The sequence below is a fragment of the Sorex araneus genome, chromosome 7 (assembly GCF_027595985.1).
Source record: "Sorex araneus isolate mSorAra2 chromosome 7, mSorAra2.pri, whole genome shotgun sequence".
NCBI lineage: Eukaryota > Metazoa > Chordata > Mammalia > Eulipotyphla > Soricidae > Sorex > Sorex araneus.
The window spans coordinates 19,362,894-19,434,982 of NC_073308.1; positions in this window are offsets into that span (position 1 = coordinate 19,362,894).

Here is a 72,089-nt window from a genome sequence, read left to right on the forward strand (position 1 = left end):
GGCACTGTGAGTTGTCAGCTGCTGCTGCAAAATCGCTTCCTACAAGGAAGCCCAGAATCTCTCCTTTGTTATACCCTGTGCCAGACTCATATTAGCAGACTACAACCAGTGATAAAGCACTTAGAAAACTTCAGGTTCCATCAGCTTTTAAAACCTTAAGAGAATCATTCCAGATATTCCTATTTTTTTAGTGTTCTTGGGATGGCTCTAAAGAGTATATGTGGTTTTTGGAAATGATAATCCCTTACAACCCCTAGAGGTGGGGAGAAAGAGTCAATTAGGTGCCAGAAACGTGAGCTGAAACTAATAATGTAGTGAGTTTAATAAAACTTACCATGAATTGAAATGTTCTCACCCTCTCCCTGTTTCTCCCTCTGTCCCTCTCCTCTCTGTCTCTCTCTCCCTGTCCTTCCCACTCTCTCCCTCTCCATAACTTTTTCTTCTCCTCTCTCCTACACTCCTCTGAAAAGTACTTCCTTGCTAGAAGAAGCAACCCTCTAAATAATAAGCCATCCCTTTCTTTCTAGGTCAAACCATCTTTATAAAAAGATCCTTTCTTAGAAAATGCAAGCTAATAGGTTACACCCATCTTTCTTGGGGCTCCCACCCCACAGCATCACTGAAGTCATTTTTCTGCAATAGCCAAAGTATGAAGAGAGCAAGAGGAACATCAGTGTCTCCATCCCACAAGCTCCAGTGAAATAATTTTTTTTCAGTTTCTAAAACTATTGTTCTTTATTTTTTAAAAAAAAATTTATTTTATTGAATCACCGTGAAAAAACTTACAAAGCTTTCAGGTTTAAGTCTCAGTCATATAATGATCAACCCCCCATCCCTTCACCAGTACACATGTTCCACCACCAAGAATCCCAATATAGCCCCCTCCCACACCCACCCACCCCACCTGAGTGGCTAATGATCTTCATATTATTCTCTCTATACTTTGAATACATTCAATATTTCAACAGAGAACTCACTATTATTTGGAATTTTCCCCCAACAATCAAACCTGCTGAAAAGGCATCATTTGATAATTTGTTTTCCATTGCTGAGAATGAAGATTATATGAGCTTTTAGATTTCTGATATTTTAGCTCAGTTCACAGTCTAGATGCATTTCTATAAGAAGTCGCTGGGTGCCAAAATGGGTCAGTAAACCTTCTGGATCATAGTCTTTAAGGAGCAGAGGGGTCATTTCGTGCACGGCTGCTCTGGATCTCTCCAATGGAATTATTTTATGAGAGATTATCCTTCTTTTTTTTTTTTTTTTTTTGCTTTTTCTTGGGTCACACCTGGCTCTGCACAGGGGTTACTCCTGGCTCTGCACTCAGGAATTACTCCTGGCGGTGCTCAGGGGACCATATGGGATGCTGGGGATCGAACCCGGGTCGGCCGCGTGCAAGGCAAACGCCCTACCTGCTGTGCTATCGCTCCAGCCCCGAGATTGTCCTTCTTTATTCCAGCGTGGTTCTATATACCATCCACCTACCCCAGTTCTTAAACAGAATCTATCTTATCCATTTACTCTTGAAAAACTTTCCAATTCAGAAGAGAAGTTCTTCAAGGAGTTTCCCCCAGTTCCTACTCTGAATCAGAACACTCTCTAATTTCATTGTCTGGGTATAGAATTATCTAATATTATACATATTAGATAATGTGGGAAAAGCAATACTCCATGAATCTTAGTCAATAACTTTTCTCTGGGTCTGTCTGTCCACATTTAAAACAGAATCATTGATAAAGATGAAAAAATAGTTGTGTGAAATACATTGAGCACTAAATATAATGGTGAAGTATTAGAAGTAGAAGAGGGTAGAGTTAATATTCCAAACCAAGACTGCCTGAAAGAAAATTCTGTGCTTGTGCTCCTCTTCCAAACTTGACTTCCAATACACTAAAGAAATGACAGATTTTCACTGGATTTAATTATTAACAAAAACAATTTGAGTCTGTGTGGCATATTACTTTGTAAAACATTTGCAAGCACATTGCCTAATTTGTAAGCAGCTGAACAAAAAGAGGACCAATTGGCAAATTTTACTTATTTCTACTTGCAAATGACAAAGCAAAGAACCACTCAGGGGAAGTCAATCAGATGGTACAGGCAGTGGCAAAGCAGCCCTTACCCCTGGACTCAGCAGGGGAGAATACCATGTCCAGGAGCTTGGATCTAGGCAAGCTTACTTTGGAATGTTGGTTCAACCAACTTGCATCACACTCTCCTTTGAATGCTGTCGTTAAACACAGAGGCCTCTATTTCCTCATCAGCAGAATGGGATGGTGATTGGATACTTAAATAGAAGATACCTGGAGTATGTTGTGCAGTGCATGGAGTTATTATTATAAGAAATTCTATTTCCCCCTCCTTTCTTTTCATTCTTAAGCTCATAGCTTTCCTACTCACCACACCATACTACCTCTGACATTACTGAAACTAATCACTATCTAATCCTACCTTCGATTTATCTGCCTCATCTGGGACAGTATACCCCAAGAGACCACTGACATGATCAATACCTTCAGGCCCTCAAAAGGCACGTGAAAAAATGTTCTACATTGCTAATCATCAGAGAGATGCAAATCAAAACAACCATGAGGTATCATCTTACATCACAGAAACTAGCAAACATCAATAAGAACAAGAACAACCAGTGCTGGTGTGGATGTGAGGAGAAAGGGACTCTCATTCGTTGTTGATGGGAAGGCTGACCAATCCAGTCTTTTTGGAAAACAATATGGACATTCTTTCAACAGCTAGAAATAGAGTTTTCATATGACCCAACAATACCACTCCTGGGAATATACCCCAGAGATGCAAAAAATACAGTAGAAATGATATCTGTACTTGTATGTTTACAATATACAGTTTACAATAGCCAGAATCTGGAAAAAATCGAGTGCCTGAGAATAGATGACTGGTTAAAGAAACTTTGGTAGAGCTACACAATAGAATACTATGCAGCTATTAGAAGAAATGAATGGATATATAAGTGGATGGACATGAAGAATATCATGCTAAGTGAAGTTAGTCAGAAAGAGAGAAACAAACAAAACATAGAATAACTGAACCCATTTGTGGGATATAAAGTAGCATAATATGAGACTAACACCTATGGACAGTAGAGTTAAGGACCAGGAGGATCATACCATAGTTTGGAAGGGGCCCTATGTGCTAGGGGAAAGGCAGTTGGGATGAAGAAGAAACCACTAAGTAAATGATGATTGGAGGGATCGCCCGGGATGGGAAATCTGTGCTGAAAGTAGACTAAGGACAAAACATGATAACCTCTTAGTATCTGTAATCATAATGCCCCAAATTATAGAGAGAGTAAGAAGGATTGTGCCTGCCACAGAGACAGGGAGTGAGGTGGGGTGGGGGTGGCGGGTGGGACATTGGGAACGATGGTGATGGACAATGTGCACTGGTGGAGGGATGGGTGCTCGAGCACTGTGTGACTGAAACATAACCATGCAAGTTTGTAACTGTATCTCACAATGATCCAATAAAAGTTCTTAAAAAAATACCCCCAGGCCCAGTATCAATCAACAGAGAGGAAAAAAATAGACTTTAGCTGACATCAGAACCTCTCAGTCAGCTTTTAGACTGTAACTTCTGAGTTCCAGCTTGCTCTTCCAAGCCTCTGCCATTGGTCGATTCCTCGGTGGCACTTTCCAGTCTCAAGAAGCATTGTGTATAATTTTATGTTTGGCATTTCCTGAGTCATCTAGGTTAGTCATCTGAGTGACGAGCAAACAAACCTGAAAGTTTAGGGTGCTGAAATACCCAGAAGCCTTTACAGATCTCTTCCCCTGGAGTCAGTCCACATCCAAAGGCTCAAAGCCTTCTCTCCCAGGTAGCTTGTCTATCAAGAAGCTAAGATTGCTCTAATGAGCTCCAGGATTCATCGTGCAGGGGACAGCTGTCTTTGTTATGTCATCTGGGGTGGGGTCTATGAATAACCAGTGTTGATATATTCCATAAATACTCAGGCTCTGCTGCTCCAGAACCGTGTGTTTATTGGAAGGGTAAAATAAGTAAATAAAAAATTAAATGTATCATCTTAGAAGATTTTTCATGTATAGAAGTCTTAAATATCTCTCAGTACCCTTTGTTTCCAGTTGAACTGAGTCACACTCATCTGATATAACCGCAAATGATTGCAGTGAATGAAAAGCCCAACTACATTTGCTCCATCCCCCCAACCCCAACACACATACACCCAACAGATGATGGGGACAGGAGGTGGTACAGGATCTACCTGTCTTGGGAATTCAATTTAAAATCCTAAACTGATCCTTAAACTTCATTTCAGATCATGATGGAAGTCAGAGTCAGAGATCCACTCATTTTAGCAGTTACTATAAAATGTAAGTGCCCATTGAAACTCAGAGCTGTTTCAATTAAGGCAAAATTATCTCTCAGGCCACCCATGTGTTCTTCTACCAAAGCAGAGGCTTCTGATGACTTGATGTCCCCAGTGACCGAGGAGTTGGAAAGAGCAGGCAATAGTTATGCTCACCCTCCTGTGCCTGGTTCCACCAAGAAGTTAGGAAAAACATGCCTTCTCCACCCAACAGTGATGACAAATTGGTTTGCAACTCAGGATCAACTGGGAACAAAGAGGGCTGAGAGATATTTCAGTGGCAGTGAATGTTCCTTCTTGGCTGCTTTAGAATGACTTTTCTAAGCCCAAGAGACTTTGGTAATGCTTTCAAAGAACCCCAAATGCAGGTCACCCCAAGCTTGGCTGAGTCCATGTAGAGAAGTCAAACCAACAAGAACAGCAAGAGGCATCTGAAACCACCATGATGTGTAGAATAACATTGGTTTGTCCTTTCTGCCTTGTCTCAGGGAGCTTAGGTTTATTGGGTTACTCCCATCTCAGGGCTCCTATTCCTCTGTGTTTATTTGTAGCTTCTTTCTTTTGGCTCTGTTAACTTGTAAATATTGTTTTTCTCTTCTCCTTAAGTCCTTTGCATAGTTAATTCAGAGCAATGTCCTTTTTGTATGGACACAGGAAGATAGTTAATGCTACGCTTTTGTAAAGTGGGAGTTAATTGACTCTGAATGATATTTACCTCCTGGACATCTGTTCTCTCAACTTAAGCCTCAGTTGCCATTTATTCCATTCTCCCCTCAAGTGCCTGCACCAGTCTCTCTGAGCCTCCCATTCTAGTCTCACACTGCCCCTCATTCCCGTCTCCTCCTATCACTCCCACTCTTCTCTCTGCACTCCATCTCGCAGCCTGGGCTCTCTCTCTCTCTCTCTCTCTCTCTCTCTCTCTCTCTCTCTCTCTCTCTCTTTCTCTCTCTCTCTCTCTCTCTCTCGACATGTTTGCTCCTGTATTCTTCTTCTACATTCTTCTTCCTCTGTCCCCCTTGCTAGTCTCTCCCTGCTCCATCTTGCTGCCCTGCTCTCTCTCTCTCTTCCCAACTCTCCAGCACTGGGGTTAGACACTATACCCAGTCTGGCAGCAAAATCAACATAAGAAAGCCCTTCCTGACTGCCCATCAGGCTCAAGGGCAGAAACACCACCTAGGGGTGTTCCTCTTCTCCTTAGCCCAATAACTTAATTAACGTCTTAAGTAATATCTTAATTCTACTTCTTACTTAGTATTAGTCATTTTGTATGGACATAGTAAATGGGAACATCTTGCCACAGACTCAGAATACAGTGCTCAAGCCAGAATAATCTTTCCTAACCCTTGCAGGGTCCAATGAGGTCAGCTTCCCACATAGCTGTGCACTTCGATTTTAGACTTTGGGACCTCTTGCAACCATTCCGTTTTGTCCTTTCCTGTAAAGCAGAGAGCAACGCTGAATTCAGATCCAAGGCATGGCCAGCAGCTCTGCTGGCTTCAAAATTCCCTCTGTTTGGCCTCACTTCTGACTACTAAATCCAGTCAGTTCCCCATCTGACAAAAGAAAAAATTTGGAAACCTGTTTTATTTTATCATCTCAAAAAGAGATTTATTCTATGACTTTGGATAAGTCATTCAACCATTCTGATCTCTGTACTTTTAAAACACAAGTAGCCAACCAGAACTGTCAGCACACAACTCTCCACATTTCCATGGATAGAGTTCAGTAAATTATGGAAATCCTTGGGACCAGCTAGTTTCTACAAAACAGGCAAATTCCAACCTTGGAGAGGTTAATCTCTTCTTTAAAATAGCATAAAAAATATAAAGACACTAGGTTTCAAGAGGATGAAATCTGATTCTAGCTAGATTGCTCTGCCCCAAACCCTGGCCAATGTCAGGAGCCAAAAAAAGAAACAAACCAAAAAAAAAAAAAAAAAAAACCCTTCATCATTAAATGCATTTGAATAACATGGTGGTAAAACCAACTTCCTAAACCATGGAATTTGTATCTGCCTGCCATGACTTTATGGCGTTGGCATGACCATATGGAAACCAGCAAGGTCGAACTATTCCATGAGGTATTCGATCAGTAAGCCAATATATCATCTCCCCTGCTCTTCATTTTCTGAAGAGCAACAGAAAAGTTCCATCCCTGCCTTCTCTGGATACGGACAGGAACCGAAACTATCAATAAAATATAATTTACGAGAAGAGACTTTTGGCTGACAGAGCTGATCATTTCTACCCAGGAAGCTAGGCAGCTTGGTTGCAGTGAGCAAGCAGTCTGATGATTTCTATCAAGTTTTGTCCTAGTTGCAGAATTGGCTGCTGCTGGGGGGTCTGGCATCCTGGGAACCTGACCTCTTGGCTCCAGGACTGCTCAGTCACAGAAGCCTGTGAGTCCCTTCCATTCACTGAAGGAGAATAAAGAAAGTCCTCCCTTTTTACTGGGTGAGAAATTATAGAGAACATCTTACACCCCAAATTAGCACCAAGCATGGTCTCTGTTTTGTACTGCACACATCTGCACATTCCAGCACCCAGCTCCAGCAACTAGGCCGGTTTTGCTTTTTAAAGCTGACCACACTGAGATAATCCCATTTGCCTCGATCAATCTAGAAAGAATGTGTTTTGAGAAGCACAGTGCAGGACTCTTTTATCAGCTGTTTTATAAGTCCTGCAGTCCTTCCCACCCAGAATGGCCAATTCCTATACCAGGGCTAAATGTTGGGAGAATTACTCTACCAGATGGAAGTAAAAATGAAGAACATAAAAAGAAGAAACATATATGGCATGGTGTATAACAGTCTCAAGTTCACTCATTACTCATTTGATTATAAGAAAGCCAGGGAGCGGAGACGGTCAGTGTGGTCCATGGAGACCATCAGTCCTTCTCAACATGATCTCTATTTCCCCCTAAGGCAGCAGCAAATTGCTCCCGTGTTGCTTACAGTGGGGCTTGGAATTCTATGCCAGATTTTTGCTATTCTCAGAAGAAAGAAGTTCCTGTTTTCTGTGTATAGATTTGGGACTTTCAGATACAATTTAAGATGTTTACAGACAAGGCCCAGAGCAGAGATTGGGCTGGGAGTGGGGGAAGGGGTGGATGGGGTGCCTTATGCAGCATCCTAGGATACCCACTCTTCTAACATGGAGAGAGAGAAAACAACTTCTACCCCAAAACTTTTTTATTGTTTGCCGGAAGAGGTGCACTTCTGGAGCAAAGGGAGCCAAGTAAAGTAGATGTTGTTTATAAAGAAACATGCTCTGTGCACAAAAAAATGTAGAAGAACAGAAATACAATGTCATTCCTCCTCCCGATCATTAAAACCCCTTCTTTCTTCCACCTTTTTTACTTCTTTATTCTTCCTTTCCTTATTTTATTCCTCCCTTTTCTCCTTCTTTCTCCCTTCCCTCCCTCCTTCCTTTCCTTTCTCTTGTTTTCTGCTTGCACTATTCAGAGCCCATTAGATTGTAGGTTCAATCCTTTAACTTGTCCTTTTGTCCTGAGGAACCTCTAGGTATCTTCAAAAGAAAACTGGGCCCCAGCTTGCATATAGCTTCAGAAGTTTCGGAAACAACCCATCGCCAGCTTCCTAACTTTTTGACACCAAACCTCTCAGTGTCCAGGAACACCCTTCTTAGCCACTCCAAGAACTGGGGAAATGAGAAGATGAAAAATTGTATTCGCCCTCAAGCAGAGCCTCTTGAAGAATGCAACACCCAGTCTGGAGACATATAGGAAGGGGGCTGAGACACATGCCATGCATGTGACTGACTCTGGTACCACATAGTCCCCTGAGCATATCCTCCAGAATCTTGCACTGAACCATTCTTGGCCAAGAATTGCCAGAAATTAGGCAGAAGAGATACTACAGTGGACAGGGGGTTGCCCTGCATGCAGCAGGTTCCATCCTTGTCACTCCATATGGTCCCCTGAACACTGGCAGGAGTGATTCCTGAACAGAGCCAGGAGTAATCCATGAGCACTGCCAGGTATGGGTCCAAAACAAAAGAGAGTGCTAGAAGTGGAGGATTGTCTCATAAATACCCCTTGGGAGACCTCGTCCAAAAAAGAAGGCAAAATCTTTGTGAATCAGATAATTAAAACTATATAACAATCCATTGAGACTAGGTGAAGCTATAAATTCACTCATTTTAAGATCTAGTGTCAGGTAAACTTAAATTCATAATTGAAAACTATATCACAAGCAACCAGGCCATGTTATAATTCCCCCCTAGCTACACTTAGAGATTTTCCTAATACCCATTAGTCCTTAAAAGATGAGTAAGAGGGGAGAGAGTGATAGCACACTAGGTAAGATGCTTGGCTTGCACATATCTGACCTAGCTCCAATCCCTGGCATCCAATATGGTCCCCTTAACTGGTAGAGTGATCGATCCCTCAGTGCACAGCCAGAAGTAAGCCCTGAGCACCGCCAGATGTGACCCATAACAGGAACAACAACAAAAAAGAATAAGAAGCTACCCATTGTTTTTGTCCAGTAAAGAGAATTACTAACAGTGTGGAAACCATAAGTTATTTTCTTTAATCCTCAAATCCCTTGGTCAGGGTAGGGACGCTCATAGCTTGATGAATGTGTGCCAACTGTATTATCAGGTGAAAGAATCTTATTTTATTTCAATCAAGTAATGAAATGATGTTGGGGGGAGGGTGTTTCTCCCTTCCTGGCACTCAACATTCATCATCCACCGAGCAGGCCTGTTCTTCCTCAAAGCAAGGTGGGGGCCATCTGCAGCCCAACTCTCACACGGGCAAAGCGAACAACTTTTGGCCACCATAAGCTGCCTTCCCGAGCAGCACGGAGCTCTCAAAGAAGCTATTCATTACCTCACAGATCCTACAGTCTGTCTGCCATGGGTTTATTAGTTCAGTGAAATTTTGATGGATTTTAAAATATATATAAATAACTGCAGTAAAAGGCCTGTGTAGCTTTTACCCACACATGAACTGGAGAAAGAAACAGCTCAGGAGTCGGGAATACAAACACGCATGCTGGCTTTGTCTGAGCGGAAGGTGATTTCACTCTTGGAAGCCCTGCTCCTCCTGACTGTGCTCTGCTCCCACCCCTCCCCATCACTATAATAATTTCACATTCCTAAAGGTAAGGCAAAATGACTTCTTACTGATGCTGGACCTCCAGAAAAAACTACAGAATGGGAAGCTGCCTAGAAATCATAACCTCGTCCAAGACAGAGTAGGGAGATTTATATATTTTCTAATGTGTTTGAGCCTAAAACCTCCATTGGTTAAAGAGTGGGAAGTATAGGGGTTAGAGAGATAGTACTGGGGGAAGGACACTTGCCTTTTATGAGGTTGAGCCTGGTTTGATCCCCAGCACCACAATATGGTTCCCTGAGCATCACTGGGAGTGATCTCGATGCACATAGCAAGAAGTAAGCCCTGAACACTGCTAAGTGGGAGCGCAAAACCCAAATACGGTAAAAGTAAAAAATAAGACAGAAAAGAGGGTGGGTAGGTGAACAGCAAAAATGAAAAGCCACTCATGAAAATTTCAAAATTTTCTCATGAAAATGAGAAATTAGAAAGTTCTGCTTAGGAAGGACTTAAAAGTATTCTGGAATTGAGTTCTAATTTCCATCCTTGGGATTTATGGGGAGTGATGATCTGTACAAATCACCTTTACCTTTCAGACCTTGTGGCCCATTTGGGATAAACTCCCTATATCTAACTTATTATCACTGGAAGGGTTTGGGACACTTCCCAGTCCAACCCTCCTGCTTGACAGATGGAGAAACTATTTCTCAGAGAACTTAAGTGTTTTTACAAAGATGTTTTTCAAAGTTCAGAAGAGCTGGCCTCTATTCTCTATTAGGCTATTTCCTAACATTTTCTTATTTCTACTAAATGTGGTCCTTAACTTTGGAAAACCCTTATACTCTCCTATCCTTGTGAGATCCCTTCTACCCCTTTATCCTTCGCCCTACATGCCACCCCTCCCATGACACACATGCTTGCATGCTGCAGCTTGCTTGTAAAATGTGAATTTTCGTTAGGATGGTCTGCTAAGAAATAACAAGGATTCTGTATGAATTACCTCAGGTTTGCAAATCAAATGCAAAGACTATGTAACTGGCCAATGATATCTGCTTCACTGTGACCTTTGGGAAATCCTGATGGAACATGTGCTCTTCTTCCTGAATCCATCAAGTCATTATATAACACAAAACCAGTCCCAAGATTATGTGGGGCTATTGGGGCCTCCCAAGAATACACTGGTTAAGCATAGCAGCTGTTGTAACCCTACAGGGCAGCAGCCATTTGTTTTGTGATGAGTTATGGATTCAGTACACTGCCTTTAATACTGTGGAACGGGTACACAAACCCAGGGATTCAAACACTTCATTTCCAGGGCTCACCTACACCTGTTCCCTATCCTTACAACTGCTGCCCCCAAAACACACACATCCTACCCCTGCCTCCTTCCACTCTCTGCTCAGTCTATCCTGTGTTTCTGTCCTTAACTTTAAGGAAAAGCATCACTAACTTTCTATAAAGGGTCAACATTACATTTGCAGGAGTGGGGGGCAGTGAGAAACACTTAATTTTAATTTACTTTAATGAGATTCATGTGAGACCCTGTTCTCTGCTTCCCACAAACATTGCTGTTTCAGACATATCATCAGATAACTCGGGCTTTGAGAAATTTTCTTAGTGACAAGGATGGATTTGGACAACTGGAACTGAGCAGGCAATACTAAGCAGGGCAGGTAAATGGTGTCAATCTTTTGACTATTTAATGAGAAAAGCAAATATTCAGAGTAAGAATTATAAAGGCAGTTATATCTAGTTTTAGATAGAAGGGAAAACCATTGAAGACAAAGAAAGTACTTTCTAATGAAACAAACTACTATATACCATTATTTCAAGGGAGATCATCTATTCAGATACTCCTGTTAGGAATTTTGCAGAAAAGACTTCAACCAGTGATCTCTATATTGCTTCCAACTCTTACATTGTGGCTATAGAACAACCCTCCCGCTCACCCCCCACCCCACACACTTATTTATGGTCAGTTAAGGAAAAGAAAGAGCTGTAGAACTGGCCATAGACAGGATACTGTCCTTCATCTGGTCATTTATCTCCCAGGCTGGAGCAATAGCACAGTGGGTAGGGCGTTTGCCTTGCATGCGGCCAACCTGGGTTGATTCCTCCGTCCCTCTCGAAGAGCCTGCCAAGCTACGGGGAGTACCCCGCCCACACAGCAGAGCCTGGCAAGCCACCCATGGCATATTCAATATGCCCAAAACAGTGACAACACATATTACAACAGAAACATTACTGGTGCCAACTCAGCAAAAATCAATGAACAATGGACGACAGTGCTATAGTGCTACACACACACGTTGGCACAGATCACAGATCCATGAATTAGGAAGAACAGGAGAGATATTTCCATATACTGGAGTTTTATTGACTTTTACATCTTTTTTAAATAAAATTTTAATTTATTTTTATTTTAGAAACCAGTATTTTTTAAAAAAAAATTTTATTGAATCACTGTGAGATAGTTATAAGCTTTCTACATCTTTGATTACAAAAGGCCTGAGCAACTATTGTTTAATTTCTTTAATTAGTAAAGTCTCAAATATTTGGCCCCAAATGCTCTACTCCTTGCTTCCAGCTGGAGAACACCCTGAGTAGCTAGGAAACCCAAGCTCACTAAATTAGTCACCAAAAAAATCTCTGTTGAATGTCTCTCTTGACTCAGTTCCTTCTATTTGCCTCTTTTCTTTCACCTTAATCAGGCTTTGTTTATTCTCTTAGGGAAAAAAATTTCAGGACTTGATTCAGTTGAAACTTTCTTCTAAGTGTATTCCAGGTCGTTATGCCCAAAGACCCTGATACTGGCATGCTTGAATGTTAAATAGCTGTGTGTCCTGGGTTCATGATGCAGGGTCTGCATTGCAATGTAGCTCACACAAGGAAACTCACAGAACTGGGAATCAGGATACCTTTGACCTAGTGTAGGTTATCAATCTGGGCAATGCCTGTTCAGAACGTTAAGAAAATAAATAATGATAATGAGAGATAAGTGGCTAATGTTTGATTATTAAGGATATTAGATGAGCTGACAGAACCTTTCACTACACTTTAAGCTCTTATCCTCTCTTATATAAGCTCTTATCCTACATTGTGAACTAAACCATCACTCCCAGTTGGTTGAAATATCCAAATGATTTACTTGACCAAGGCAGAACAATAACTACCTTTTTAGATCATAAAAGCAAAGACATATATTGTTCGAAGACAAATGGATAAATGTGTTTCTACACCTCATCTAGAGCACAAGGTCAAACAACAGGAAATCTAAGATGTTTTAAGGACTTTGTACTTTACTAAGATACATTGGACAGCACAGTCCAATTTGGGATGAAAAAACTTCACTGATGATGTGGCGGTAGTCTCCAATCTAAAGACCAGCCTCATAGTGACCATCTTTGCTTCTTCAGCTGAAGCCTGTGTGTGCACATACACCAAAAAAAAACCCTGCAAATATTAGATTCTCAAGCCCAAATGTTCCTAGACACTAATTACTAGGAGACTGGGACATCCAAGTTGAGGTGTCCCCAACAGAGAAATATAGTACAAATTAATGTAGGATATTCACATTGTTGATTTCTAATGATATACACATGAAACCTATATCATATTACAATTTTCTGACACTACAATGAAATTCTTCAAGAATTAAAATGTCAAAGTACCTGTACTTCACAAGTTTCAAATCTTATGGTCCCAGAACAAAAGCACTGCCGACAACACAATGACTCCTCTTTCAGCATAAATGATCCTAACTGAAACCAGAACAGGTGGAAACCTTTTTGTGGACTGTCCTATGACAAAATATTGGCAAAACCATGGGGTTAACATTTTCATGGAATGATGAAACTAGGCAGAGTTCTAAGATGGCACAAAGTTCTCACCTCCCAGCACCACTGTCGCATATAATTCCTTAAGATTAGGCAGGTTCTGTGACTATGATGTGAACAGAATTCATTTGCTTTTATGGCATTCTGTGGGACCCCACTGAAATCAGGATGTGTTTCACCAGATAACTTTGAAAAGGTGCAATTCCTGGGGGCATGAATGCCGTGTGGTCAGAGTTTGTGTGCAGATTTCAATCACTACTAGACCCAGCCAACATCAAGAAGAAGGGTACTTTCCTTCTGAGAGTCCTGTGAAGGGAATTCTATTTAACGTGAGTGAAGTCAGAGGATTCTGAGATCCAGACAAAAACACAACCCAGATGATACCTTGAGCAGAGGACTCCATCAGACCATTACTGGCCTACTGACCATGGAAACACTGAGCTAACATGAAGATGTCATTTTAAGTTGATCATTTTAGCAATTTGGACTAGAGCAACGGAAAACTAACCCATAACCCCAGGTGACTGGCTCATTGGCCTCAGTTACCAACTTGAAGCAGAATAAATCACTCTTCTAAGCCCAAGACTATATCTAAAATGTGGGTTATAAATTTATCTTCTCAATGTTTTGCATATGTTGAAAGCAAGGATTCAAAGGCTATTGTGAGCTGAAATAAAGGAGCAAAATCACATGCTCCAATGTTTTCAAACCAGGTGAGAGTACAAAATCCAAAGCAGAGAAGATTTGGATTCATCCAGATAAGCAAAAAGAAGATGAGTCTAGTATGGAGAATGGCAAAATCAACCCTGCAAAGATGAACCTAAAGATTACATTTCTTGCAGCATGTGCTATAGACACTTTGGATTAGGAAGCAAACAAAAGCCAGAGACCATTTAAGTCAAACAAGATACAGATATGAACCTTTATCAAAGAGTGTGAAGATACTGCACAAAATGTTGGGGAGACCACTGCACAATGAGGATGGCAGAGAGGAAGTCAGCAACTCCGTGTGGAAATGTTCCAGGGGAATTCAGCCTGGAGTTAATTCATGAAGGACAGTCAGGGAAAATGAATCCGAGAAGGTGGGCAGGGTACTGAGGAAGAAGCAGTGTGTTGGATAAGGAAGCCAAAGACTAAGATCCTTGAAAGGGACAAGCATCCTAATGCAACCTGATTTCATAAAAGAGAAGATAAAGAAACAGCACAAAATCAGAGTTGAGATTTGGGGGAAAGTCTGAGCATGAAAGATCTTCAGTGCTTTGCTGAGAGTCTAACATTTATTGTGGTTACAAAGAGGATCTTGGTGGCATTTAAACAGATGGACATTTAAACGTGGGAAGCTGAGTGGCTCATGGCTTGGAAAGAATCCAATTCAAAGGTAATTTGAATGGCTCAGAGAAGAAAAAGGTAAGAACAATGGAGGTGCCTGTTTAAAGAGGGATAAATCTAAGAGTTAGCCAAAAACCAGGACCAGCAGGACTCAGTTGGCCTGGCTGAATCTAAGAGAGAAAGAGGTTAACATGATTGAACCCCAAGTTTCTAGCATGAGCAATTGGGCAAATGCTAGATCTATGAGTACATCAGCTAGAAGGGAAAGATTATAGGAACTTCGCACAGCTTGAATGGAAGCAGAAGGAAAGAATTATTAATATAGGCGGCCACTTCATTTGTGCCTGAGATTCACTAAGGCAAAACTTCACCCAGGGCTTTTTTTGTTCCTCATAAAAGACAGATCAGGACAACAAAAGTTCTTTGGGAATCATAACAGTGATGAGCTCTTGCACGAGCTCTGATGCCATGGAGGGCTGGGCACATGGGTGTTCTGTAAAGGCACGAAGGGTCATTTCATAATGGGTGTGTACCCATCCTGGTATGAGTTAACTGCAAGCATTTAGAAGGCAAATGCAGGCACATGTTGAGTGACTGGTTTATTGTCTTAGGCGTTTACTCTAACCCTAGCTGAGTTCAGCACATAGGCATACTTTTAAAAAGGATTATAAAATGTCTCGGATAACAAAAGACATTTTAGTCCTCAGAAGTTACTCTTGCAGTAAAGGGGCGGTGGTGGCAAGCACTCAGAAAGATTGTCAACATCTTTTTAAATTCAGTTTTTAGAACATCATTCAAAGTGATGTTTTCAATTATTTCTGCTTTTAAATTGAATTTTGCTTGAAAATAAATATACCATACCACTTTTAGGGCAAACACCCTGTAAAAGGCACTGAGAATGTGGAATCGATTTGCAGACGGTGCACAAAACTTTGTACTTGCCAAATCACATCACTCCTTTAAAAACATATCTTAAGTTGGTCATCTTCTGGGGGAGTATTGCTTCATTATTATTGATATTGCTCCAACCGACGAGCACTGACCCGAATCCACCTTTCTCAATATTCATTGTTGCGGTTTCTGACTTGATCTCCATCCGTGCCTAGTTTTTGACTGAATATGCTGTTTCTTCTCACTTCTAGATTGGATCCAACTTCATTCTTTATCGAGTGCCCAACAAAACATGAGATGGTCCTATCATCATGGCTAATCAACTATTTTTTGTTTGTTATCATTCCAGCAATAAACAGGCTGAATAGCTATAACCAGAAAGATGTTTTTTGTTAAAACTTTCTTCTGTGCTTATCAGGTAGATATTAATGGTTGCAATTAATGGTTGCTTTCTCCTTCCCCTTTCTTCTCCATTATAGTGGATGCTGGGACATAAATCCTCTGTGTGGGAGTGCAGAAATCAAGTTATTGCTAGAGGGAATGGGATAGGCTTGGTGAGAAGCCTAGACACAGCCTGTGGAAGACAATAATAGGAAAGGGAGGGAGAGGATCACACTCATACAGATGTCTATAGGAGTGTTCAATGTAATCACACAAGGATAAGATGCACTGCTAGGTGAGTACCTAGGAGGATGAAACCCAGGAAAGGAGCAGATTTGAGGCATTGGTTAGTAAATGAAGAGTTGCTGCCACTCAAGAGCATTCCCTCTTACAGTTTAACCTTCTGCATGAGACCTAGATCATTTTGGCTTTGGGAAGTGACTGGAATTCACTGAGGAGAATAAGCCAAGGAATTCATCTCTACTCTCTGCAACTCTGGCAACTGTGCACCCAAGAGTAACTACATTTACCTTTGTGTAGCAGCCAAAGAAACATAACCTGTAATCTCTTACTTATCTATGGGATGTTGTTTGTTTGTTTGGAGGCTACACCCAGCAATGTCCACAGTTCATTCATGGCTCTGTGCTGAGGGATCACTCCTAGCAGATCTTGGAACCTTGGAAGGTTCTGGGATCAAGTTATATGCAAAACAAATGTCCTATCTACTGTATGATCACTCAGGTCCCTGCCTGTGTTCTTTTTTCCCTTTAGAGGTGCCCCTCACTTTTCAAATGTTCCAATTAAGCCACTTCATTTACTTATAAGAACTACACTGGTACTCAATCACTGGTGAAAAGGAATCTGAAAGCAAAAGGCAAAACAGCTTTCAGCATTGGTTTTGCAGCAGCCCTTATAGAGGCAGAGACATTCCCAGTTGTGAAAGGTCGCCCAAAGCTTCTTCCCTAGAAAGTTTCTTCTACGTACAGGGTACTTACCATCACTTTCCTGCTTTCAATGGATTCAAGTGTTATTTTAGCTTTTGTGTTATTTGGTTGTAATTTGGTAGGTTAATGGGAGGTCTGGAAAGGCTCAAAAATTTTTCCATATAAATTCATGGTAATTGCTTATTAGCTTTGTACCATTTCAATTTGCAAAATTTTTCACAGGGACATTCTACAATATCGAGGAAAACCTATAATCCTATTTTCATTTAACTCAACATAATTCAGCCAGAAGGTGTTTGATCCCTAAATTACTGCCTGATTTAATTTTCAGTTGGGGATCCCCCATATGTTACTCCATTTCCTAATTCACCACAAAAACTTTGCGGGAGATTTATTTATTCAACAAAAGTTGTATGATTTTGGGAGGAAAAGCAGTTAGAAAGAAAAATGCAAAGATGTTCCATCTCAAAGGTACATAAATGGCTTGACCATATCCCACGCATCTTGTCATTTATGCTTATTCATTCTCCCTAATCTCGATGGCCCCAAAACCAAAGAACCTAACATAAGCCTTCATACATTTTCCAGGATTTAGTCTTTTCTCTTTACAAACGTATTGTGTGTGTTTGGGGTGGAGGGGTGGTGATTTTTTCTGTTTTGAAAACTAAATCCAATCTGGCTTCAGATGTCTTGGGCATTCCTCTCTGAACTTATTCCCAAAGCTAGACCAAGAAACTCTCTCTGACATATATGATCCAAACCAAGACTTTTACACTTTGAAAGCACACATTTTGTATGGAGTGGCCTTACGTTCCAAACGCACTCCAGAACTCAAAGAATGTGTGATAATTCAACCACCTCCTGAAGTGCCAAGACCTCTGTTAAAAACTTGTGGGGGAGAGAGAGAGAGAGAGAGAGATAGCTCCTCCTTGTTGACAGATCAAATTTGCCATCCTCTCTTCTGTTCCTTTATCTTCCATCCCAATGGTTGGGCTATTAATACTCTTGGAGACACCCTTTCCCGTCTCTGTTCAGGGACTAGGAAGGAGTATGAGAAGAGGGTGTCAGAAGTCCTGGAGCAGCTGTCTAATGTCAGGATGGTCATGATCTCCAATGAGAGAATGACTAATAAAATGCTTTGTAAGCCATAAAATCCAAGATGTCAGTGATCTTTTTATTGCTGTTAGTAATTTATTTATTTGCATTGTTTAGTACTACTAATAAAATGAATCTCCAAGCTTCTTGCTCCAGAGTTCCAATTATGGCTACAATGCCTCCAAAAGACAGAACTGAGAAGCTACAAGAATAAAGAATGGGAGATAAACTAACATTTCCTTGGTTTCTGAGAAGAGTTGAAGTGCTTATAAAAGCCCATCAAAACACTTGCTGACTTTAAGAGGAATTTTTTATTGCTGAGATGATTCTCCATTCTCCATGGTAAAATACAGAGAGACAGATTCAGACTGAAAAAAAATATATGCTGCAAGATCTCTGGAAATACCCACATACTAAATATCTCTCTCCATAGCTGAAAATCCTGACAACCTCCAGAACCACCACCCAAGGCCTTTCCCTCAGACTCCTGAAGTTTCCTAACCATCTCAAATTGGGATCACCCAAAAAAGAAAAAGACTATGATTCAAGTGAAAGTCTGAGTAAGCAAACATATTTGGCATTAACTGATGTGGAAAGTCAAATTTGAAGCCAGAGGTGGTTACTCGACTCTGCCCATAATTCTGCATAGTAACATGCAGAAATCTTGGGGGTAAGGGGCTCAGATAGTGCAGTGAGAAGCCCTTTTGAGTTTTCACTTTTGAGTGTGTTTCAATAAATAAGTCTATTTAATCTCCAATGGAACAAGTCATCAACTTATTTTTTTCAACCAGGACATTTTTAAAAGAAATAAATATCTTTTGTAATGATCAAAGATAAAATAAAATATTAGCCTGGAAGAAATACAACTTCAGATTTAGAAGTTGGTTTATGAGGAAGATAATCATCCCCTCGTTCTTCCAGCTTCATAAAAATGTGATTTGAATTTCATTTTTCACCAGTCCTAAGGTTGCTACAGAAATGGAACATGGGGAAGATTATTTCATTTATTTTCCAATGGGGGACTTAGTAATAACATTTTTACACACCTACCTTGTGTTGATTACAAGTCTTGCTAGTCACAGCTGCTTGTCAGTAGCCTACTCTTTTTTTTTTTGGGGGGGGGTCTCACCTGGCAGTGCGCTGGGATTACCCCTGGCTCATGGACTCAGGAATTACTCCTGGCGGTGCTCAGGGGACCATATGGGATGCTGGGAATCGAACCCGGGTCAGCTGCGTGCAGGGCAAACGCCCTCCCGCTGTGCTATCTCCCCAGTCCCGTGGTGGCCTACTCTATGACTGTTATAGTCTGATGAAGAACTAGCCCTTTTCTATCTAGGGGCAATCTGTGAGTTGGGCCAGTGTCTGCTAGTGTGTGTCATATGCTCCTTATCAACATTGAACATTAAGAACAGATAAGATCTTGGCTCTTTCACTCTTCAGGAAAGACCAATTTTTTTAATGCCAATTAGAGTATAAAACTTCATACCAAACCACACATTAAAGTCACAGGCAGTTCTGAAATATATCCAATATAAACAATAACTCTGGTTTATAACATTCTGTTCAAATCTCATTTTTGTACTCTGGAGGCACCAAGAAGGAACTCTCACAGAAATGGAACAGTGGTGCCATTTGTTGGAAGAGAGCCCCAGCAGCCCTTTGCAGTGTGGGACACAATGCAGGAGAAATTTTTTTTAAATAAATAAAATGTAATGTCGGTCACATTTTTTTATTCCACCTGGTAACAGATTGTCAAATTCTAAGGCCAACATTCATAGTCATGCAACTTGCATGATTTACCCCATTGGCTTGACAATAAATGAGAAAACAATAGCACTGCAGAGTAGCTGCTAAAGTGTTTAAATCTGAACATGATAGGGAAGTAAGTATATACAAAGACTAAGCTAATTCCTCTCTCTCTCTCTCTCTCCCTCTCTCTCTCCTTCTCTCTCTCTCTCTCTCTCCCTCTCTCTCTCCTTCTCTCTCTCTCTCTCTCTCTCTCTCTCTCTCTCTCTCTCTTTGATTTGGGGCCACACCTGACACTGATCAGGAGTCACTCCTGGCTATATATTCAGGAATCACTTCTGATAGTGCACAGGGGACATATGGGATGCTGTGGATAGAACCCAGTCAACCACTGTGTGAGGCAAGTCTTCTACCCACTGGACTTTTGCTCTAGCGCCCTCATTTTTTCGCATAAATTAGATTGCCAGTCATACTGGAGAACTAGATTCTACCCAACCAAAGGGGAGAAAGGTGCTTATTGATAACCACAATATTTCTGCAAACATCCACCAACAGCCAGATGCCATTGCAGGAAGCAGATACTAACCTCAAAATTTATCTTTCTCTTTCAATTTTCTTATAATTTCTTTTCCAGAGACTGGACAACAGAGATTTCTCAGACTGCAATAAGCAAGTATGTAACACTAACCATTTCCAAGTAATGTCCTTGGTAAATGGAGATGACTTTGAGTTTTATTCCATATCAGTGCCCTATCACCAGCCAGCCCTGGATGGGGAATCAAGACCCTGGGTTCTGACCAAAATAGCTATGTGACTTTGTTACTTAAATTCTCTGAGCTGGTCCCCTTAGCTGAAAAATGAGGATGATTATGGTGTCTATCCCCAGTCTGATTGTTAGGACTGGATGAGTTTAGACAGAAAGCAAAGTGGCTGTCACGCAGCAGTTATTCAGTGAATGCTGTTATCATCAGAGCTGTCCTTCCAGACTTCTCTGCTATGTTCTGCTCTGAAACCACCAGCTATGGCTTAAAGGGTTATTTCCAAGAGAGAAGTCATCTCAGGAACCATCAAGCAAACAGAGAAACTCTGAAGAAGGATATAGAACCAACTCTTTTACGTTGGAGACAAAATTCTATTTTTCTGGGGGTCTAAAAGGATCTAAAGAAAGTAGATCACAATGTTTTCATTTCTGAACTAACGTAAGTGTCTGGGAAAAGATTCCAAAGATGTTTCCTAACAGAGAAATTAGCACATCACAGTGAAATTACTGGTGAGTTGCAGTTCCCCCAATCTGCCACCAAATATTTATAGCCAGGCAGTCTAGGCTAATGTCTCACTTGTGTTGGAAATGGCGAGTCTGTCATTAGGTGCCATGTATTTTCTGCTCCCTTGGAAGGGAGAACCTCTGTAGTTCTAGAAGAAGAGAGGCTCTTTCGTGTTTGGTAGAGAGTCATACTATCAATTTAGATACCAATACTTCCCACTAAAAACAGTCAAATTATCAAAGGATGATTTTATCAGGAATACTAGAAGCATGCTCCAAGGATAGGCACTTGAGGATTTCCATGTGAGATCATGCTGCCCATTAGCCTGGATATCTTGGCTAATTGTTTCACCTATTCTTCATATGTCCCCATGCAGGTGGCCTATTCATCCCACTTTGCCTAGGACACTTCTAGCATATACTTATTGTCTTTGGGTAATTCATATCATAGAATTCCAAAGCGGCTCAAATTTGGATTCACATATGCATAGCTACCTTCATTCTTCTACTTTCATGGGGTTAGGAGCTTGTGAAGGTTCATCACAGAGTATTTTAATTGCAACTACAACATCTTTCATGTAGAAAACATTTACTAAAACTAGTATGTCTTTGGACTGGAGCGATAGTACAGCGGATAGGGCATTTGCCTTGCACCCGGCCGACCCGGGTTCTATTGCTCCATCCCTCTCAGAGAGGCCAGCAAGCTACCAAGAGTATCTTGCCTGCACAGCAGAGATGGCAAGCTACCCGTGGCATATTCAATATGCCAAAAACAGTAACAACAAGTCTCACAGTGGAGATGTTCCTGGTGCCCGCTCGAGCAAATTGATGATCAACAGGATGATAGTGCTACAGTGCCACAGTATGTCTTTATTTACTGCAGATTTACACTTTCCAATATATCTCTCATAGCATGGAGCACTTATAACGTGGCTAGTTCAAATGGAGATATATTGTCCGTATGAAATACACCAGAGTTTGAAGAATTAGGACCCCCACAAAAGGATAAAATACCTCATTCATCATTTCTATATTAATAAACTATTCAAATGACATTATTTTGGCTATATTGAATTCAATTAAATAATCAAAATTAATTTTCCAGTTTCTTTTTATTATTTTAGCAAGACTGTTAAAAAAATAAACATCAAAAGTAGAGTTTTGGCTTGCCTTGTATTTCTAATGGGCCGTACTCCCCTCCGAGTTCTGCTTCCCTTCGCACATCTCATCTTCACGGTACCACCTCACCCTTCGAATTCTTTCTTCCAAAACTAAAGGCAAGAACCCAGAAATACTGTCATATTTATCCACATGTTCTTTAGTCTATTCTGGGCTTTTTAAGGTAAAAGGGTAATAAACTGAAGGGCAAAGAAACTCAACTTTGATGGGGACTCTCAGCTGCGGTTTCTCCTTGGAGATGCAGCACTGACCCCAGTGCATTAGGAAAGCTTGCGATCCTGGGCCAACTTTGGAGAAGGTCCATGTTGGCCAGAGGAAGGAGCTGGTTTGCCAGAAAAAGATATCACAATCTCTCCCTCGAGATTTGCCAGTTCCTAAGAATGCTTTTGAGACACCTCTGGTCCCAAAACCAAATAGTATATGGCAGGAATTTATTAGCTCCTGTAGGTGCTGCCCTCTGAAAAGATGCTGGTCTGTGAAGATGTCCCCTGGTCAGTCTTAGGAGAGAAGAGGGCCATGTTCTAAGTGGGCTGAACTGCTCTCACCAGACTTAAATTGATGTCTCTAACTCAAAAATGTGTATAGGAGGAACCTATCAAAAAAAGAGAACAATTTGGGGTCAGGGTTATAGTACTGTGGTCAGAGGACTTACCTTGCATATAGCTGACCTGGGTTTGATTCCCCAGCACCCCCACATGGTCCCAGAGCCCCAGAGTGATTCCTGAGTACAACTGGGTATGGCCAAAATACCAAAAAATAAAATAAATAAAGAAGAGAGAAATTTATTCCCAAAGAATAACCAACTTCAATTCATTCCTATAACATTCTGATAGGATGAGTTAAAAACTGCTGGTGTTCATTGAGAAAATATTAATAGAGGAGGAAGGAAAAAAGATATAAGCAAATGGGTTTTAGAAACATAGCCAAAATGTACTTAAAACTTATTCATATAGGAAATATTTTAAATATAAAAAGAGAATTATAGAGAAGAACACTGTGGGTTGAGGTGAGGTGGTTGAGCTGGTGTCCTGTCTCACATCTGTCACTGATGATTCTGAGAAATGATTCTGACTGATTTCTTGGCACAGCGAAAAATCAAAGTGCTGGAATGTTTCACATTTCTACCTGTTGCTTTAACGTTGTACAGACATGAACTTTGACTTTAGTCCTCAAAAGAACACCATTTTCCCTGACACTCCCATATTTGGAAGGCAGGTAATGACAATTTGAGAAGTGTATGTTGGATAAATCTAACATCTGATGTGTGCCATGAGGTGCTTTGAGTCTGAACTCTACCACCTCTCGGCAGCTAACTCCCCCACCCACCCATCCACCCCCGTCACAGAATTCCCCTCCCTTTGATAATGAGCCAACACAGCAGAGGCAGCATTTGGAACAAGAACATCTGAAGTGGAAGAATGCACAGCAGGTCTCTCACTTTCTCTCTCTAACCACAACAATTGGAGAAGACTTTGGCTTGAAAAATCTCTCTGCTACTAAATGGTACCCAGATGGAAATCCCAGCTGCACCCTCTACCAGCTGTACCTATGCCCATCCATCTTCAGAATATGCCTGAGGCTGAGGGGAGAGGAAAATTAGGTTGACAGAGCAGTTAAAGAGCCGCTCTTTTCTGCTGCACCCTTTCTCTTTTATCTTTTCCACTTCAGTTTCTGGGTTTCTTGTTCTCACCTTCATGCTGTGGTTGTGCTGACAAAGGAAAGTGCAGTTCTGGAAAATCAGCAGTGAGTAATGGCCCTGGGCTCTGAATACCAAATGCCAACTGTCTGTGTGCATGGGCGGGAGAATGGGGAGGGAGGGAAGGGTTTGGTGAAATTGTGTGGGGTAGGAAGAGGACCCAGTGGTGACAAGCCTGGAAGCATCAAGAAGCATCAGCGTTAGATACCTGTCTTCTAATTAAATCCAAACACGGAACACGGAGGGCCTGGAGGAATGCATTGTTCAAACAGATTTGATTCCTGCCCAGAGCCTTTTCAAGCCACTGACCACTTTGAACCTAATTAGAAAAAGCAGAGGACACTGGAGACATTTAATAAAAGGAATCGAGTTGCTGCTTCATCTTCATGACCTGGGATTTATAAGGGAATTTCACTGGCTTTGTAGCAATGTAAAATAAATAGACATTAGATGATGACAGGGAAAACAAAATTGCTGCCAAAGCTAAAAAGAGCTTGGCAAAAGAAGAAAGAACTACTACATAGTTGGTCATTATTTACTGTACAAACCTTTTCATAAAGCATAGAAGAGAGATACATAGGAATAATGGGCCCTTACCAAAAGATGAAAGGGGCCTTTCTATTGCCGCCTGACCCCCCGACAATGGCTCTGATGTGTCCTAGTTCTTACACAGTCTTATTGTTCTGCTCAGCCACTCACAAAGCTGAATTGCTCAGCTCTGGAACTTTTAGTGATGGAAATCAATAGTCCCCATATTTCCATGGAACAGAATACAATGGTAATGATGGAAGTAACTCGCAGGCTGCCAGCCTACTACATAGGGTCTGACATATTAATTCTTCTTTACCCTGCAATGCTTAAAATTAAAGAAGTGCAGATACCTAACCCATCAGTTCCAGACAAAAAAGAGCTCCCTGGACCTACTTCATTAAGAAGAGGAACAGTGTACCTTCCACCGTTACCAGTGGCAGCTGTAGTGAGATGCCCGTGACCCCCAGGATCTTAAAGACTTCCACTTCAACACACACCTCAGAAAAATAGTTGGAAGGACCAGGCTGGGGATGAGGCGCAGTGGCAGTGTACTGAATTGATCTCCACACCACATACAGGGAGAGAAGAAAAGAAACTGAGTGGTTTGAATCCATAACATGTGCCCCACCTTAGAAAGGTAAGCTCATTGGCTTATTGTAGTACAGTAGAGCCCACCCCAATCATCAGTAGAAAATTCCTTTTAAATGCTGATAAAGAAAATGTTTTGGGGTGTTAGTCTCCCATTCTGTTACTTTATATTCCACAGATGAGTGTAATCTTTCTATGTCTGTCCCTCTTTTTCTGACTCATTTCACTTAACATGGTACTTTCCATGTTGGTCTATTTATATGCAAATTTCATGACTTCATCTTTTCTAACAGCTGCATAGTATTCCATTGTGTAGATGTACCAAAGTTTCTTTAACCAGTCATCTATTCTTGGGCACTGGATTTTTTTTCCAGATTTTGGCTATTTTAAACAGTGCTGTAATGAACATACAAGAGCAGATGTCATTTCTACTATACTTTTTTTTGCCTCTCTGGGATATATTCCCTGAAGTGCTATTGCTGGATCACATGGGAGCTCAATTTCTAATTTTTTGAGAATCGTCCATACTGTTTTCCAAAAGGGCAGAACCAGTGGGCATTTCCACAAGCAGAGAAGGAGAGTCCCTTTATCCCCACATCTGTACCAATACCGGTTGCTTTTGTTCTTTTGGATGTGGGCCAGTCTCTGTGGTGTGAAATGATATTTCATTGTTGTTTTGATCTGCATCTTCCTGATGAGTAGTGATGTAAGAGCATTTTCTCATGTGCGTTTTATCCATTTGGATTTCTTCTTTGACAATGTTTCTGTTAAGAAAATGTAGGCAGAACTCTCCATGACATTGAAGCTAAAAGCATCTTTAAGAATGAAACAGCACTGACCATGCAAGTGGAAGCAAACATAATCAAATGGGACTACATCAAACTAAGAAGCTTCTGCACTTCAGAAGAAACAGTGACAAAAATACAGAAAGAGCCCACAGAATGTCAAATAATATTTACCCAGTACCCATCTGATAAGGGATTAATATCCAGTATATGCAAGACACTAGTAGAATTGTATAAGAAAAAAATTTCCAACCCCAACAAAAAATGGGGAGAAGAAATGAACAGAAATTTCCTCAAAAAATAAATACAAATGGCCAAAAGGACACGAAAAAATGTTCCACATCGTTAGTCATCAGGGAGATGCAAATCAAAACAGTGAGATATCATCTAAAACCACAGAGACTGGCACACATTCAAAAGAACAAAAGCAACCAGGGCTGGCATGGATGTGGGCGAAAAGGGAAGCTCTTTCACTGTTGGTGGGAATGCCGACTGGTCCAGCCTTTCTGGAAGACAATATGGACAGTCCTTCAAAAACTAGAAATTGAGCTTCCATAAGACCATGCAATACCACTTCTGGGAAAATTATCCTGAGGATGCAAAAAAGCACAGTAGAAATGACATCTTTACCTATATATTCATTTCAGCACTGTTCACAATAGCCAAAATCTGGAAACAACCTGAGTGCTATAAAACAGATGACTGGTTAAAGAAACTTTGGTACATCTACACAATGGAATACTATGCAACTGTTAGGAGAGATGAATTCATGAAATTTGCTCATAAATGGATAGACATGCAGAGCATCATGCTAAATGAAATGAGTCAGAAAGAGAGGGACAGACATAGAAGGACTGCACTCATTTGTGGAGTATAGAATAACATCATATGAGGCTGACACCCAAGGACAGTAGATACAAGGACCAGGAGGATTGCCCCATAGCTGGAAGCCTGCTTCATGATGGAGGGGAGAAAGCAGATGGAATAGAGAAGGGATCACTAAGAAAATGATAGCTTGAGGAATTAGTCGGGATGGGAGATATGTGCCAAAAATAGATAATGGACCAAACATGATGACCTCTCAGTGTCTGTGTTGCAAGCCATAATGTCCAAAAGTAGAGATAGAGTATGGGGAATATTGTCTGCCATGGAGGCAGGGGGAGGATGGGGAAGGGGGGCTATACCCAGGATATCGGTGGTGGGGAATGCACACTGGTGAAAGGATGAGTGTTTGATTGTTGTGAGATTGTAACCCAAACATGAAAGCCTGTAACTATCTCATGGTGATTCAATAAAATTAAAAAAAGAAAGAGAAAGCTTCTGTTCATTTCATCACCCCATTTTCTTATGGGTTGGATGTTGCATTTGAATCACTAAATCACAAGCAGACTCATTTATCCTTTCAAATGTGTGTGTGCATGTGTGCCTGTTAGGGAAGGAGATGGAAGGGAACTGGGGGATTGAGTCAGGGACAGGAACAAATATCTTCATACAAGTGCTACTAAAATGGGGTGAAGAAAGCAAATACCATATCCAGAAGAATGCACAGAAGGCCATGCTAACAAAGAAAGCAACTTTGACTCCATGAGCAGTACTTCTATACTCAGTGCAAAGCAACTCCCACCCCCACCCCCACCATTTAACTGGGGTGGTTAGGAAATGGTGAGTTGTGATTAATGCCGCTCTTCAGGGCAGTGCAAGGCAGTGGAGAGACCTCTGCGTATCCATCCTGAGTCAGTGTCTTTATGCTTGCAATGTAAAGACACTTAGTCATATTACACCATGGGGAAATTGAGGAATTCACACTGCTTGCCTCACAGTGTTGTTAGGAGGAGATGTTCTTAAATCTCCAAGGACCTATATAAAGAAGTCATTTGGTTTTTTATAATAAAGAACCATCACCCATGTAAGCAACAGGTCAATCCATTTCAAAACAAAGAAAAATATTCAATGCTGCAATAATATTGAATATAATTTCATGTTTTTGAAGGATTAGAAAGAATTTGAGGAAGCAACATTGCTTCCCTAGGTCATGGATATAGGCATTGATTAAATAAATATTAAATGAACTATAGGACAAAAAAAGTTCTGATTATCTCATCTGTTATAATGGTGTTACAATATTGGTGACAGTAGCTGTAATACCAGTAATATTGACTGAAATATTGATCATAATATTGTTGTAATACCTGACTTTCCTACCTCACTTCCTACTTGCATACTGGTGACCCCTAATGGACCTTATAGTCCCATAGTTTATTTTTATTTATTTGATCTGCTTTACATATATATTTGAAATGTTTTATAGTATATATACACCACCAAAGAATAAAATTATATGGTAATTGTCTTTACACATATGATTCATTTTACCAAACACTACATTCATATTATTGCAAATGGCAGAGTAGTATTATTGTATTTTCTTTTTACAAACTTGTTTACAGTAATTTATTACATTCCAATACCAATACCAATACCATTACACCTTTCCACTACCATTATTTTGAATTTTCCCACCACAACCAAAATCTGCCCCCAAAGCAGGTTTAACTAATTTATTTTGTATTGCTTCTTATAAATAATCTGCTAAAATTTTTACTTAGAGGAGAGTGTGTGAAGATTATTGTATCTCACTCTGGAGCCATTAAGTCCTTGTATTAGAGACTATTAACATGATGTTACAGGTTGACACTTGTGTGCTAATATATATGTATAGGTATATTTTTTGATCGAGATTTGGTTGCCTTCTACTTCACATCCCATCAAATGTGGCATGCTACTCTTGGTACATCAGTGGTGTAGAATATGAGATGTTGCTCCAGGAATTCTAAAATTATAAATAGGGTGATGCAGCCAGAGTTAAATATTTTTTTAATTTTTAATCTTTTTTATTGAATCACATGTGGAAAATTACAAAGCTTTCAGGTTTAAGTTTCAGTTATACAGTGCTCGAACACCCATCCCTTCACCAGTGCACATATTCCACAACCAAGAATCACAGTAAACTTTCCCCCCCACCCCCCACCTCCCTAGCCCCCCACTCCAGTTAAATTTTTAACTGAATGGTGACTGAGATCTGGAGGCATCTCTGCAGTGTGTTGCTCTCTTCCGAGATGTATTTGTGAATCTTTGGATCATGGCCATTAATGAGCTTATATGGCAATGGCTTAGTAGTATTCCATTGTGCATTTCTACCATATCTTCATACATTCATCACTCACTGAGCACATGGGTTGTTTCTAGTTCTAGCTATTTGTCTATTATAAACAATGATTCACTGTAAAGGGCATTTATATGTATACACATTTATATATACACACATATATACATTTATGTTGAAATAGTGCTTTTCCACTTTTGGGTAAATAGAAGTGGTATAACTGGTTCATACAGTATTTCTATTCTTCATTGTTGAACAATCACTATACAAGTTTTTTATAATGGCTACAGCAACTTACACCACACCCAGTTCAGTACATAGTATCCCATACGGTCCCCCTGATTCCACTTGGAGTGATTCTTGAGCACAGAGTCAGAAGTAAACCCTAACTTCAAAAAAATTAAACAAATGAAACTACATCAAATTAAAAATTTCTGCACACCTAAAGAAACATGCCTCCAAACAAAAAGGCATCCTTCAGACTGTGAGAATACCTTCACATATCACACATCTGACAATGGTATCCAAAATATAATCCCCAAAACTCATAAAACCCAACAATAAAATTAACTCATAAAATTCAATAGAAACAACCCAATTAAAAAATGAGTAGAGGTTCTGAATAGACATGTCTCCAAAGACATACAGGATGGCAAATAGGCATATGAAAAATTGTTCATTTCTCTTACTCAGGAAACACAAGCCAATGTTAAGTGTACTTCTGAATATCTGAACATAAACAACATTCTGGGGCTATAATTTTCCGCTTATTTTTCCAATTGTAATTAAGCAACATAACTTAATGCCTTTGTTCTTTCCCTACATTAAAGATATTATGCTTACATTTTCATAAAAGTGTTTAATACCCATGACATAAAAAATGTCTATATAATATTCAACTTATACACAATCTACCATTTTTAATGGAAGAGATTCATAAGTTTTCAATAAATTTATTTTTTCATGTTTTAACATGAAAGCACAATGGAGACGTTACTGGTTTCTGCTTAAGCAAATCGATGAGCAACGAGATGACAGTGACAGTGAACATAAAAGCATGTCTGAATGTAAATTAATTTTATGCTGATTCAGCAAAAATAATTTCTTTCTTTCTCTCTCTTTGTGTGTGGGGGCCACACTGGCAGTACTTAGGGCTTACCCCTAAGCTCAGGGGTCACTTCTGGTGAACTCAGGAGATAATGTGAGGGGCTGGGGACCAAACCCAAGTCAGTCACATACAAGGTTAGTGCCTTATCCACTGTACAATTACTCCAGCCCTTCAGTGAATACAATTTCTGTATTCCTTTTTGTATTACTCAGTGTCATTTCCAATGTTCTGAACAAATATTAAAAGTATATTAGGACTGCAGCAGGTAGGGCGTTTGCCTTGCACTCGGCCAACCCGGGTTCGAATCCCAGCATCCCATATGGTCCCCTGAGCACCGCCAGGGGTAATTCCTGAGTGCATGAGCCAGGAATGACCCCTGTGCATTGCCGGGTGTGACCCAAAAAGCAAAAAAAAAGTATATTAGGACTGGACTGGTGGTACAGCAGGGAGTGCATTTACCTTGCACGTGGCCTACCCAGGTTCAATCCCCAGCATCCTATATGGTCCCAAGCACCACCAAAAGTGATTCCTGAGTGCAGAACCAGGAGTAAACCCTGAGCATCACCGGGTGTAGCCCCCCAAAAAACAAATAAACAAAAAGTATATTAGTATTAGGAGCCACTCAGATAGTCACTAATCAAGGACTGGATAGTTACAGTATATTCACATGGTCAAATACCATGGATAAGGCATATGGTCAAATACCCTTAGATAAGGCAAGCTTATAGTATTTAGGAGAAAATAAATCCAAAACCATGAACAAACTATGGTAGGGAGAAGTAAAAGTGCTCAAGAGATCTTTAGATATCTCATAATGACACATACAACACAATATTTTAGTGGTGGTTTTGGGATGATTTTAGCATGTGGAATCTTCATACTTACATGTTTGAAGAGCATTGGACAACCTGGAGTAATCAATATGTAACTGAAGAAATAAAGAACATCTACTGTATTCACTTCAACTGAGCTTCTTTGGAGCTTGAGTCTTGCTTCCAGTGAGCATAAGGTTGATTCTCATATGTTTTATATTAGGTTAGTTTTTTAACCATTTTACCCAGGATAATAGAAAAGAGAGCAAATTGTCTTTGGCCTGTCGGTTAAGGAAGGATGGAAAGGACCCAACACAAGTAGACACAGGAACAGTGGAGAGTGTTTGCAATAGGGACAGGCTGCCCCAGGAGTGAATAAGTGGCATACTGCTTATTTTTACTTGAAAGGAATTGAGAGACAGAAGATTCAACCCTGACAGGTTTTGACTATCTATCTCATCCAAATTAGGAAATGAATCTCTTTGGTGGTCCTTGGAGATAAAAGACAACCTTTCTCCCTGAATATGAATTTGTAAAATCTGGTTTGATGCATTTGTAGATAAGCCCTACAAAATTCCTTTTCTTTAATTTGAAAAGTTCTTTGTCTTTTTCCTTCCCTCCCACATCTTAGTACCCCTTTCCAAAAACTGTCTAACCTCACTGGAATAACCAACAGATGGCTTCACATTCTGTGGGCCCCCTTGATCATATAATTAAAGTCTTTTCTCTTACTGACCTCTCTTTTGTCTATTTATTTTCCAGCTGTAGAGCTTAAGAAGAGTAGTGGGAAATTAGCTTCCTTCCCAAAAAGATCATATCCACTCTCTTTGATGGCAAATGTGACTCACGATATTATCTATTTATACCTGGGCCTATTTGTCCACATCAAACCTATCAGGTTCCTGGTTCTATTTCTTATTATGGGAACACAAAGATGAGGAGAACTCAATGCTAACCTCAAAGCAATGACAATTTATCGCGTCCACATGATTATAGAGTTTACATGCTAAATAACTTTCAAACTAATTTCACTCATATCACTAGGATCAATGAATGCTTATTTTGAAGCATATTAATGTTTTAGGCAAGGATAGATTTAAAGTTATTAAAACTTTTGAAAATGAGCCACCTATTTTACAGCTGTCGAAGTTGAGGATATTCACAAGACATTGGAAGTAAAGATCTTTCTTCCAAGTTTGTAAATGAATATGACCTCCAGTATAGTTACAGCCAAATAGGTGCTCCTCTTCAGACCCACCAAAGGGGAGACTTGCAGTCTTTATGTTGGAGGAGAGGCAGAGCAGATGGAGCAGTGAGCCGTAGACACAGCCTCGTCTGTAGTTAATCCAGAGGGTTGCATCAGGGGTAACTTCTTCGAATAGACACACACAGAAGCGTTCACATGGCTGTGAACAATGAGTAATTGCAGAGTGTCATATTAATTGAAAGTAAATGTTCTCCTCTTCGTGAAATTGAGTGATATTGAAACACTAAACACATGATATAAGGACATGCACAGTCAGCAGAGAAACCTCAGCTTTGAAAATTCTGCCAGGAAGGAGAAAGTTTAGAGTAGAATGATTTTCTGGCTCCTCACTCCAATAAACTGGCAAGGGACTCCCAGGGATCTAAAACTGGAGTAGTTCTCCAACACCTCTCGCATTCTCTCTTGTGCATTGAAGAAGAGGGAATACGTACCTAAGAAGTATCTATATTCTGGGTCTTCTTTCTCATAAAGATAACACACCATGGCTGAGCGCGGGTATACATTTTCATGGTGGCAACATGTGTTGTATAGCATTTTAAATACAGCAGTAAAAGATTAAAAAAAGAGATTTTAAAACCCACAAAGCAAACTATCTTCCTTCCCTCTGCTTTTTATACCAGTATTCCTTTTTCCTATCAAATAAAGTTACAAAAACAAAAATGCAATGTCTCTGTAAGCATGCACAAAAATCCAAACTCTAAAACTTATTATGCAAGAAACAAGGTGGCACAAGAGGCAAAATCATTCCAACAGTTATTTCTATTGAGGTAGTATCATGGTGCCACTTGACCAGCTGTCATACGGTGGTGAAGTGAATATACCAATTGATGTAATGTTCCTGGGAGGTGGGTGGAGAAGTAGGTTTTTGAGAAAAGAGGGGAGAAGGGTCAGGGAAGTATGACTCTAAACTGTGAACAGTGGTTGAATTGTTGGGGATGTTGATTCAGGATCCTACAAAGGCCCCATTATCCTTATTCTCCAGGTTGATTGCACACCTGACAAATGGTAATGGCAACATTAGCAGACCTGAAAGAGTTTTCTGGCTCTTTCGCTCTCAGATGTGTGCCAAATATTAAGTCTGATAGTTCCGATAGCCTCACTCTCTTCCCCCACCTCTGTGTGAGTGTGTTTCTCTTTGTGTGTCTCTCATATTTTCTCTCTCTTTTATTTTGATAGCTGCCTGCTGCTTAAGCAAACCACTGGGTTTCCTGGCAGCCGAGACCCAGATGGCCTTGGTAACTTGACAACTTAACAAGAAATTGATCTTTTGGTCTTGGAGCTGAGGAACTGGTGCTAGCAGAGCATGCCACCTGGATAAAGGTGATTCTTTCATCATTAAGAGAGAGGGGAAGGGCAACTAGGAAGAGATCACTTGGGTGTCCTAGTTGCAATTTTTATTCGCTTTTGAAACTCTCATTGTGATGATATTGACCTGTCAAGGACTATGTTGGTTGGTGTTTACATGGGTTGTCAGTTGATAGCAGTGCACTACAATTGGGATCAGAACTCTGTGTTTGAAAAAGATGGAAAATATAAATGGCAAAAGGAATGAGATAGGCTGAGAAATGTTAACAAAAGCAAACAAAGAAAATGCGACCTAAACAAACTGTATGTTATGTGTAGACTGGTGGCTCAGAAAATGCATGTGGTTGACTTTTAAGCACATCCACTAGTGCAATCCAAGCAGTAGGTTAAGTCACCCAGAAATAATTTCCAAGTTAGGTTTTCAAATCAATACCTGAAGTTTTTGGAAGTAGACTTACTTAAGTATGGTTCAGCATAGAAATCACTATGGCACTTCATTAATTTTGGCCAAATTTGAAGCCAAAATGACTTTTGTGTTTTTCTGAATCTAGTATTGTCTATAAAAAATTCTAGGGGGAAAATTATTTCATTCAAACTCCTGAGTTTATTTTGTTCATAAATAGGGCTATTTCTATATTGAAAATTACTTAGTTGGAATGGCTGGAAACAAGGCATGACTTAGAGTCGTAGGCCGGAGCTGCACTAATCTCTTATCTGTAAGAGTCCTGAGATTAGGAGAGATCTTAAAATCACTATGAAAATTGATTTAAAAGTGAAAAAATTTTAGATAAGCAATTGGTTCTTTGATTTCTGTAATAGTAGAAGTAGTTGATGTTGGAGAGACTCAGACTTTCCCACTTACAAAACTTTCTGAAAATACAATATCAAGCCATAAATAATGAAGGTTGGGAATATACATATATTTTAAAAACAACCAAACCATGAAAAAGTGTCTTCTGGTTTGGAGCATGTGAGATTCAAGTTAGCAAATGTGTCACCTCTGCTGCATTGTAGGAGAAGATCTAAAGAAACACATTGTACCATGCCACTACCTGATTTAAGTTGAGTTCAACTTCATCTTGCAAAAGTATTTTTTGCTTTTCTTTGTTCTATTGATTTTTGGACCACCCAGGCCATGCTCGGGGTTTACTCCTGGCTCATTCAGTGCTTGTGAGACCCTAGGTATTCGAACCAGGGATGACCAAGTGCAAGGCAAGTATCTCACTCTCTGTACTATGTTTTCAGCTGCAACTTTCAAAATTTTTTCAAATAAAAATCCAAATTTCTCTCTGAAATTCAATAAGAGTAATAAAGAACACTAGCAAGTACTAATAGTCTTACTGAGATCCCTGGTAAAATCAATGACAAAACATATTAAAGAATAAAATGAGAACACTCTAGTAGTTTTATTTCTCTGCACTTAAAAATCTAGAAAAACCTCAGACTTCAGTTCTAAACTACACCAGCTGACCCTGTCCAGAAATACCTCTTAGAGCTTGATGAAAAGTCATTTTGGATAATTAGAAACAAGCTACCTAACTTCCTTATGCTAAACCATGGTACCATCATCTACTCCCAAGTCGCAATTTTTCAGCTCATCCTGGAGACTGGGAAGTCAAAATATTTGGTACACCCATGAGTTAAATGAAAAAAACGTGATGATTTTCATCATGTAGTTTTGAAATCAGGTAAGAGAGTTAAAGGGCATAGCCTCTTAGCACAATGCCTGATATTATATTTCACTGTTATAAGATCTTCTAAGAAAACAATAAATTTTCTACTGAAATTTGTCAATATAGACAAATCTATCAATAAACCCACAATTACACATTTCATTAAGGAATCAGGTTTACATGAACTATCACTATTGTGGTATTTTGCTCTAGTTGTGAGGCCCCTGAAGACAGTTGAATCGTAATAGTCAACTTTCCCGTCCAGGATACCCTTTTCATAGTATCCAGCTCAATAGACCTGTTTCCCTTCGAGTCCTGCCTCTTTCCACTAATGAGCCACCATTTGTTCCATAAATATTTGGGGGGGGCACATACCTTGTCTTATGCCAGGAATTTTATTATATGTGCCAGTGCCTTTTGGCCTAGAGAGAAAGTACGTATCTTGGATAATCACTTTCCATGCTGCTCAGAAACTCTTTTATCACGTGTATCTATCACTAAGCCCCTAAATGGTGGGTGTTTCTGGATTTCCAAATTCTAGGTCAGTTAGTGGGGCATCACTAAATTGTATCTCCCTACTTTTCATATCTTCCTCTGATGCTGGCTTGATGTTCCCCACTTGGCTTGATGACTTGGCTTCAAAGAGCCCAGAAGTCAGGCATTTACTTTATAGTATCCAGCAGAACACTGATTCTATAAGTCGTTTCTCAAAGGTATGTTGGCTTGTAGGAAATTTGTAATAGAATAGGGTTTTATTTTCTTTTGAAATTCTCTGGTTCCACATTCATGTAACTCAAAGAGCACAGACCTTGTCCTTTCCCAGACCTTATTCTGTTTTATTCTCAGAGATGTGTGTCTACTCCAATCAATGCTGTTTTGCTATCATGGTTGCACCCAATTTATGCCCCCAGTACATCCAGACATGCATACAAGGGCTCAGAGGGGCCAGGCAAATTCAAAACAGTCCACTGCCCATTTAACTTGTTTTATAAACAACAATGGAACAGGAAATAACAAAGCATGATCCTTGAATTAGTACTTCAGCAAAAAATACTCGAGTTTTTCCACAGTCTGTAAATTGCTCCAGCTGTGTTTTCACGGTTTATAAAATGGAGAGAGGCAAACTCTAGAGACAAATTAAAATTTTGGATCTGGTCAGAAATGACATTATAGAAAAGGTGCTCAGTGAGAGGTCAGAAATCTATAGATATACACAACTCTAAGATAAACTCTACTGAAAATACAAACAGCTTAACTGGGACAGAGTCCACCCAGAGAGATAATGACTGGTATATATCAAAACACAGGTCAACCCAAAGAATAGAGTCTGTTTTATTGTGGTGCTTTACCAGGAGAGGATGAGAGTATAATATTTTGTTATGAAGCAACCAACTCCTTTGGAAGACTATGAATAGTGGATAAGGAGTGCCACCTTTTGGTTACTGAAGGCTCTGACATACTCCATGTAGAAATTATTTTTGGCGGACACGCTATAGAGATGCCTCCAAATCTCGCTCCAAGCTGTTTCATCTGGGGCAACCCAGAGTGGGACAGGTGAGATTGTCTCCCTGCCCCAACAGAGCCAGCCCCAACAGCCAAAAACTTCCAGAACTCAACCACTCAAGGTCACCACTCTCCACATGCTCAGACAGATCTCACCCATGAGTAAATCTACTCCTGAACTGCACCGCCACAACATCTCATACTTTACACTACCAATATTCCAAGAGTAGCATAGTACATTTGATGGGGTTTAAAGTAGAAGGTAACCAATGTTAGGGGAAAATATGTTTATACGAATATATATACATATATAAATATGCACACAAGTCTCAACCTTTAATAACATGTTACTAATCTCTTATAGAAGGGCTTATTTACTCCTTGATGAAATACAACAATCTTCACACTCTCCTCTAAGAAACCTTTTTTAGATCATTTAACAAGCAATACAAAATAAATTATTTCGGTTCTGCTTTGGAAGCAGGATTTGGGGTTCAGGATGGAAACATTTGAAATATGTGGTGGGAAGGTGTAATGGTGGTGGGATTGGTGTTTGAATATTAAATGTAAGCAAATATTGTGAAAAAAATTATAAAAATAAAATAAAGTTTAAGTTGCAAAAAAAATTATTTTTGGCTCAGTGAATATCCATGGAGCTTAATGATTCAATTCAGAAATATTTTCTAAAGTTCTTTTCCAGCTATCTCTAGCTGGGTCTCCTTCTGTTTTTGAATGAGGCTTCTCAGACTTCTCAAGTTCTATTTAGTTACTGCTCACAAGGTTGATGTTAGCAGTCATTTCTCCTAAACTTCCCGGAGAGCCAAAGGTAGGAACCAGGAGAAGATTGAGAAAGAGTGTATTTTTAAATTACTTTATTTTTTTTAATTATAAAATTTAATTTTATTTAACTAAAATAGAACTCACAATGCTATATAGTAAAACACAAAATCATTTTCCAAATGACAAATATATTTTCTAACTGCTTAATCAAATTAACTAAGGACAATTTAACCATAGTACAATTCCTGAGTGGGATGAAAGTATAAGTTATAAAACATCATGCTGAACATAGAATAAAACTTGGTTTCTTCCAAACTCAGGTACATATGTATATTTATACATGTATTTATATATGTGTGTATATTATATATATATGTATCTTCCATGCAAAATAAATAAAAGTAGTATTCCATTTTGAACACAGTCATGTTTTTGTGCTGAATTTAAGTCAGATCAAAATGGATTAAAGACCTCAACATCAGACCACAAACCATAAGATACATTGAAGACAAGGTCAGAAAAACCCTCCACAACATTGAAGATACTGGTATCTTCAAAGCTGACAGGCCACTGGCCAAGCAGGTGAAAAGAGAGATAAATAAATGGGACTATCTCAAACTAAGAAGCTTCTGCACCTCAAGAGAAACAGTGACCAAAGTACAAAGACAACTACAGAATGGGAAAGGATATTTACGCAGTACCCACCCGATAAACGGTTTATATCAAGGATATACAATGCACTGGTTGAACTCCACAAGAAGAAAACTGCCAACCCGATCAAAAAATGGGGTGATGAAATGAACAGAAACTTTCCTAAAGAAGAAATCTGAATGGCTCAGAGGCACATGAGAAAATGTTCAACATCACTAATCATCAGGGAGATGCAGATCAAAACAACAATGAGATATCATCTCACACCACAGAGACTGGCCCACATCCCAAAAAACAAAAACAACTGGTGTTGGCGTGGATGTGGGGAGAAAGGGACTCTTCTTCACTGCTGGTGGGAATGCCGACTTGTTCAGCCCTTTAAATTACTTTAAAATGGCTGTGATGGCATAGAAGGGAGAAGCCCAGACTTCTAACATGGTCTATAGGGTCCAAGAGCCCTGAATTGAACCCTAAGACTATGACATATTTAAAAGAGATTTATGGTACCTGTTTAGCTATCACACAAGCATGGTGGTTTTGTTTTTTTTTTTGTTTTGTTTTTTTTTTTTTTCAGAAAAAAAGTAAAAAGTAACAGCAACATGAGTAACAAGTACTCATGCAAAAGAAAAATCTAGAAATAGGCATAGGAAGCCCATTAATTATGAAAATGAGAAGATACTAGAAACAAAGAACTTAAGAATGATCCAAGGACACTGGGCACAGACTCTAGTGGGCCTGGGAGGAGACTTGATGGCTTCCCCTCTCTGGAGAGAAGAAAAGCTTCCGGAAGAGCAGAGTTAACAAGTGCTCTCCCTCCCACCAGGCAGAACAGAAATGATGACAGGAACTTGTCATAAACAGACTTCCTCCAGGAGCCCTCCTGGGAAGGCCCCTTTCCCCTACCCACCTGGAGAATTCCCCACTCTAAGTAAGGGCTGGAAAGGAAGCAAAGGCTGTTTGAGGTAAATGGATTAGGAGAGACTTCAGACAGCCTCCGTCAGCTCAGAGTCCCACACCCTTTATCAGCAACAGGCCTGTCATCTCTCCCTGAGCCTTTGGAGTTTACTGAGCACCTCCTGTGGTTCTTGTGTTTGATTCCTACTGAATGCTACCCAGAAACCAAATAGCAACAGTCGGAACTGCCTCAGCATTCCTTACTTTTACACTATGCTCTAACTAAGCCCATCCTGGCCTAACCCTCTGCCCTGATTTTTGTCTATGAGTTGATTGAGATCAGTGTTTCACCCAGGGGGCCACAGGTGAGAAGAGAATAAATGGGCATTCACCCACAGCAGGACACTAGGGACCAACCAGTAGGACAGGGAGGTTCAAGGAGAAAAACAAGGTCAGAAAGGGTATCAGGGTGGGGGCTGGAGTAATAGCATAGTGGGTAGGGCATTTGCCTTGCACACGGCCAACCCGGGTTCGATTCCCAGCATCCCATATGGTCCCCTGAGCACCACCAGGGGTAATTCCTGAGTGCAGAGCCAGGAATAACCCCTATGCATCACCGGGTGTGACCCAAAAAGAAAAGAAAAAGGGTATCAGGGTGGGAAAAGATTAGAAAACAACTGATAGCTTTCTTTTTTTTTTTTCTCACCATCATTAAAAAGTGGATTCTTTGTCACAAAGTTGTGGATTCAGCTTATGTGCCCCCTTGAAAGAGGGGAATGCATGTCCTCTCAGCAACAAGCCAGAAGTCACAGTGCACCCAGATACCTATTAAAAGAAATCTATTCATCTGTTCTACAAATAATTTCCATGGTTCCCATGAACTCTGTGTCCCTAACGTATCATCTCAACTAATTCTCTAAACAACTGAATACTGTGAGTACTGTTATTAACCTCATATAATGAGAGGAAAAAATGGAGTCTCAAAATGATAAAATCAATCTTTAAATCCAGAAAAAACAATCTTGTCCAATTGTGTCCACAGAATGGAAGGAGCTCATGAACAGGAAACTTTTAGGGCCAAAGAAGATCTAGAAAGATAAGCAAAGTAAAAGTTTGAGAAAAGCCTCCAAAGAACAAGGGAATTGGAGGAGAGAAGATTGATATGAAATGACTAGGCCAGGGGCTGGGGAGGGAACTCAAAGGGCTGGAGCATCTTCTTTGCAGGCCAGAGGCCAGACTTCTATTCCCAGCACCTCTGAACATCACTGGGATCGACCCCCCGGCACTGAGATAGGAGAAATCCCATAGCACCACAGGGCACAGTCCAAACGTCAGAACAATAAACAGACACAGGAGTATCAAGTAATCTAACCCAGTTTAAAACCATTCTACAAGGGGCTGAAGAGATAGAATAGGGGTTAAGGCACTTGGTTGACCACAGTTCAGTCCGTGGCACTGCATATGGTTCCCTGAGCAACACTAGGAGAGATCTCTGGGCATAGTGGCAGGCATAGCTCCTCAGCACCACTGGGTATGGCCTAAATATTACCCCCATTCCAAAAACTTAAAAAGCCTACTCTAAAAATTCACCAAAAGTTATTTTTTATATTTAATAATCCTACAATGTGCTAATATTTGCAATAGTCAAAATGAAAATATAGTCTAAATGTCTACCAAAGGATAACCAGATAAAGGAACTGTAGTCTAAATACTTGATGAAATATTACTCTGCTAGTAAAAAAGAGGAGTCTTGTCTTCAGTTATAACATGGATGGTCTGACTCCACGGGAAATATAAAGAAGCAGAGCAGACCGAGCAACTCAGTACTAACTCAGACCCTGAAATAAACACAGAGATTGCCAGAGTGGGAGAAGAAGGCAGCTCAGAGGAATGCCATTCTGCTAGCGTGGTGGCACTGGGACTCTAGTCAGGGAGTGATAGCATGTACTTACTGAAGTACCAAGCTGTGCTTTCCAAATTTTATACTATTATAAATCATTAAAAAATAAAACAAAAGTAACATGTTCAAGTGATTTCAGCTTTGGCACTAGGAATATTACCTGCTGATTTCTCTGTCACACACCTCCCCATCAGTGGTGGAGGAACAAGTTTATTTGGTTGGTTGAAACCAGCTGATTCTGGATTCATCTAGCCTGGTGAAGTGAATTTTGGGGTAGTTTTAATGCATTCTTGCTTTCTGAAGTCAACACACTCCAGATCCATTGTATTTCTAATTCTATCCTAACATCATTGTTGCAAAGAGCTCTGGTTCGTTTTATTAAAGGATAATGGTAGAGATGCATATATTGATGCCAGATGTGCTCATTTTTTTTCAGAAATTAGTAGAAAAATTGGGATGCTTCTATTTGTAATGACAACAGAGCATTTTAAAAATACTTATTGATTATCCACTTATCAAACCTTCTTTGTTTATACTCTGTTGAACATTTAGCCACGATTAAGACACTAATAGTTTTCACTCCTGAAGCTTCCATTTTACTGGGAATACATATAATAATAAATAGAAATAGATACAATAACTAGAAAAATAATTGTATGAGGAGGGAGTGAGGAGTCCTAAACTTGAAACCGAGAAGGGGAATAAGAGAAAGAAGCTTTCATTTTAAACAGAGTGATTTGAGAAGTAGCACTGAGAAAAGGTCAGGCGATAGAAAAGCTCCATCTATGTTCCCAGTAGGAACACTCAGGTTTGCAGAGGCTCTCGGGCAGAAGCCAGCCCGGCATGCTCATGGTTCAGAAGCAAGGCCAATCTAGCTGGCACACAGAGACAAAGTGAGAAAAGCAGTAAAAGAAGAGAGTGGAAAAGTCATGGCCTCGTGCTGCCAAGGGCTGGGGAGGAGGTGAAAATCCTGTAGAGAGGTCAGCTACTCTAAAGACCTGGACTTTGGAGGGGTAAGGAAGGTTAAAGGCCTTACATCTTCTGGGATAATCATAAATGTAAGCTGTCATTCAAAATAAATAAAATACTTGTTTTCTCCTGCATCAGGATCATGGAAATACCTCTAAAGCCCAGGCCCAGCCAAAGAAGACAAGGAAGACTTGTACATTTGCCAATATGGCAGCATGGTGAGCAGTGGATCCATTTTGAGGAGCTCCATCTACTCCTTTGACCTGGAATCTTGCTGTGAACTCAGAAAGCAGGGCCCAGACCCCTTTGGGGAGCAGGTTGGGGGAGGGAGAATTCCTCCATGCAGTCTTCAAAGCTGTGAAAAGGAGCAAGCATTCAAAACATTCCCTCAAGCTCCTCCAGGGCACTCAGGAAAGAGGGTTCATTACCAGCCTTATCATTAGAGTGTTTGGTAAACTGATCTACAGATTAAGAGTTGGTGTGAGTGGACACAGGGGAAATTTCACTTGAAAGTGCTGAGTCGCTTTTCAGAGGGGAGAGCAGCCCAGCTCACAGGTGCCCTTACTGCCGCCAGCTTTCAACATGCCATATCTCCGGTTTCTTATTTTCCCTTTCTCAGGTCTTCCTGCTTCACTCTTTCCCTGTGGTCTTTGCAAGGCCCCTTCTGCTTTGCATGAGGTATTTCTAGGGCTACCTTATCAAAAGTTCGTGAGAGTTCAAGAGATTTGGAGGTCCTTGATCTACAACAAAGCCTTCTATCCTCAAACTAGAAGCATCTCCCTCCTGTCAGGAGCTGCCTCCTTCATATTGGAGGCAGATCCTGTAAGGTGCAAAACTGGCTGGTTCATGGAATCGAGGAGACACGACTTATTTTCATCACTTAAGAACGCTGTGACCTCGGTTAAATTACCATCTCAGCTCCAAATTCTTTAATTGCTCAGTTGGAAGAAACGGATGCATGGAAAAACATCTGCTTCCAAGGGTTACTGTGAGATTTCAATTAACTGAAGAATGTAAAGTGCCCAGACATTGAATAGTCTGTTGAGATTTTATGTGACAATACTCCACATTCACTGAATCTTACCTTACCCAGTTTTGAGATAGTGTAAGGTTTATATCTGCTGTTTTAAGAACTGCCGTGCAGGTATGGAACTGAACACCAAAAACACATGTTGTAGTGCAAAACCAATGCATCTCAGTTTAAAAATAATAAAAATTTAAAATAATGAATATTGTCATGCTTATTTCTTCATCTGCTAGCAGAGACTTGCATTAGTTAAGGTTCAAAAGCACTTTGCAGAATTAGGGGATCTCTGAGGCTTACAGTCTGATACATGTTTAAGGGAAAATGCATAACCCCAGTCCCATTTATGGTGGCTGCAGAATCATGGACAGTCACTGGCTTACTTTGACGCTTCCCACAGCCAGAATGATGAGTGGTAGTGAAATGAGCGTTATTGACTGGTGCCTGACTCAACAGGAGAAAGAGACCTACAGTTAGCACTTGTAGTTCCTTACTCCACACACAGGAATCCCAGGAAGAAGAAAAGAAACACTAAAGCTGCCATCATCAAGGGCACCAAGATTTCACCCAGGACTCCCGTTAGCTCTGTTTCTGCCTTATCATATTCCTCAGCACCTTAATTAAAGCAGAAAGAGACTTGTTTCTTATAAATGGAACCAAACAGACATGATGGATGAGCTGGCGCAGACAGAGCTGCCACTCTGAGATCATTTGGTCGCTGACGTTGAGGTGAACTCTCTCCAAAGGCTGCCTGTTGGCCTGTCAGGTGTGGAAGAACACAGACCGCCCAGAACTTCCTGAAACTGTACTCTCGGTGATTAGATATACTCCAAACTGCGCACCTCATCGATAAATATATCCATGTAGATAAGGGGGAAAGTAAAGCACTCCCTCAAAAGTTAACTTCAAAGCCTAACAAATAAGACCTCAGAGAAGGGAGTAGAGAGACTCCAGAGAAAAAACTTCAAGGAGTTACATGAAGGCTTCCTGACCCCTAGGATCATGCTTGGACTCCTCCTAGTCCCTAGGGGTCTGGGCTGTCTACCGAGAGCGCCTTTCCTGGTGCCAGGATTGCAAGGCTGCAGCTGCATGTGGGAACTGGGCCATCATGGAATCCCTGTGGAATTAAATGTATTCCTTGGGAATATTTTTGGGTGGTACTACTGTGTATCTGAGAAATAAGAAAAAGTGAAGGTAATTTAGACATAAGCAGTGGAATATTCCCTCCTTTTGGACTTGTTCTGCATTGAGGAGCTGAAAACTGGCCCCGGTCGCTTCTGTTTTGGTCTTGCTGAGAGAGAGAGCAACAGGGAGAAAATGTACCCAGACAAAGAAGGAAGCACCTGAGGAGAGGGCATATGGGCACCAGATCTCACACTGTACTGCCATTAGAATCATCAGGGAAAGGTTATATCTCCACAGCCCGTGCTCATCTCATGACCAATGAAAATCAGGCATCTAGAGGGAGGAAGAAACAATGCAAACAAGAAATTAGGCCATTAACCTTGCATTGGGATTGCTTTGACCGACGGACCCAGCTTTGATTCCCAGAACTACATGTAGTAGTATGTACTACTATAGTATAGTAGTATAGTATAGTAGTATAGTAGTAGTAAGTACTACTACTTCCTTGAGCACCACCAGGCATCCCTTTGGAGCAAGGAGCCTAAAATAGCCCCAGATCTCCAACAGGTGTGGGCCTAGAATGAAAAATACAAACATAGGCATCAGCATTTACAGAAACACGCCAGGTGATTCCTGAGAGGAGCCAAGTCTAAAACCCAGCTCACTGGGCCCTCAAAATCCTCTGGAAAGGCAGAGGCTGGAAGGAGGCCAGACATGGGCTCATCTGCCTCAGGCCTCTGGAAGATTGCCCAGCCCAAGGGCACCCTCCAACCCAACCCTGACACACGCCTGCTGGCACCTTTCCATCTGTTTCCATGTAGCCTGGAAGGTAGAATGATCCTCAGAGGACCCAACCTTACTCTGTCAAAGCTAAGATTACACAACCATCAGTGGAGGCTATTCTGTTTCAAAACAAAGAGCTTTAATGAGAAGAAACTAGAGTTAGTCTTCCCTCAGTTTACAGGGACTAGGAAGGCAACTGTTGCACCACCATCATCCACGTGAGCCCTGATGCCAAAGGTTCGGCAAAGGCTGGGTTTAATTGTTTCTAAGGAGAACAGGAAATATTTATTTAGGATTAGTGGCAGCTGCTCCAGTGTACAGCTGGAGTTGGTAAGAGATATAATTATGAAAATTGTGTGAGGGAGGTCTGGAAAGTCACCAGAACGCACAGGAGCCTTGGGAGGAGTTGTTTGCATAGGCTTTTTGTGTGTGGGCATTGGAGTGTTAATAGGCACTTAGAAGAAGGAAAAGATAAATGCACAGGCTAATTAGCAGCTGACTTGGGGTTGTAAGAACAATTATAGGTAGAATCCCATTATAGCCTACCCCACAGGTCCCCACAATTGTTGTGTTAAGTGAAGTTGCTTCATAATGAATAACACTAGGAAGCATAGTTCTCATCTCCCCATCTTTTCTCACCAGTTTGCTTACCTAGAATGCCCTTCTCAAGGGGAAGGAAGAGACAGGTCAGTTTCCAATCCTGGAAAACATGCAAGAATTGCCTCCAGTCACAGAAAACAAACTTGAAATAATCAACAGTCCTGATGGGTTGGCTTGTTTTCTTGAAATGTTAAGGTTTGAATTGTTTCAGCAAGGGAGAAATAAATCAGAATACCCAGCACAAATGTTCTAGGTTCCAAAACCAAAAGTTCTGATTCAACCTCCAAGTCCTTCCCAGTAGTGACCAGGGTACAGAGGCCACTCTCAGTGATACTCAGCCAACCAGTCAGGTGGTTTGGTGCTTTGCTCAGTGATTTGTGTGGTGCTTCTCGAAGTATCAAAGTCACCAAGGATACATTTGGTGTTACTTTGGGTGGGGAAGGGGGGTGTTGAGGGAATGGTCAAAGAGACCAGGCTGTATTGCAGATCAAACCCAGGACCTGTTTATGCAAAGCATATGTCCCTGACCCCCTAAGGTCTAGTCCCAGCCCCAATTTCAGTGTTGACTCAAACAAAAGCAATTCATTCTTTTAAACAAGGTCTATCCAGAAACAAAGCAGAAAAGAATGGCTAGGATGTATATGGGGTACTTTCCAGAATCCTAGTGTACCCCATCCTGATCATGAAGAAACCTGGTGGAGGATTCCACCAGAAACAAAGACATATTCGATATACAGGACATGTCAGCTCCATGCCTGACTGATTGACCCATGCCACGCACACTTTGCCTAGCTTGCCACACTAATTTATTTATTTATTTATTTATTTGCTTTTTGGGTCACACCCAGCGATGCTCAGGGGTTACTCCTGGCTTTGCACTCAGGAATTACTCCTGGCAGTGCTTGGGGGACCATATGGGATGCCGGGGATCGAACCCGGGTCGGTCGCGTGCAAGGCAAACGCCCTACCCGCTGAGCTATCGCTCCGGCCCCGCCACACTCATTTAAAGAGAGCTGCATGTTAATACTCATACCAGTCACAAGTTATGGGTCTGTGTTCATGACCTTGACTTATGATGGCCCTTATTCTCTCCAGAAAAAATAATGTTTATGATCGTCAGTTTCCCTCCTTGCTTCCTCCTTCAACAATGCTAGAGGCAGAAGGGTTTTCAGGTGGGCCACCTAGGGGAAAGTGCAGGTACCTTCTTTTTTTTTTTTTTTTTCAATAGCTTCTAGCTTCCGTGTTTAATTAGGAACAATTCTCTCTACTCACAATGCTTATGCCTTTGTTCTTCTATCCTAAATCCCCTTTTTAATCTGTATTAATCTGCAGGTACCTTCTTTTTTAAAGAAAAAAAAAGATGTTGGGATTCAAAACCCCCCAAAGGAAAATGGCCCAGTACAAAGTAGTAGTTGGCCCAAAACACCAAGAAAGGGGATCTGATACCCACAATGGGAATTCAGATCCTTAGCTGCCATTCTCTTCCAGATGCCTTTGCCTGGGCGATAATGCCAATTCCAGAAAATCCATTGACTCGTGTTCTTGTTGCTCAAATTTCAACTGAATAGCATCCTTTAAGAAACAGCTTGGTTCTTCATCTAATAAAAAGAGCGATTATCTGTGTTTCCACTTTGGTTATATCTTTGCTTTTCTGTGAATCACAATAAAAGTTACCACATGTACTACAACTAACCACAAGAAGGCATTCCAGATTTCAATTAATTACATTTTAATTAGTTTAATTAAAATTAAATAAAATTTAAAATTCCATTCTCAGCACTACAGCTACTTTCCAAGGTTTCATAGCTGTGTTTATAGTGACAACTATACTGAATTGAACAGAGATAGAATATTTTCATTAACACAGAATTTTGCCACTAAAACAACTCAGTAAATGACAAGGAACCCTATGAAAAATTAAAGGATCGTCATAGATGAACAAGCACACCCAAATCAGTCTCTTTTATGTCAGAAGTCTGTGATGTTTTCTTAACTTTCTAGCATGCAACTTTCTGTACTGGTTTATGGTCAATCTCCCCTTGAGGATAGTAGTATACCCTGTTTAGCAAAGGCATAAAATTTACCCCTAGTAGACTTAGAGATTAATCAGCAAATAAATGCTAGGAGTGTGTAGATCTAAAATATCATTCATTATTCCTTGTCATCATCAAACTGTCCTTCTGTCTAAAATACAGTCACTGGAATGGTTTATTTTATGTTTTTTTTTTTTGTCTAAATAGACTCCCATTTAGAAGTTTTATAGCCAGGAAAAGGTTATGGCATAGAGCCCATAGTTGTTAGTCTCTCCTCTGACCTGGATACATGCTGGTTACTCTAGAACTTTTCATCCACTCAACAACTCTTTCGAGTGAGTACTATGATCTTCATTGTATAGATGAAGGAGGTCAACATAACTTAGTCATTTTAGGGTGGGACATCCACAGTGGTGTGCAAGGGTATTTCCGGGCTGGAGGACATTTAGAGTTAAAAATTGAGAATTAATAACAATTGTATGCTAAAAATTTCCCCTCTAATGCCCCTAATTATCTTGTATTATTTTTCTCCTCTATTTCTAGTTGTTATTGCACTAGACAATGTTATGAAAATTTGGAGCCTGTGTGATTAAATTTCTTTTCTTTTTCTTCATGCTCTGTCTTCTTCTACATAAATTAAGCTTTGTGTTGACATTCCAGCGATTAAAATAATCCCACAGGGTTTCAGGACTTTGTTTACTAGCTTGGCACCGCCTGCAATACCATCTAACATTTCTGATGCCTTCCCTTAGAAGAATTTTGGTTTTCTGTAAAAGACTGTGGTGAGCTCTTTTAGCAATTTATGTTTCCTCGAGTGTCCTTAACTGCTCTGCAAGAAGGAATAATAGAGAGGAACCACACCAGAGTTACTCAAAGTTTCAAGTTTGAGTAACTTGAAGTTGATGGTGGGAAATTCGTAATTCCCTCCACAGTGCCAGAAACTCTGAATCTCCAGCAGTGCATACCAGCAAGCTGCATTTTAAGCAACTCTCCTAAAAGTTTAAGAAGTACCAGGCTACACTGGATAGTGTCCCACAAATGTTGCTGAACATAGAATCACTCAGGAGCTTTTTGAACTGTTCATACCCATGTCACAATCCCAGTGAGAATATTGTATTTCTGGGGTGAAAACCAGAGATAAAAATCTTGTCAAAAAACCCTCATAGATCATTCTAGTCCGAAGGTTGAGCACTGATACACTGAGGGACTTGGAAACAATACCCTTGGTTACTTCTAGAGTAACTGCCTACAACACAATGCAAAGATACTTGGGGTGACTTATGACATATTTTCTAAATAGGTCATCCTTTGGAATGATAACAAACCAGATAAATTATATATATGATATATATATATATTTATCAGTGTATCACTGTCATCCCGTTGTTCATCGATTTACTCGAGCAGGTGCCAGTAATGTCTCCATTCATCCCTCTCATGTTGAGGGTCAGGAGAATGAGGCCCATTATTGTCACTGACTTCAGCATATCGAATACAGCATGAGTAGCTTGCCAGGCTCTGCCATTCGAGATTCTGCATTGCTCTCTTCCGAGAGCTTTGTTTTATAGTCTCTGGATCTTGGCCGTTGGTGAGATTACATGGCCCTGGGGGTGGTTTGTCGGTGTGACTGCCACGCACTGGACAACAGGGGACCTGGGTGGAGGAGGCCCAGTTCCATCTGAGCAGGCTTGGAGATCTCAGCCACGGGTCCTGTATACCTGGGTTCCTCTGCTGGTTCCTTCATGGCTGTGGCTTGTCCGAGCACGAGGAGAGTGGTCTTGAGCGTGGCTGTGGCTGGATTCTGGAGGTTTTCAGCTGCCAGGGCTCTGCTTGGGGTAGGGAGGGAAATTCCAAGGTGCTCTAGTGAAAACAGCCTGGCACAGGGGCAGGAGATTACATATATATATATAAATATAGATATAGATGTAGACATAGAGATATATAGAGATATATATCCCTCCCTCTCTCTCTCCCTCATTTTGAGAAAGACTCTCCTCCAAGAGTCAATGTGGTAAGTGCCCAAATACAAATTGTATGCTATGCTCATAGCACATTTTTGTGTTTTCAATAAATGAAGAAGCCAATACGGCCATAGGCAGAATTGTGTTTTCTTCCAAAGGTCAAATTAGATGTAAGGATAAGTTGGCAATCAAATAAATGACTTTGAGGTATCTGTTTTCTATCATTCTAATTATGGAGTGATGCTGGCCCATGTGCTGTCAATGTTCCTGCAACTCTGACTTGGAGCCAAATATTGACATTGACTTGATGGTGTGGTGATTTTAAGCACAGCCAAAATGATGAGAGATAAAAGTGTTGGAATGGACCCTTTCTGAAGCCCTGAAAGCATGGCTTTCCTTTTTGGCAATTACAAGCAGTGGTGTAATTGTGATAGCCCACGGCTATGTTTATAAGCCCAATCAATTTGATAGGCCTGAACTGACCTAGTAACTGGCCAATTCATTCATCCGATCAATTCACTTGAAGTTAAATTTGATGAGAGCAAATTTAATCCAATAAATTCACCCTATTGAGCATTTAGGGTAGAAGTGGGGTCGCTTTTATTTTCATCAAAGGATAATGCTTCTCTGAGGATAATCTGAGGGATGAATCCAAAAATGCACTAAGGAGGCACATTCTGGTGACACTGCAGATTTGGGATGGCCTTCAAAGGAGAAATTTTTGAACATCTGGAAAACAACTGAGAGTCACAGGACCAATAATCAGCTTTTGCTGGGATCCACTGCTGTTAGAACAAGAAGCAATAGAACCAACTAAACCCCAGGCTGCATTAGCAAACGATTCCAGTCCTAAATCAAAACCTTCATCACAATAGTAGAGCATCCCACCAAAGGGAGTTAGCCCCGCCATGAAATTCTGTGCTGTCAAGGTACCCCTGACTAGACAGATAAAAGTCAGGCGAGCTGATGGGCAAATGAAAGCAATGCGCTCTCTGGGCTTGAAGACCGACCATATGTTTCAGGACCGCCAGGGCACAACCACATCCTATGACCTAATACCTCACAAATGGGAAAAAATAAGATAAGTGGCCTTAATGTTCTCTAAAACACAGTGATTCTTCTTTCATTTCTTCTTGCCAAGAAATACTATCACCTTTAAAGCAGTAGGTACTTATTCCTCTTGAGATTTTAATCTCTTCATATTTTCCAAAGCATAGGAATCATATGACTGCTAAGATGTCTGAGAATTTGAGAGACAAATTATAAAATCAGAGCTTATATAACCCCTGAGATAAGGTAGAGAGGTCCCCAAACCACCTTTTCCTATCCCTCTGATTCCCCTCTTGCACTGTAAAAGGTTGCATTCAGCAAGCCTCCTATCCCAGCACTAAGGCCATCCTTCGCACCTAACTGCCAACTTTTTGCTCACCTAGAATCAACAGCACAGCCCATCTACACAAGTGTCTGGTGGTCTTGGGTGTGTGGTATGATTGAAGAGTGATGTAAGGAAGACCAGGCACTAGGAGGCCTTGACCTTTGATCTCATGGGAGGAGCATGGTTAGAACTGGACCTCTGAAGAATGGTACCCAAAGACTTTCTGAAGATCTGCTGCCCACTACCTTACTTGCAAGTATTCTCCACCTCTGTGTAAGCCCTTCAAAGGCACTGAGCATTGTTTTGTAGTACTTCAATAATTGCCGCGGGTCACAAAAAAAAAATAAAACAAAACAAAACAAAACCAAAAAAGCTTGAAGCTTTAAGAGCCAGGATACTAGTAACATAAGGAGGAGGTTGACACAGACCCGAGGAGAGCTGTAAGGAAGGGGTGGAGGAAGGAGCCCAAGGTCCTTCCAAAGAAAACAGCCTCCAGCTGGCCATGGAGGAAGGGAATTTGGTCAGATTCTGTGCGCCTAGGTCCTTCAAATTCAAAAAGAAAAAGAGGAGCCAGCAATCTAAAATCCTGCATTTTAATTAACTTCTTAATCTTTAAATGTTGATAACTACTTCCAATTCTTTTTTACCATTTGAAATTTTTATTGTTGGTTGATTGGGGTCTTTTGTTTGTTTGTCTCTTTGGGTTTTGCAGTACTGGGACAGAACCCAGGGCCTCCCATATGGAATTTTGTCACATTTCTACTCCTCCAATTCTGTTTTCAACACAGGAAGCCCAAGAAGTCCCCTTTGTGTGTGTATGTCTGTGTCTGGTGTGTGCGTGCTCAGGGGTTACTCCTGACTCTGAAGTGCTGGGGATTGAACTTGGATTGGCTATAAGGTAAGCCCCTTAACCCATGTATTGTTCATCCAGTCCATGCTACTGTTTTTAATGTTCAGGCTAGAAACTGACAATCTCTAAATACAGTGTACCTTGATTAGGTTGCACTGACTGGTTTCTTTGGGATCTAGATATATACAACAGTCTCAGCGACTAGGATCACTGGCCCTTCCAATATGTCTTTTCTCTGCTGCTTGGCCTCGCTTTCCCCAAATTGCTCCTCTTCTTACTCTGACTTAACTGAAGTTTCCATCAGCTGCTGCTTTTCTATCCCAAAGGATTTTCTACCCCCCACAAACACAATCACCTCCTCTTCATGTGGTTCTAGACATTTTCACAGCACAGAATGAAAACAGCTTATGCCATGAGGGCTGTTCCTTGCCAGTCCCTTTCTTCAGATTGCAGACTGACCAGATTTGACAAAAGAAATGATGAATCCGTGCCCCAACTTCTTGTACAAAGAAGACAAGCGGTAAATGAAGGAGAAGCTGACACCATTAACAGTCGTCTTGATTAGTCCATGAGTGTAAAATGAGGTGTGGATTTGATCGACTGTCGGAGGAGCCCAGGGAACCTCGCAAGCATGACATTGTAGAGGTAAGACTTAATGGATCATCCTGAAGTGCCTGGAACTGATTAGCCGTGGTACAGCTACATGCAGTTTTTAATTGATTGATTTGCCTTTGTGGTCAGAAAATGACTGTCGGCTCCAGCTTATCTATAATTATCAGTAATCAGAACCAGACTTCTCTCCCCTTAATTGGCCAGGGCTCCTCCAGAACGCCTGACTTTTCTGCTTGTCAGACTTGCTGCAGCCGCTGTCTAATAGCTCTCACGGCTAGAACATGATACCTGGTGACTGAAGAGCTGATGACTGGGGGGAAGGAGGAGCAGTGCAGCGGCAACGTTGCTCATTCATTAGCTTAATGGTTGGGCTATTTTCAGTCCAGACAGTTTAAATTAAGAGGATGTCTCTTATTCACAGTTACCTTCTCTACTGCTGTATGCAAATCCTAAAGAAGGATTGAAATAAGAATTTCTATGATTCTGACCATTTTAAACAACAAAAAAGGCTATCTGGACAATAGTTAGATGCTGAAACTATTGATAAGCATCCAGGTGTCGCTATTCTGGGCAAGACACAACTAGCTCTCCACCAGACCACCCCAATTAGAAAACTGAACATGAGATAATTTCTCCTCTTCAACCCACCCACACTACACCTCAGCCACTAAGGCACACTGGATCCACCCAGTGACCTCCCACACCCTTAAAGCAAGTGTCTCGGAGCCACAATGACCTGGGGTCATGTGTTAACACCATCATTTATAGGGTTTGAAGCTTGAAACAGTTATTTTCCCTGCTGGGCCTCATTTTACATCTGCTTTGATACAGAGGTAATATGTAAACCTGGAGGTGTAAAATAATAATTAAAGAAGATAGTGATTATATTCAGTAAGAATTAGACAGGTATATGCTTCATAATTTAATGGAAATATTATTGTTGATTTATTAAGTCTTTATACCCCCAATAACCTAAAAGCTAGAGAACAAATTTAATGCCTACAGGAAGGAGGAAGAGAACTAAAAGGAGGAGAGGAAGAGAAGAAAGGAGATATGGAGAGGAGGGACAAGAGAGGAGAAGGGGAAAGGAAAAGAGGAAGAGAAAGAGAGAAACAGGAAGGAGGAGAGGAACGAAAAGAGAGGAGGGGTGAGGAGGAATAGAACGAGGAAGACTAGGAGAGGAAGTGAATCAGAAGCCATTCTTGAGTGCATGGCACATCTCAAACCTCAGCACACTGATTCTGAAACGGGGTCTCATCCAGGGCACTGTAACCCCTGGTCACTGAGCAGTCCTGCCAGACTCCATCAGGTCTGACTGGACCCAGTACATCATCAATTTCACTGTTACTAATAAAAAACAAAACAGAACTGGCACAGCGCTCCAGGTACCAGTTCTGTAACTTAGAGCTTTGTGACAAAGCAGTACCCTCCTGAACATTTCAAGCTTTTTCGGGGACCCCTTGAGGGTCCTCTTCCCTCCTCCTCTTCCCTTTGTGTGCCAATTATCTCTCCTGATTATCCTCTCTGGCTAAAGGGGAAGCCACAGGAGAGTTGAGAGAGGGGAAACAATTCGATCACACAAAGGAAAGAAACTTGGGCCAGAGACAGTACAGTCAAAAAGACATTTGTCTTGAATGTGGCCAAGTCAAGTTGGGTCCCCTGAAACCCACCAGGGCCAATGGCTGAGCACAGACCCAGTAGGAACCCCTGAGGACTGACAGGTGTGGCCCAATGAACCCTTCCCCCTCCCCCAAAAAGAGAGTCACTCACATTTATTTAATTAAAAGACTGAAACCCAATTATAAACAACTTCATAACCATATACCCACTGATTCATCCACATTTTAAATGACTTGTCTCATTGCTGATTCTATGAAACCTAATTTAGGAAAGATGCATCCTTCATTCCACACCCAATCTAAATCAAATTGAAGCTCTCCACTGGGATTCACATCAATTCTCTTATTTGAAGACAAAGGCCAGGGCCCCTTCAAATTCACAACATGCCTTAAAGACACCTGTACCATCCCCAGGGAGTCCCACCCAAGAGAGCTCTTGCCCCTTTCGCCATTAGCATGAGGAACTTGTGCTGGCATTGGTCCACACCACTCTATATGAAGCCCCAGGTGTTGGATAACTTTAGTGCTCTCTCACATAAAGCAGTTTATACTTGACTATTTGTCAGCATGTTAGATGTGTTAAATCTTAAGGCTACTATCTCTGTTAAACCTCTTCCTGTTCCCACCAGGTGCAGCTCCAGCCATCCCTGCTTTCCACTTTGGAAACGTTGGAACAAATATTTATTCTAGCTAGCTGAATGGTCTTCTTCCTCACATTCAGGTTCACACTGCAAATTTCCAATTCTCTTTTGAAAAATAATTTAAGTACATTTTTTTTCTCCAAATACAATCCTCTCCAGGCCTGACTCCTGAAACAGATTTCTGGTCTGTTTTCTATTTTAGCCTCGTACACTTCCAGGTCTCCCAACACAACAAGAAGAATCACATTTCTTGGCTACCATGATTAATCCTTTCTCAGGATCCTGCCACTACTAAAAATAAAAAGAAGAATCCACAAATTTCCATAGACCTTACCAACTTGAATCCCCCCCCCCACACACACACACCCAAACATATTCTGACCTCACTGAAAGAGATTTTGTAAGGTTTGACTGGTGACCATTTCAAGAAACATTGTGGAAAACAAATACATATTATATTTCTGTTCATAATTCTTAAGTTATATTTAAGTGGAGCATAAATAGATGACTCCACAACACCTTCTAGATCTACTTTTCTAAGTACTCACTTAAAAAACTCAACTCTGACCTCTGGAATTTCTGACATCTGACCCTCATCCTTGTTCTCCCTCTCTGCATCTGCAGACAGTCTTTACTTTCCATTCTTCTCTTTCCTACTTTGCACCATTAAATAGTTCTCATAACCTTGCTTGATCATTCCTTGGCTAATCTTTTTGCCAATTCTTCCCCGCACCTTTCTGTGTTCCCTTACCAGGCACCACGGATGTGTAGAAAATAATTTGTAAGATACAGACCCCTTTAGATGGCTAAAGGGGAAAAGCGTCAGGAGGTGGAAGAAAATAAGGGAGCAAGTAAAAGATCTTCCTCAGGAAAAAAATGGAGCTTTGTGAAAGGAGGGGCAAAATAACCTAGCTGTTTAATAAATAGATTTACTCCAAATCTCCTTCAGTTAATGACCACTTCTCACCCAAAATACAGAGTAAATACCCAAGTAGAAAACAGAGCAGCCAGTTACCTAACCCAGAAACTCCAGTGGGAGGTCCTACTGTGTCCTCCACTAATTGGCCAGCACTGTTTCTTTTCAATCTAGTCATCTAGCTGTGTCATTCACTCAACAGGGACACGGAGTGTCTACAGTGTGGCAGCTTAGAGAATATCCAGTGATTAGATGGAAAGAGTTTATTATTATGGGATAATAATAAAAAGAAAAACAGTCTATAAAAACATTCTGAGAACGAGCAAAATAAGGTCAAGTTTAAATGACAAATTTTCAGTTTTTCAGACATTCAGATTCAGTCAACAAGCATGTCCTCGGCATCATGAATGTGAAAATAGAAACAAGGACCAATAAATTATGTAAATTCAAGTAGTAGAATATTATGAAGAAATAACAAAAAATGACCTGTGGTATACTCAGTGGTATGTATAAATTTCACGCAACATGGAGTAAAAAAAGCCATGCTTAAATTGTCCATATAGGACAGTTTAATTTTTACAAAGTTGAAAAAAAAGAGAAACAGCTGAGTTATAGTGTTAGAAATGAGAATAAAAATTACTTTTTGAGAAGGAAAGGGAAAGGAGTGACTGGAAGAATCATTAGAAAAATTTGTGAGTGCTGAGACTATTCATTCTTCAACAGTGTTACACCTGCATTTATACTGTGATAAATTGTTAAGTTTCACATGTTTGTGCAGTGTGGCAGCTCTTGTATCTAATTATTTAATAAATTAAATGAAATTAATTAGATAAGTATTAATTAATATAATTAAAATTAAGTATTAGTTAATAGCATTTAAAAGTTATTTTTGAAAGCCTGTATTTTACTGCCATCAAAATATTTGGGGAGAAAAGTCAGAGAAAGTTCAAATGGGAACTAAACAAATTCTGAATAGAAGAAGTTCCAGTACACAAATCCCAGGTTCAGGAGGCAATAGACTCTCCACCAGGATCTGGTGATTTTCAACTGTGTGTGTCATTGGTATTAATTCATGCTTATGGCTAGAAAAGACAGCAAAGTTTCTGCAAGCTTGGTGGGACACTTGATTTATAAAGATGTTCAATAGAAAAACTCAGAAAATTTCTCTATTTACCACTAGTATCTAGACAGTGTTTTTACAATTTAATTTACCTACAATGATCAATTTCATCAAATTAATATTAATAAATGATGTTTAGACATGCACTGAGCAAATAAAAAGCTAATTTTATTAGAGAGCAGGGATCCTGGAAATATCTCCATCCTTGATATTATATGCAATGTTTTCATGAATTTCAGTAGATACAACACAAGATTCATGTAAAGTGATCAGATCTAGGACTAGAGATATAGTACAGAACTAAGTTGTGGTCTTGCACGCTGCAAACTCTGGTTCTGTCCCCAGCACCCCATGGGTACCCAATATTGAATTGCCTGACAATTCTGGCTGGCTGAAGAGGCTCTCAGGCCCCCCAAAGTAGACTTTCATAAGCCCCCATCAAAACAGTGACCACATCTACATTTTCTTCATGGTCAACTCAAATGCATTAAGTTTTACGAGAAAGAGGAAAAGGTCACAAAGTAGAAAGAAAAGGTGAGTTATTTTGAACTCTTTAAAAATTGGTGAGAAACCATAATACACAAAAAGAGAGTGAGAGAAAGAAAAAAGGTGCCTGCCATAGAGGCAGGTGGGACAGGGGAGGCGGCGGGGGAAGTGGCAGGAAGGTGGTAGGAGGGTAACTGGAGACATTGGTGGTGGGAAATGTACACTGATGGAGGGATGGGTGTTGGAACATTGTATGACTGAAACCTAATCATAACTATCTTTGTGATAGTCTATCTCCCACTGATAAGAAAGAAAGAAAGAAAGAAAGAAAGAAAGAAAGAAAGAAGAAGAAAGAAAGGAAGGAAGGAAGGAAGGAAGGAAGGAAGGAAGGAAGGAAGGAAGGAAGGAAGGAAGGAAGGAAGGAAGGAAGGAAGGAAGGAAGAAAGAAAGAAAGAAAGGAAGGAAGGAAGGAAGGAAGGAGGAAGGAAGGAAGAAAGAAAGAAAGGAAGGAAGGAAGGAAGGAAGGAGGAAGGAAGAAAGAAAGAAAGGAAGGAAGGAAGGAAGGAAGGAGGAAGGAAGGAAGGAAGGAAGGAAGGAAGGAAGGAAGGAAGGAAGGAAGGAGGGAGAGAAAGAAAGAAAGAAAGAAAGAAAGAAAGAAAGAAAGAAAGAAAGAAAGAAAGAAAGAAAGAAAGAAAGAAAGAAAGAAAGAAAAGAAAGAAAGAAAGAAAGAAAGAAAGAAAGAAAGGAAGGAAGGAAGGAAGGAAGGAAGGAAGGAAGGAAGAAAGGAAGGAAGGAAGGAAGGAAGGAGGAAGGAAGGAAGAAAGAAAGAAAGGAAGGAAGGAAGGAAGGAGGAAGGAAGAAAGAAAGAAAGGAAGGAAGGAAGGAAGGAGAAAGGAAGGAGGAAGGAAGGAAGGAAGGAAGGAAGGAGAGAGAGAAAGAAAGAAAGAAAGAAAGAAAGAAAGAAAGAAAGAAAGAAAGAAAGAAAGAAAGAAAGAAAGAAAGAAAGAAAGAAAGAAAGAAAGAAAGAGAGAGAAAACAATTTTTATGAAACAGAAAGTTAAAAAAAATGATGAGAGGGCCAGAGAAATAGTACAGAAGGTACTTGCCTTCCATGCAGCCAAGACAATTTCAATCCCCAGGCATCTTATATGGTTCCCAAGCTCTGCCAGAAGTAATCCTGAGTATTGTCAGGTGTGGCCCAAGAACCAAATTTATATTTTAAACAAATGGATGAGAAATACAACAAGCAACTATTTAAGGCTTTCTTATCTTGTTCTGTTCATTCAATGAAGATTTGTTGGCTGACTCCATTATGCCAGGAATCATTTTTAGTGCTAAGAATGCAGCTGCAATCAAAACAAATAAAACCATGTCCAAGTATGTCTTGTGATTTGGGGAAACAATAAAAATAAAATAAACATATGTAGAAAAATTTAAATGGAATAGGGAGTAAGGGATTAAGAATTTTTTAAATCAAAGTAAAACTAGGTAGCATTTTTTTCTGTCATGAAATATTCTATTTTATTTTTTTAATTTTTTAAATTTTTATTAGTGAATCACCATGAGGTACAGTTACAAACTTATGAACTTTCATGTTTGGATTTGGTTTACATCCCTCCACTGGTGCTCATTCTCCTCCACCAATGTTCCAAGTACCCCTCCCACCACCCCTACCCCAACCCCCACCACCCCACCTGCCTCTTTGGCAGGGCATTCCCTTTTGTTCTCTCTTCTGTTGGGTATTGTAGGTTGTAATAGATGTATTGAGTGGCCATTATGCACGGTCTATAGTCTACTTTTGGTATGCAAAAACTAGGTAGCATTTGAGAGAATACCAGTAAGAGGTTAGACACTACATTAATACATACTTTTATGCATATGCGTATAGAGAAACAGATACACACATACATAGATGTATATATATACATGCACAACTAGTAGACATAGATTCAGGAAGAGACGCACATAAAGCACATCTCAAGGCAGAATAAACCAGGCAGACATAATACCGAATATTGGGACATGGATTGGGGGTGTTCCTGACTTGTGTAGAAAATAGCCAAGAGATCAACATGCTTGTTGGAGAAAGTGAGGGAATCCAAGGTCAGAGGCTAGCAGGCCAACATGGGACTTGGCTTTGATTTCTAGGGATGTTTCTCCGAGTGGAGGACAGAGTGCCCTGATCTCTGTCTTAAAAGGATAACGCTAGCTGAATGTTAAAGTCAAGGGGTGGTAATAAAAGCATATAGGAAGTTGTTTCAAGACCAAGTCAGAGATGAAGTGGCTTGTTCTACATATCAGCAGTAAAGATAATGAAAAGAAATTGGACTCCAGCAGATATATTTTATTTGAGACAGCTTGAACCTGGGATGCAAGAATAAGAGAGGTAACAGCAATGGTGTGCACACTAGGCATGATGGGGTGTTGAGCTATGAAAATCACAGAAAGATGAGGTAGATATTAACAGCAGGAGCCTGATTTTGGACACAGGATGTTTGAGATGTTTCACATACATCTGAAAGGGGGTTGAAGTAGTTTTCAGTTTAGGTAAATATTCTGAGTTTATTTTTGAGGCATGTATTAGATCATTTCACTTCTTTCTCTAAACCTTCCTGTTTTACATCCCAGCTATCAAGTAGTAGACTGTCAGCATTAGGATGCTTTTGAAAACTCCAACAAAAGATGAGATCACTAAGGGGATGGGAATTTCTCAAAACAGAGATGAGATCCAAGGATGGGACCCTGGGGAACTTATTGCAATCTGTTACCAGCCCTACTTACAGGAAACTAACATCTCCCTAGAGTGCCAAGACTGGCCAGCTGGACTTTGGGGAGGTCTGGTGAAATGTGGTGGCAACCTTCAGGTCTTGGATCCTAGTTTCTGGTCCCCTGCAAGACCGTGGGGGATATTTATTGTCTGAAGTTGAAGTCTGAAGCAAAGTGGAGCAAACACCTGTAAAACTGTAATAATGAAGACAGTAATAAAGGGTTGATCAAAATATCCTGGGAAAAGAACATTAAGGTCTTTTGCAGAGAGAATCAGAGATGTGCACTAAAATGGGTGTAAATAATAATTGACTCTAGGCATACTGAGCAAAGTACTGCCCTATGAAAGGGAAATATAAATATATATTATTTTTCAGGAGAAGGGGCTGGGGGTGGCCAGCGCATACCCAGTGATATTCAGAGGCTACTCCTGGCTCAATGCTCAGGGTTCACTGTCAGCAGTACTCCAGAAACCACATTGTGCCAGCGTCAAGCCCAGGCAAAACCCACATATGCAAAGCATGAGCTGGACCCTTTGAGCCTCTCCCCAGCTCATAAAGGTCTTTTTGCCTATTGGCTTCCTGCCCCGTATTCCCACATGATATGACAACTATGACCGATGGCAAAAGGAGAGTGCCAGGAACCGAAATGAATCAGGTTGTTGGAAGCCTAAGTAAGCACCGCTGCCTGCACGTGGACCCTGGCCTTGCCAGTTTGAACATTTTATTCGAAAAGCATCTAAAGGAACAATTCTCTAGAGCTAAAGTGCTAGACTTCTGATTTCTTCACAAGGGTGGGTGGGAAATGGGGTCCAGAATTTTATGGAGCTTGAAGCTTTATCACTTCAGAACAGGGTTCTATTTTTTTATGAAAAATAACATAAAGCCAGGTTTATGGGCTGGAAAGGGACCTATGCAGATAAAAAGGCTGTTTTTTTTATCAGCTTCATGAAAGTCCACCTCTGATTCAGGAACCAGATAAGACAAGATAGCACAAAGAATCACTTAATCCTTTGTGACCCAGTTTACCATACAACTACCCAAGTACTCAGAACTAGTCAGGAATCATGGAAAATTCTCCTCAATTTGTTTGTCACTCAAAATCACTCGAACAAAAACATAAAGGAAGACACAGCAAATGCTCTTACTGTTGGGTATTGGGATACAGGTGAGTGGCCCTTCCCAGCAGTCTTATTTGTCTGCCAGTCTGAGCAATAAAGTTGTACTTTTGGTTCTGGGGACTGTACCCATTAGTGCTCAGGAATTACTCTTGGTTTGTTCTTCAGGGAGCACTTTTGGCAGAGCCCAGAGCGTTGGGAATAAAACCCAGATCAACTGGGTAAAGCAAGCACCTTATTCCTATACTATCTCTCCAACCCCCAGTTAGTACTTTGCCCATGACGGTCTAAGGCAAAGGATCAGTGAGGGCATCAGAAATGAGACACATTCTATCCTAGGTGGAAGCTTGTCAGAGGAATGCACAATGCCATTTTGAGTCAGAACTGAAAACAATAATTTTCTAACATAAGTGTATTCCCAGATCCTTCTACTAGAAAGGTGTCTTTGTGTCTGAAGTTCACATTTAACTAAGCAGACTGCATTTTCATTTTCTAAACACAAAAGTGTCCCCCACATCAATCTCTGCTTTGAGATTTTTAGCCAGCGTGTTAATTAGGAGAGTAGCAAATCTGAGGAATATGCAAGGAATATTGTGTTGGTAGGGGGCACGTGGCTGCTTCCACACTAGTCCTGAAAGAAATTGGGTTGCATGTAAGGCTGATTTGTGTCATGAAAATGTGCAGAATTTGCATATATTTGAGTAAAAAATTAAAGCAGGTGGCTGGTAAAAAGCTATATTTGGACATTTAAATAGTGTCCAAAATGTTGACAACCATTGTTTAAAGGGAGCATGACAGCAAGTGGTATATTTTGCTGTGCTCCCCAAATCCCAGCAGGATAAAGTAGTTGGTGGAATCATGATAACTCATCAAAATGCACAAAGTAGGGAGCTCAGAGATAGCACAGTGGCTCTGAAGCAGGAAGGAAGGAAGGACTTTTCTAACATAAGTGTATTCCCATATCCTTCTACTAGAAAGGTGTCTTTGTGTCTGAAGGCAGGGAGGAAGGAAGGCAGGGAGGAAGGAAGGCAGGGAGGAAGGAAGGCAGGCAGGCAGGAAGGAAGGAAGGAAGGAAGGAAGGAAGGAAGGAAGGAAGGAAGGAAGGAAGGAAGGAAGGAAGGAAGGAAGGACGGGAGGGAGGGAGGGAGGGAGGAAGGAAGGAAGGAAGGAAGGAAGGAAGGAAGGAAGGAAGGAAGGAAGGAAGGAAGGAAGGAAGGAAGGAAGGAAGGAAGGAAGGAAGGAAGAACAAAAGTGTCCCCATACCTAGTGTGCCTTCCAACCACATCAATTAGATGCCTTAGACTAACTGAGTATTCTGTCAGTTTCAAGTAGTTATACATATGAATATGCTCTCTTATTCCTTCTTCATAAACTCTAAAACATACTATTTTCTCATTATCTTTTGTGGGGATGGAAGAAGGGGAGCACACCTGATGGTGCTCGGGGCTTAATCCTGTTTCTGCATTCACGGGCCACCCCTGGTGGATCTGAGGGACTATATAGGGTGCCATGGATTGAACCCAAGTCAGCCACATGCAAGGGAAGTACCCTGCCCACTGTACTATCACTTCTGACCCCTTATCATCTCCTTCTGAAAATTATTTTTTATTTAGCAGTTGCTTACTTATTGACTGGAATTGAAATACAGTAGTGAAAAGGACCAACAAAGTTTGTTTTGTATCTTTTAGTCAGAAAAAAAGGAATATTAAAATCACCCTAAAATTTTAAGAGAAAGACAAAATAAAATAGAGAGAGAGTGAAGGGCTAATATTTTAAAACTGGTAAGTGCAAAATTCCTTGAGATATAGCACTTGAGCTAGACACAGAGCACAGATATAAAGATAAGAAGACATGGCATGAGTGAACAGTCAGAGCATCTTTGGAGACAGAGAAATAAACTCTGTGAGTTTCCAGCATATGGAAAACAAGATACCCCAGTGAAATGAAGCACATGGAAAGGATTACAGGGCCAGATATGAGCAGAGCTGAGGCAGGCAGGGACAGGTTCCCAGGGGAAGTCCTCATAGGTCCCGTGAGATGGCAAGGCACTGCAGGGTTCGATGTATGAATTCATGAGATTCCTCCATGCAAGAAGGTTGAAGGGAAGGACAAAAATGCCAGTTTGGGGGCTTTTTGATTTTCAGTCAAAATATATGCTACCTTGGGTTTGGGCATTAACTGAAAGGGAAAGAAGAGACCATGCATTTGAAAGTAGAGATAAACTGAACTTTAGTGTGTAAGGAGTCAAGGGGGAATGACACATAAAGGACAACCCCGAGAGACTGATTACTATTAACTGAAAAAGTGTTGAGGCTCATTAAAATGAAAATATATCCCACGAATTACATTTGAAGAAGCAGAATATCCAAATTGGACATTTATATAGTGTTCAGATATTTTTAGATTAGTGAAATGATTAATGTCTACTAGTATGTTTACTTTTTAAGTCCCATTTTAAAACCCTAAGCTCTCAGTGACCGATCTGGCAATCTGTGATGTCTAGATCATGCACTCAAATCCAACTGTTGCACAGTAATGCTTTTGTCAATGGTGAGAACATTGGTAAGGAGATATGGCAAGACTATCGCCCTCTTGACTCCCACCATCCTTGACTGATTTACCAATTTGATGATTTCAGAAGGTTACGCATGCTTCCTATCTTGTTGGCATTGGACTCTGCTATGGAAGTACTAATCTCATTTCAGAGGCCTGCAAACTTTTTCTAAGAAAGTGTACGGATACAATTACAAACACATGTGCATGGAGATAAAAACACATGCTAGTTATTGTCCTACAGGCAAAGTTGTCTTGATGGAATCAACAACAGCCTTTATTTATTTGAAAAAATAAAACAGAAGAATATCTCATCAGCCCTCTCCTAACATTCTGAATTTGATTACCAGCTGAAATGCTCCAAATCCAGTATTAGTTTCGTCGAACATTTTCTAAAAGCTCCAGTTTCCAACGTCAATGCAATTTTAAGTCAACCTTGGCATGGTTTCTGTTCTCCTTGTAAGTTATTAGGTTCCACATACATTTCAAACTTCCTTTTAGAGAATATTTGAACTGGATACATCAAAAGGTTTGATTAAGCCAAGCATTACTACTACATTTACTCAACTGGTTTTCAAGTTTGAATCTTAAACACCATCCTCAGATAATCAAAATAAGTTTTTTTTCTTTGCAACTCATGTGGTCCTCTTACTCTGTATATAGAATTAAGACTTGAGACCTCCTGAAAGCTACTCAACCTAATTTGCCAGAAGAATCATTAGTTGTCACCTTGCCACTTTTAATGGCAAAATACCATTTAAATACTACCAGATCCAGTTTTTCAGAGTATTCTTCAGAGAAGATTCTGAAGGGCAGGGATAAAAAAGAGATATCAGGAGTGCATCCCCTCAGCATTCATTCCTGTGAGGTTGAACCATGCCTAAAGTATCCTTTTCAAACTGAGGAAGGAGCTTGGCATCCCTAATAAATCAGGGACTTTTTCTCTGAGACAGCTCCTGAAAACAGAGAGATATCTCATTCCAGCTACTGGTCAACTTAATACTTGGCTCAAATCCCTTCTGTGAAACACCAATACTTTGGATGTTTAAGATGAAAAAGTCAGTTGAGGGAAAATCTTTTTTTCTTGAATTTTATTTGAAACACTGTGACTCACAATACTGTTGATGATAGGGTTTTGTGCATATGATATTCCAATAGAGAGAATGTGTTTTATAAAAGTCCACTGAGACATGCTAAGTGATTCTTTAGATACCCCAAGTGGCATTTTGGGGAGGTTTTCATTATAGTGCATCTGGCAAACATGATTGCAAAGTCTCTTTATTCAATAACTTAAGTGCACACATGTACATACACAGTGTTTGAGAGACAGAGACAGAAAGGGCAGGAGGGAGGGGCAGGGGGGCAAAAAAGAGTTTCCAAAGTTGTCCAGAAGTGTGTTGGGCAACATGACATACTCTAATGTTGCGTGAATATCCACTTAGTCAGAGGCACTGAGACAAGGAACGCAAAAGAAATTTATGTCATGGAGGGCCCAGGTTCTCTCAGACCTGTGACAAAGGTAGAGAGCCCAGAAATCTCCTTTTATTGATCGTGGTACCTCTAAAGGGTGCAATACAGTGGCATCATCAAAAGAAGTTATAGAAAGAACATTGAGGCAGGCATGGCATATATTGTTTCCTTGAGTCTGAAGGCCAGTAATTTAGGCCTCTGAAAGAAGATACAAAACAAAACCGAAACCTTTCTTGGGCTACAAGCACTTGGATTTGCATCCCAAAGGCAAGGCTGGCCTAAGCCTGAAATCTACAACCCAAAGACTAGGCGACTAGGCGGGGCCAGAGCCCAGAATCTACATGTAAGATCAGGCTGGGCTTCTGTGAGAGAAGAAAAAACTGTCTCTTTCAATTTACTGAAATTATTTACTGAAGGCAGTTCGAAGGGGAAAAATGTTCAGTTTCATCCAAACCAGTCAGGACACACTAGAAATCTCGCCAATTTTCATGGGTCCCTATGTTCCTGCCTATTGCACGGTAGTCTTCATGGGCTCACCCTGATAGCTCAGTCCAGCCCCAACACTATAGGCTTAATAAGAATTAAGGTTTAATAAGAATGTCCCCATTCTTATTAAACCTTCCATCCTGCCATCACTTCTTGGCATTTTGGCTAAAATCAGAGTATTTTATCCTCCCCCCTCCCCCAAACAACTGAAGAACACCTAAACTTTTTGCCTTACCTACTCAAGTCACAGCGTTGGAAAAACATTCTACTAATTTAGGAGTGACAGCATTGGTGACAGAGGCTAGGATAACAATCTTTGTTTTATACATTGAAATGTTCTTAAGTTAGGAGCGGATTTAACCGTTAATAGATTTGGAGCAACAGTACAATAGGTAGGGTGCTTGTGTGGCAAGCCAAGTTTGATCCCCACAATCTTCTATGTCCCTCGAGTCCCTCCAGGAGTGATTTCAGATCAAACAGCCAAGAGTAAGCCCTGAGTGCAGAGCCATGAGTAAGCTCTGAGAATCATCGAGTGTGGTCCAACTCCTTGCCCCCCCAAAATAAAATTAATTAATTGAAGCACCTCAAAACTACTAAGGAAAACTGAAGAACCCATTTTGATTAGTCTGAATTAAGCGTAACATTTTTGAAGCAGGTCAGGAGACCAATCCCTTCTAAATGTAGTTGAAAAATGAGCACCCAATTTGTCTCCTTAGAGGATATTAAGAAATAGAAAGTAAAGGAAATATACAAAACCTGTGTTTGAGACATTGCTAAACATACCCTACAATAGATGGTGAGTCCTGAGAAAGAAAAAGCAAGGAGGAGATCCATATCACAATATTCCCAAAATACAATCAAAGAAAATACCAGTTTCCCAGAGTGCAGACATTTTACTGAACTCGGGGTTGGAAGTCAAAGCTTGAGGTGGTTGAGAGTTCTGAAGTGAAAAGGATGGAGGAGCAGGAAGAAATAGTTCCAGAAGGGAGGAGAGGAATGTATTAAATCCTTTGTTGAGGGTAGGGCCACTCACGCACCAGATGGAGGGGTCAAGCATGAAACAGATACTGGGATCTCTGAGGCAAGAACTGAGATGCATGCAGCCAGAATGGAGAGATCCTTCAAGAAGAATTCTGTAGGAGTGTGGTCAGAAGCGGTCTCCTCCCCCTGCCCTCAGTCGGGGATAGAGGAAAGATCTCCAGAGATCTCATGACACCCGGGATGGTAGGAGGGGAACCAATTCGGTATCTCACAGAGAAATGTATAAAGGATATTTTGAAGGAGGATTTGGTCAGGTGTAAAAAATAAAGCTCGCCGAGGGGCGAGTGCACTCCCGGGCTCTCTGGAAGGCTCTGTCTCACCACCCGTGTTCGGTGCCCTGGAACCGCAGTGTGTGGACTGGATCGGGACGGCCGGTGGTCAAGGACAGGCAAAGGAAGAACGAGGACCAAGCTGGTTGCTGATTAGTTACCGTTTATTCAATCTTCCATCTTTCTCATCTCCCGCACTCCCAGCTCTGGCCTCTCTCTGGATCAACTGCTGCCTCTCCCTGGCTTCTCTGTCTCCCTCCTTCTCTCTCCCACCTTGCCTTCTAGGCTACACCCAGCCAGGTAGCAAAATCAACATAAGAAAGCCCTTCCTGAGGGCAGGGCATTCCAAAGCCCTTCCTGACTGCCAGTAGGCAAAATACCTCTTAAGGGTTTTTTCTCCTCTCCCCATTCCAAACACTCATTAATATCTTAATACTAGTTATTTTTGCATGGACATAGCAAGAGATACATTGAGGTTTGCAAGGCAGCTCTCCTGGCAACATCTTGCCACAGGCTCAGACCACAGCACTCAGGCCAGATTAATCATTCCTCACCCTAGCAGGGTCTGAATCTAGTTATCACTGTTTGGATCATGACAGCATTTGTCCATGATCAAGCTCTTAACTTATAGTTAAGCATTAGGCACTTTGGCCAGGCCCATCTCGATGCCAGGGTAGCACACAACTCACTGCTTGCCCTGGGTCCTTCTCGTCCCACGTCGGGACTGCTTTGGGGATGCTAGGAAGTAAGGGCAGCTGAGGCTTAGGTCAAGAGAATAGATGCCCTGGAGGAAAATATCATGTAGAGTCAAATGACTCCCAGGTTACAAAAGCATAACATTTGTTAAGTCTTCCTGTGTTCATACAAAAAGGACTTGCTCTGAATAAACTATGCAAAGGACTCAAGGAGAAGAGAAAAACATTATTTACAAGTCAACAGAACACTAAGAAAGAAGCTACAAATAAACAAAGAGGAATAGGAGCACTGTAACGGGAGTAACCCAATAAACCTAAACTACCTGAGGCTATGTTATCCTACAGTCAGGTATAAGTATGACAGAATAAGTATGACAATAGTATAAAGAGAACGCAAAGAATTCATCTATAAAGCAAGAGGAATCTAGAAAAGGGCCACACTGTTTGTCAGTGTAAGGCATTGAGAATCTACCTCCTGAAACTTCCTGTCTCTTAGTAACTCTGGGCATGTGGCACAATCTTTTTTCAGAGGGGCCAATTAACTCATTTCTTCATGGGTCTGAGGCTTTTAAGTCACATACTCTGGTCAAAACCATTTTCAGAAACCAGAAATACCTGCTATGCTACAATGGAGGGTGAGGGAGGACAGGAAAGAAACATTCCAAAATAATGCCAGAAACATGGATATATTTTCATTCACTTTCTATACTTACAAATATTGTTTTATAAGTATTACTTTTGCAGTGGAAAAAATAGCAAGCATGTGATTATGGTCAGCATTTATTGGTAATGAAAAAATTTTCAGGGACAACAAATTGTTCAATTGTACTCCCACTGCTATAAATTTCTGTTACTTTTGCAAGAAAATTGCTGCATATTCTAGTCTTTTCTATTAATAAACAAATGTGCCTTCCTATACCACAAGCAATTTTATTCTGGTTGGTTCCTTTTTCTACTACATGTACCCAATGCATCAATGTTGCCGCCCACACACCACAAACAACAGACCACACTGGCCACCTAGGAAAAGCAGACGAATTCTGCCCGGCCTTTACACACCTCAAGAAGGATTCCATTAAGCTTTATCCTAGGTTAGTTCAGTTGCAGATATACAGGGTGGTAGTGCTTTACCTCAAAAGGAAATAACAGGGATCCCAAAAAAAGCCTAGGAAACATGACTAAGGAATTGTACACAATTAAAGAAATGCCTCTCCTTCCCAGATTAAGGCTATCTTTGAAACTGATGACAATTTAAGGTGGTGTTTGATTATCACACAAAGGCACTGAGTACTGGAGGCATAACTTTCAGTTCTTTGCTGGAAGGCAAATTTGGGTGATATTTTTTCCAAGCTCTCTTTACCACTTCTTAAAGATTAACACACTTCAACAATTGCGAATCTGTATGTAGCCCTGCCAGAATTTAAACTGGTGTGCTCAAGAATCAAATTTAGGTGAGGGGGTTGGAAATATTCTCATAGTCCCATCTCAATAACTCAGAATATAAAAATTATCATCAAATATTTAGCTGGATGAAAGTTCTAGGCCATCATGCGAAGAAGCTATGACTCTCTCCTTGTTTGCTACAAGTATCTGATTTCTAATTTTCAAAAAGTTCCTTTCACAATTTGTGGGAGGTGTCCATTGATTTCTGAGCTCAGCAAAGACCAAGCAGTTATTTGGAAAGAAGGAAATAGGAGCGTCCTTTGATCAGGGTAACCTTTCTCATGTGCATGGAGGTAGTACTATGCTACTGAACCAACATTCAGACAAAACCAGATTCTTCCCTCAGTTTCATTTAAAGACCATAGAAAGGGGTTATATATGGGTGTCCACATTAGAAAATTATACTATCTTTAACTCTATTATTCCAGAAATAATGTTGAGTCCATTTTAGTGGATCTTAATATCAAACAAAGAGCAAAGAAGAGAGAATATTCAGCAAGGGAACTGATATTTAATTGAATAGCTACTGTATAGCAAACACTTGATATGCATTATGTTCTAGCCCTCAAATCAGCAGTAGCAATGATCTTGTTAGAATTTAGAATTTTGGTGCCCTCCAGATATGCATTTTAATAAGATATTTAGGATTTCTTTATATTCTTCCATCGACTCCTAAGTGTAGGATAGATATGGTAATAATTCTATTTCATATTAGGAGAATAAGGATCAGAAAATCAAAGATGCTTATTACATAAAGTCACAATATAGAAATTCATAGTACTTGGTTTAGGCCCATTTTAAAAGTTAACCATAATCCTACTCTACAAGGTTAAGTCCAAAACCAGCCCTAAGCTATAACACTTGCTTTCCATCTAGACTCCTTCATTTATACCTTTAGGGCTCAGATGCACAACAGTGACTCTAACTGGGTATCAATTTTTATCCATCTTATTTCATGGAATTTCTGCAAAACAGATGAAATTTATATGTGTGGAAGCTTGTAAGGGATAGAGCTCTGGCCAAAATTAACCAGCTCAAGGAACTCTCTGCTCCATTTTTGGCCAAGACACAAAGACCAGGAATAAAATCATAAATGCCAAGTGGCTTTTCATTATCCAGGGAGATACCAGACTGTTTCTGGGGTGTGGACACAGGTTAAACAGGCTTTGGTGTATTTTATTTTATTTATTTATTTTATTTATTTATTTGCTTTTTGAGTCACACCCAGCAATGCACAGGGGTTACTCCTGGCTCATGCACTCAGAAATTACTTCTGGCAGTGCTCAGGGGAGCATATGGGATGCTGGGAATCAAATCCGAGTCAGCCGTGTGCAAAACAAACACCCTATCCACTGTGCTATTGCTCGAGCCCCAGTTTTGGTCTATTAAGCATATCAAGAGGATACAAAATTTAAAAGGAAAACAGGTTTTCAGGAGCCTTTAGGAGAACATTTCTCCTGCATTCCAATCCTACAGATAGAGCTCACTCTCTATTCTGCAAGGAGGTAGCTGAAGCTAGGAGGAAAAACCTGCCTTCTTTCTTACCAAGGCAGGACTAGGTTTTAGTATCATCCTGCTAACTGTTAAACTGGACCAAAAATTACATGACTCAACTTGTGGATGTTTGGTGATTGAAAATTATCTGAGAAAGCCAATCAAGCTTTCAAAGAGAAAAAGATACAACTCTGCAGAGTTGATCTAAAAGGACTACAAGGAAAGTAAAATAATAATAATAATAATAATAATAATAACAATAATAATAATAATAATAATGTCTGCTGCTTGTATCCTATGACAAACTGATCTAACAACAACCTTGTTATTTAAGGTACTTTTAGCACCTTAAAAAAAAAACATGCGATCAATAGGCATAGATTTCCAAAGAAGAAACCCAATTTTATGGATAAAAATCACAAGAGAGAGGGAGAACAAACAGGCTGGTTTTCCCCAAATTACCTATTCTTATCTGAAATCCTGTTATGATAAAACTCATCCTCTAGACTGACAACTGATAATTATGTAAAGGTAGCTCACCAGGCTTCATACTATTTTTCTGTAGGAAATGAAAGAGGATTAAAAAAGTAAAAAAAAAAAAAAGTAAATTAATTTTTTTAATGAGCAAAATCAATTTATTTGGTGCAGAAATCCACCTTTGCCAGTTAGATTGTACATGGAAATGGACTGTATCTTTATTACTATTTTCTTTTTTTATTCTTTTTTATTTTAGAAAGTAGTTCACAATATCTGATATATCTGATTGCATTTAATATTCAATTGAAGACCTCCGGAAACCCAGCCACAGCCATGCTCAAGGCCCCTCTCCACATGTTCGGAGAAGCCTCACGCATGAAGGAACCAGCAGAGGAACCCAGGTGTGTGGGACCCGGGGCCAAGATCTCCAAGGCTGCTCAGATCAGGACTGGGCCTCTTCTGCCCAGATCCCCCATTTTCCAGTAGCTAGGCAGTCACACCCAGAAACTGCCCCCTGCACTAAGTAATCGCATCAACAGCCAACATCCATCATCATCATCATCATCATCATCAATCATCATCATCCCGTTGATCATTGATTTTCTCGAGTGGTCTCAGTAATGTCTCCATTCATCCTAGCCCTGAGATTTTAGAAGCCTCTCTTTACTCGTCCTTCCCAATGATGCCACATTGGAGGCTTTTTTCAGGGTCAGGGGAATGAGACCCATCATTGTTACTGTTTTTGGCATATGAATACACTACAGGGAGTTTTCCAGGCTCTCCCATGTGGGCAGGAAACTCTCGGTAGTTTGCCAGGTTCTCCAAGAGGGAGAACTAGGCTATCAGATGTCTTCCAGGAGCTTGATTTTATAGTCTCTGGATGTTGGCCATTGGTGGGATTACATGGTGCCAGGTTCTCTCAGAGAACCTGACAAGCTACCGAGATTTTCCTGCCTCCACAGGAGAGCCTGGCAAGCTCCCTGTGGTGTATTCATATCCCAAATACAGTTACAGACATATACACACTTCTCAGAGAGCTGGGCAAGCTAATGAGAGTATCCTGCCTGCACAACAGAGTCTGGCAAGCTACCCGTGGCATATTCGATATGCCAAAAATAGTAACGAGAGGTCTCATTCTCCTAACCCTGAAAGAGCCTCCGATCGTTGGGAAAGATGAGTGAGGAGAGGCTGCTAAAATCTCAAGGCTGAGTGTAATAGAGACATTACTAGTGCTGGCTCGAATAAATCAATGAACAGGATGACAGTGATACAGTGATACAGTGATTTAATGTTCAAACACCAATCCCATCACCATTACACTTTCCCATCACCATACTTTGAATGTTTCCTTCCAGAACCCCAACCCCTCCCCCAAAGCAGAGCCAAAATAATTTATTC